Genomic DNA, 71,574 nt, shown 5'->3' with positions numbered 1-71,574 from the left:
TTTTTTAATTCGAACGTAGAGAAGCTGAGTAAAATTTCCCTTTAATATTTATTCTAATTTTGTTTTCATTTTAAATAAAAAAATAAAAAATTTAGTTCATGTGTATTTCCTATTTTTTACTTTATTTTTTAAAAAAGCAACAATTTATCTTGTACTTTTAGTTAAATAAAATAATCAAGAACTTAGACATTTTTTTTTATCTTAGATTGTTTATTTACTCAATTGCAATTTTCATTTGAAGCAATACCTGGTAAATTCTGTTTGGGGCACAGAAAATAGTAAGTGGAAAAAATTAGGAAGGGGCTCAAAATCTTTTACTAGGCTTACATAAAATAACATTGAATTTTTTTTTAAACAAAATCTGTATATTTTTTTTAGATTTTTCAATAGAGAAAAAAAATAAAATAGAAATTTTGAGATATTTTTTTATTAAATTTAAATTTATTGGAGAAAACTTAATTATTATTATTATTATTAATTTTTAATTTTTGCTTTCCCTAATTTTCGTTTTGGTCCAGTTTCCTTCTTCTGATCCAAGACGTAAGATTGGAGTTGTGAATATTTCTTTATTTATAAATAAGATATTTTTCTTCTAATTTAGAAGTTTGAACTTCCAGAGTCTTCTGCACCTTCAAGGAAACTCCTCTTTATACATCACCTGAAAAGGAAAATAAAAACAAATCCATTAATATAATTTAATATTATTCAACCAAAATTAATTAATAGAATTCAACTAAATAAAAATTTTGAATGAAGTGAAAACGTGTTGGCCAAAGATGTGTTTGGAACCTGGTGCGTCTCCCACATGAATATTGCCAAGTGGCTCATAGTACGAATTTCAGGAATAAATATCGACGATTCATAGCATGTACTCCCCAAATTCTCGGCGAATCAATTCCAACTCTCAGTTCAATACATCAATCTGAATAAACAAATAATTCAAACCATTTACAGAATTACAAATATTTGTATCAAAACTTCTCTATATATTTTTCTTCATCATTTTCTCAAATTCTATTCATATACTGGTATCGACTTTTGGTTTTCTTTACTTATTCAGTAATATCTATGGCTTCCACCAACGTCACAGGGATTGCGATAGGAATTGTAACAGAGCTTCGCCGTATCCCAGCGGACATAGAGGGGATTCTCTATTGGCGGCGAGATACGGGTGGACCATCTATGCGCCGTCGTAGTCGGAGATACTGAACGAGGACCAGGATAACGGTGAGCCAGCATAGGCGGAGAGGCTGAACGATGAGCGCAGACTGCGGTAATCGATCTGAAATCAGAGGAATCGACGCTGGACGTAGTTGATGAAACCGGAGAAATAGTTTTGAGAGATTTGGGCGGCGAAAGAACGGCTCTGATCTTAGAACACGACGAAGAAGCCCGATGGTATTCATCAATTACATTAGCGAGTTCTTCATCGCTGGTGACCGTAACCAACACGTCCAGATCCTCCTTAGGCAACTGACACCTCAAAGTCACCGACGATCCACACAACTCCCCTAACTTCACCATCAGCTCTGCACAATTCAAAATCAAATCTCACTCCCAATCCTCCAAAAAAAAAATCCATAAATCAAATCCAAAAATACCACAACGATTCACGAACCTGCATACGAAATAGATCGATCCACAGCAAGAACCCTAGTATGTCCACCTACGTACCGCAGCTTGCCATCGATGCGACGAGGAAGAATCTTGCCGCCATAGCTGTAGAGAAACTTTATGATTCTGTTACTGGCGGAATCAAGATCCCCTCCCATGTTAATCGGAAACTTTTAAAGAGACAGAGAAGAGAGGGAGCGATAGAAGTCGCGGTTCAAGTTTTCTCGAACCGCTAGAAAGGAAGATTGCGGGGGCAGTATATATAGGAAAAAGGAGGAAAGGGAAAAGATGGGGAGTTTCCTAGAATGACAGTGTCCTTGGTACAGATGCCACTGCGGCTATACCTGGAATATTCCTTCCTTCAGTCCAAGAATTAGCGGGCCAGTGGGTGGCCGTGGTCCGTGCCACATCACCTTCCAGCGCCCTATCCGCGGTTTCGCCACCCCCAATTTGATTTCCTCTTTCTTTTTCTTTTTTTAATAAAATTAAATATTTTGTTTTATAACTTAATAACATGATTTAAAATAAAAAATAACTTAGATAATAAATAAAAATTGTTAATTTATTCTTAAATCCATATCTTTATTTTTACTTTTTTATCTTAATTTTTTAACTTAAAATAGTTAATTTTATTAATTTTAATAATTAAATAATAAATTTTAAATCAAAATATAATTTAATTCAAAATTAACTTAAATCATTAAGTAATAAATATTAAGTTTTATCAAACATCCTCTTAAACCGTCAAACTTCTTCTACAAATTGTTCCCACATGTTATTTTAACAAATAATGATTAAATTATGTTTTTGAATTGGCTTTATAAAAGCTAAAATTTCATTTTCTTTTGCCATGATTTTCTTGATGAATTTGAATAATTTTACGGAAATTCCATTTTATAAAAAATTATGTCTTCGAACTTATATAATAAGCTGGTTCTATATTTATTTATTTATTTCCATTTCAATTTTAGTTTCTAATTAAATTTAGAAATAAAAATCATCCCAATCAAGGCCTTCTAGTAACAACTGCTCCCACCACGTTTTCAAATGTCTCACTTTTTTGCCAAATTATTCAATGCTTTCAAATTTATGGGTGATAAAAATGCACAAATATAATACTTAAGTAAATGATTGCGTTATTTTTGTTTTTACTTTTTGTTTGTTTTATGGAATTTTTATCTTACCATATTAATTTTAAAATGAGGGGATTAAATTAGTGGATCGTCACTCAATGTGTTTTCCCTCTATATTGATCTGTTATTGCATTACTTTTTAATTCCATTTATATTCATCTTTAAGAAATCTCCTTCTCACCATTTTTTTTCATTAAACCATTAAAACTTGCTCAAAATGAAAAAAAAAAAAAAAGTTATACTTCATGTTCCACCATCGGACATAAATCATGTAACTTCATTGAAATTTTGAAAAAAAAATTAAGATTTTGAAAATGTAAAATCTTGTTGTTGGGGTACAACTTTGGCAAAATTGACTAGTTTTAATTTAAATCTAATCCAATTTAAGTAGGTTTGGAAAATCATTTTATAACACTTAAGAGCACAGTTAAAAATTTTTATCTTTCAAATATTAAAAAAGATAAAAACACTTCCTAAAATCGTTACCAAACACACACTTAGATTGGGTTGAAGTTAAGGTTTTTTTTTTTTTTTTTTTCAATTTTAACTCAATTTGGGTTAGAACCAAACTAAAAAGTTCAGGCAACCCGAATAATCTGATTTAATATTTTTGTTATATTTAAAATGCATGTCATTTTATATAATAATATTCATTTTTATTTTTTTAAAAAGATAAATATTAAATTATAATGATATGACATGCATTTTCATTTTCTAAAAAGATATATAAATTTATTTTTGTTGTTGGTATCTTGAAATGTTATCCTATTTATTATTGAAATTTTTATATAAATATACAAAAACAATTGTTTTTAAAAAACATTGTGAATGATTTTGAATCATAGAATCTGACTAACTCATGCCTAATCTAAACTCCTAACTTGAACTTAACCTTAACTTCAAAAAATGAGGTTGAGTTGAATTTGGGTCAAATAACTCGGATTAGAAATTGAATAGAATACCCTATATTAGTAGGTTAGGTTGATTATTTCTTAATTTAGGCTTTGCTCGTGTTAAGCAACATAATTTAAGTTGACAATTTTATTACATTCATTCTAGCATAGAACTTTTATAGATTATGTGTTTTACTCTCCATTGAAGACTTAAAAGTCATATGATTAACTAAATGCTTGGCAGGTGACTCCATTAGTATTTAATGTTTGACAAGTGACCGTTAGACCTCGACTGGTTACTGTTCATACATTGACCGGTTGAACAATCGTTCTAGAAGAGAGAGAAGGTTTTTTTGTACCCCTCAATTGGTTGAGTTAGGGAGTCGACCGGTTACTGATTAGATTCAACTGGTTGAGCTATTTTTGGCTCAACAACCAACTTTTTCAACTTAAAACCTTTTAAACAAATTTGGAAAACATTTGACACAAGGTTTTAGTTGAAAACATGAAATCATCCAATTTTAAAAATTTAAAACAAAATAATTTTTGGATGATTTTGGTGCATAAGTAAAGAATGTAATGCATGAAAATCCTAATATACCAACAACCTTACAAAGAGATCTTATGAAGTTTGGGTCTTGAAAAACACTTCTCTTTGAAGCCTTTTTCTTCTTCATGATTTCTCTTTACCTTGATTTGTCTTTGTGATTGCCACTTTGGAAATCATATTGCCTAATCACACTTGAAATATAATCATTAATTCTAAACCTTGTTTTGTTATCATCAAAATAGAGATTAACCAAACCTTGGTTTCACAGTAATAAAAAAATAAAACATTAAATATTAAAAATAAAAATTTTAAATGTAGGAACCACGAATTTTGCAACTGTAGCAACTTACTATGGGAGAGGACTATCGACGACATCAACATCTTTGTCGGTTGGAGGCGTCAGCTCCAGCGTGATACAGGTAGAGAACCATAAGGGGCAACAACTGCTAGAGGTTGGAGGTGTGGGGTTACTGAAGGTTGGGGAGGCAAAAGGCTAGGGTTGTTGAGGGGAAACAGTAAGCCAAAACGACATCGTTTTGATGCCAAAATTATTAAAACAGTATCATTTTGATTAAAAAAAAACTATTGAACTGTTCAGTTCAGGCCTTGAACCGATCGGTTCAATTGGTTCATCAGTCTGATCGCTGATTCTGGAAGTTTGGTGCTGGTCCAAAGCCTGGACGGTTCAAAGCACTAAACCAAATTGAAACTATGACCAACCGTCGATCGGACCAATTGGTCAAGTCTAATTTCTAAAACCATGTGTTCTAAACAATTCTAGGAGTATACAAATCACGTGGAAAGTAGGAAGGAAAAAAAAAACCCTTCAATTTCTATCTTGAGATGAGATTATTCTACAAGTTTTAGCTTTCATCTTTTGGGGAATTTTTTTGGCGAGAAAATAAAGAAACAGAGAGAAAGATGAGGGTTTGAGCTATGAGGAACATTATGTTTTTTCTAGGGTTAGGGAATGAGAGTTGGTTTTTGTTGTGATTTGTTAGAAAGCAAGGAAGGAGAAATCAGAGCAAACAAAAGAAAATGAACAACGGATCAGAGAAAGAAGAAGAGATTCTAAGGTAAAGAATTTCGTGTTTTCCAAGTTTCTTTTTCCTTATTATCATTGTTTATTTTCATCTCTGTGTTAGTTTGTTGGATTGTGAAGAATTCTACTAAATATGAGTTTGTTCTCATAGTTGCTATATTTTGGTTAGATTTTGTTTTCTTCAATTTCTCTTGTAAAACAGCTAAAGTACGAATTGCCTTCGAGTTTAATACTTGATTAATTATGTCACTAATCTTTGCTTGTCTCAACTGTTTAAATCCATTGACAATAGCATGAGATGTGGTCTTGTTTAATGGTTTGTTTCTTTTGAGCATACTTTGTTTTTGTTTAAGTTCTCTCCTATATTTTTATTCCTATGTTTGGTGTCTATCATAGTACATACATTTGATTGCATATCCTTGGCTTCAAGCATGGATGAGAAAACAAAATGTTGAATATGTTGAGTGTTGAGAAGAAACAGAAAACAAAAATCAAATAAAAAATGGATTCTAAAACCCATAGGCTATGTTTGGTTCCCGAAAAATGCAAGAGAAAGAAAATTGGAAGGAAAGAAAAAGCTAAATAAAGGAATATAATTTTTTTCTCTTGTTGGTTATCCATGGAAAATTCAAGGGAAAAAAAAAAGAATTTTTTCACTGAAACTGTCGTCGGAGCCGGGGAAAGGCAAGCACTTGGCAACGACACCGGTGGCGAGGATGATGGCATCAGCCAAGATGGTCTTAGAATCGGTGAAGACTTTGAAGTGAGTGGAGGAAAAATCGACCTTGGTGACAGTTTCAATGAAGATCTCAGTGTCGAAGTGGAGCAGCGTTCAAAAAATCGGCCGAGTCCGGTACGACTCGGCCGAGTCGTATCCGCCTCGAAGTGGACCGCGACGAGTCCGATACCAGATACCTAGACTCGGTTTGAATCGGTTGGACTCGGATGAGTCGACCGATATTCCGAGTTAACTCGATCAACTCGGTCAACTCGGGGAAAAAATTCAATAGATTCTCTGCAAAAAGCCCCACAACAAATCTTGATTTTTCAGAGAAGTCAGAGATTCCTCTGCAAAAGAAAACCTATGAAACCTATGAAAATTAAAAAAAAAAAAACCCGTGAAGATTTGACAAACTTGTGAGTCCGTGACCCTTTCAAAAGCCTTTAAAAAGAGGCTCAGTTGAAGAAATCCACCATTGCCGGAGCCTATAATCTTCATCTTTGGTGCGGTGCTTGGTGGAAGGTAGCAGATCGTGCCACGAGAGGCTGCGTCTTCGTGGTTTGGGGAAGAAGACAGAGGGCTGCATCAGTGCATCAGAGCATCTTCGTGGTGTTGCTGTGTTGGGGAAGAAGAAGAAGAGGGCAAAACGTCTTCGTGGTGTTGCTGTGTAGGGGCGTTGCTGTTTTGGGGAAGAAGAAGAAGATAGAGGCAAAACGCGGTGTTACAGGGGAAGAAGAAGAAACAGAGGGCAGGGGGTTAGGGCAGCCTGGGCAGGAGGTTTGAGTCGTTTGACCGATAGGTAACAAATTCATATAGACTTATATTGAATAATTTAATTCAGAATAGGTTGGAATTTTATTACTTGATTTAATAGGATTTAGTCCTGCAAATCTTAATGGAAGTCAAGTGTTCCTAATTTATATGATATATTATTCCTTTTCAATTTAATATATGTAATCTCTATATATAATTGAATATTGTTGCTATATATAATTTGTTATTCATTTTCAAATATTGTTGTCATGTATCTTATAAACTAAATAAGATATAATTAATAATTTTAAATTATTTCATGAATTTTTTAATTTTTAAAAATAATTTTGAAATTTAAAAACCAATCTAATTAATTACATATAAAATAAAATTTTTTATAATATTATGTTGATAATTCAATTCTAAATGAGTACATGGAATGAAAATTTTGACTCATTTTTAAAAAGTTAAACTTTATTAATTATTCAATTTAAATAAAATATTATGAAAAATTATTAGTTTAAATATTTATTATTAATTTTTAACCCAAAAAATGATAAAGATGTTAATATTTTTATGTTTCTAACATATGCTAAAATAGTATTTTTTTTATAAAAATAAAATAAAATTAACCTATAATTTTATTTAATATCATATATATAATATGTTATTCCTTTTCAAATTAATATATATAATCTTTATATATGGTTTAATATGTTGCTATATATAATCTATTATTTCTTTTCAAATACTAAATAAGACATAATTAATAATTTTAAATTATTTCATGAATTTTTAAATTTTTAAAAATAATTTTGAAATTAAAAAACCAATCTAATTAATTACATATAAAATAAAAAAAAATTTATAATATTATGTTGATAATTCAATTCTAAATGAGTACATAGAATGAAAATTTTGACTCATTTTTAAAAGTTAAACTTTATTAATTATTCAATTTAAATAAAATATTATGAAAAATTATTAGTTTAAATGTTTATTATTAATTTTTAACCCAAAAAATGATAAAGATGTTAATATTTTTATGTTTCTAACATATGCTAAAATAGTATTTTTTTTATAAAAATAAAATAAAATTAACCTATAATTTTATTTAATATCATATATATAATATGTTATTCATTTTCAAATTAATATATATAATCTTTATATGTGGTTTAATATATTGCTATATATAATCTATTATTTCTTTTCAAATATTAAATAAGATATAATTAATAATTTTAAATTATTTCATGAATTTTTAAATTTTTAAAAATAATTTTGAAATTAAAAAACCAATCTAATTAATTACATATAAAATAAATTTATTTATAGTATTATGTTGATAATTCAATTCTAAATGAGTACATGGAATGAAAATTTTGACTCATTTTTAAAAAATTAAACTTTATTAATTATTCAATTTAAATAAAATATTATGAAAATTATTAGTTTAAATATTTATTATTAATTTTTAACCCAAAAAATGATAAAGATGTTAATATTTTTATGTTTCTAACATATGCTAAAATAGTATTTTTTTTTTTATAAAAATAAAATAAAATAAACCTATGATTTTATTATAATATCATATATATAATATGTTATTCCTTTTCAAATTAATATATATACTCTCTATATATGGTTTAATATTGTTGCTATATATAATATATTATTTCTTTTCAAATATTGTTCCTATATGTCTTATAAACTAAATAAGACATAATTAATAATTTTAAATTGTTTCATGAATTTTAAAATTTTTAAAAATATAATGTACAAGATATTGTCTTGAATACTTTAAAAATATCACTCAATTTTCTATTAGTATAAATAAATTTAGATTATATTAGTGACAAAAAATTTCCCTATTACTCAATTACATTAATACTATATTGCAAAATTAAATTACTATACAAAATTAATCATTATTGAAATTTTTTTCTTCAAATAATCATAAATGATTTAATAATATGGAATGAAGGGTATGCATTTACATGGTCAATTACATTGATTTTAATTTTAAAAACATATAAATAAGTGGAAAACAAAATATGATGAACTTAGGTGAGATCGTGTTTATTGCTTTTTTAGTACAATTTATTTTTATATGGCAACAATATGAAACATATAAGTGAGTGGAAAATTGAATATTATAATTCTTATATAAATGTGTTTATATATATTCAATTTGAAAAGTAAATTGTTTTCCTTTTATACATGGTTAGGTTTTCAAAATGGCTTCAAAACATGATATTGGTTGGGAGCATGCAGAACCTGTTGGTAGTAGTAGAAGAACCACAAAGTGTTAATATTGTGGGAAAGTTATACATGGCGATATAACAAGATTAAAGCAACAAATCGCACATATATCTGGACAAGTGGAAGGATGTCCATGTGTACCGGTAGAAGTGTCACATAGTGTTAGACAACATATGTCTAATACTTCAAAAGAAAAAGCACAGTTAAAGAAAAAAAAAAGAACGACTTTTGAATTCCTTAAATAGAGATAATTTCTATGAAATTGATGAGGGTGATTCTGATGATGAAATTGAGGAAGTTGCTATGGCTGATTTTGAAAGAAGACAAATGAAACAAGCAATGAAAGAAAGTCGTCGAATTTTTTAAGAAGGTGGACAAGAGCATCAGCAGGGTGGTAGTTCCTCACAACCTTCTAATGCTAGGATTAAGCGCGGACTGACACGTAGCTTCAGTGTAAGAGAAGGAGCTAGCATACCTCCAAAAGGAATTGATCCCTACATGTTCCCATCAAAGCAGAAATCAATAAAAAGCTTGTTTTCTACTGAAGGCGTGAAGAAAGTGGGTAAAGCTATGTCTAAATTCTTTCTCTTTAATGCAATACCCTTTAATGCAGCTGACAGTGGGCCTTACTATCAATCAATGATTGATACCATAGCAGAAGCAGGTCCAGGCATCAAGGGTCCCACGGGATACCAAATTGGAAATACATATTTGGAAGGGGAGGTGCAAGAACTTGAGATATACATAACAACATTGAAGGCTAAATGGCCTATATATGGGTGCACAATCATGTGTGATGGTTGGAGTTCTAGGACTAGAAAGCCTATCATCAATTTCATGATTTATTGTGATAGAAGTATGATATACCATTCTTCAGTTGACACTACCAACATACCTAAGACAACAGACTACATCTTTTCCCTTATGGATAAAGTTGTAAAGGAGGTTGGGGAGGAAAATGTTGTTCAAGTAGTCACTGATAATGAGGCAAGTTTTGAAGCAGCCGGTATGTTGTTGATGGAGAAGCGAAAGCATTTGTTTTGGTCTCCTTGTGCAGCCCACTGTATTGATTTAATGCTTGAAGATATTGGAAGCATGAAGCAGATTAAGGAGACATTAGATCAAGCTAAGATGATCACAGGATTTATTTATAATAGCTTGAAAGTGGTGAATTTGATAAAAGTGTTCACCAAGGATAGAGATCTGTTAAGGCCAGGAATAACCCGTTTTGCCACTGAATTCATTTCACTTGAGAGTCTTATACGTTATGAGGCTGATTTGAAGAGAATGTGCACAACAAATGAGTGGCGTGAATTCAATAAAGATAGGAGCAGAAAAAATGTAAGAGATAAGGTATTTAATCTTATCTTAACTGATCGATTTTGGAAGAAGGCCGGAGAAGTTCAAACCATCATGGAACCTCTCGTCAAAGTATTGAAATTGGTTGATCAAGATAAAAAGCCCACACTATCAATCATTTATGAAGCAATGGATAGAGCTAAATTGGCTATCAAGGCATTGGTCAAGCAATGGGAAAAGTATTGGAAAGTCATTGATAGAAGGTGGGAAGGTCAATTGCACAGACATTTGCATGCTATAGGTAATAAAAAAATTCTTTATATATTTTTTATTAATTTTTTTAATTACAAATTATTATAAATTGATCATTATTTAACTTATGGCAGCATATATTTTAAATCCAATGTTCCAATATTCAAAGCATTTCTCCAACCATCCGGAAATTAAAGGAGGTTATCAAGAGATTAGAGCCAGATTTGGATAGACAAGCAAAAGCTATTAACGAGGTATAATAATAGTTTGTGACCTTTATATAATGCATTTTGTATATGTAATGTGCATTAACAAAAAAAAAAATTGTTAATGATGTAGGTGAAATTATTTGTTGACGGCCAAGGAGAATTTGGAAGTGCACTCACAAAGAAAGCAATAAATCAATTTCTTTCAGGTACTCAATACATTTATGTCTATTACAAATAAGAGGTTATCATCATTTTTTGTTAAATATATCATAGTGATTAATAAGTATGCATTTTCTTTATTATAACTGAATGGTGGAACAACTATGGCGACGAAGGTCCACATCTACAAAAGATTGATGTTAAAATTTTAAGCCAAACTTGTTCTTCATAAGGTTGTGAAAGAAATTGGAGCACATGGTCATTGATTCATACAAAGTTGCGCAACCGTTTGGCAATGAAAAAGTTGCATAAGTTAGTTTATGTGCACTACAATATGCGACTTCGAGTTAAGAATTTGATGCAAGAGTGAAGCAATGAAGATTTATACAATCCAATTGATCTGAATCATATCTTTAATGATGATGATATAGTAGATGAGTGGATACGAGAAGGAGAGGAGCCTATTTTATCATCTGATAATTTGGATTGGTTGGATAAAGGTCTTCCCACTAATGAAGAAGTAGAGAAAGAGATGTTGATTCCCGTCATAAAGGTAAGGCTTCTAGAACAATTTCTTCAAGTTCTAGTAGTGATGATGGTGACAATAGGGGCAGTAGGCGAGGTAGTGGCACTAGTGGGGGCAATGGAGGAGTTGGTGGCACTAGTGAGGGTATTGGGGGAGATGATAGCACTGGGGGCGGTTATGTTAGTCAAGTAGATCCTGGCATGTCATGGGCACAAGGAGGTGAAAATTATTATGCCACACAAGATACAGATCATGGATATCGACCAGGGATATGGGAACAACGAAAGCATTTGGAAAGACTAACTACATTTCCCAGCGATGATGATTATTCTAGTGGGCATGATTATCATAGATCAAATCATCACCGTATTGATGAGCACTTACAAAATTTGGGTATAGGATCAAGGCCATATTTCAGAGGGGTAGATGATAGATCATATCACAACTTTAGAGACCGTGATAGCTCTTCCAATACTTTTAGTAGAAATGATTTTAATCAATTTCCAATGATGCATCCAGAGGGATATTCAAATACTGGAACACGAGCTAGTGACTCATATGGATATGATCAATCTTCTAGTAGCAGTAGCATTGCTTATCGAGGTTTTGGATACTATCAAGCTAGTGTTGATCCCGAACAGCCTTCGAAACCATATTTTCCTGATTATGGATCATCAAGCCAATCATCTCACCCACCATATTTGAGTTATGAACCACTCTTTCAATCATATCCTCACTACGGGAATTTCCACCCCAATTTGTATGCTCGTCGTAGGACTGATGATGATGATGATTTTGAACCCCCTCGTCATTCAACATGGAATTGATTGTTGTATTGTATGTGTTGTTAGTAAAAATGTTATTATATTTGAAATAAAATAACTTTCTTTTTATTAGCATTATCATAAATAACTTTGAGCAGATACTTTTATAACTATTTAAATAATGTTAAATGTGAGACAATTTTATTTTTTTAATTTTTTTAGCTTATTTAATTGTATATATTTTTCTGATGATTTGCATAATATTTTTATATTTTTTTGAATTTTCTAATTAGCTTATTTTACATATCACCTGATACCAGGCCGATACACCGAGACCGATACGCCTCGAGACCCTCCGAGTCAGTGACCGATACCGCGACTTTGAACCATGAAGTGGAGGGATTGGGCACGACAGCGATCCATGATTTCATTACCATTAATACCATCAGTGAAACCGGGGAAGTTTTCAACGTCTATTCTAAGGATGGATGCTTATGGAGTACAATTTGTGTACAATGAAAAATAAGCTAGTAGGGATTGCGCCCTCATGTGCTCATTGAAAGACATAATGCAATTGGTGGAGAACTAGAAAGGACTGCTCTATGTAGAGTGTTTTCTGAGGAAGAGTTCCAATGGCTAAATACTAGATATTAAAAAAAAAAAAAAAACTAATTCAGTAGTGTTATGATGTCATGAAGAAGGATCAGATAAAGTCCTGAAGGATAACACTTCAGTTTTGGCTATGAACAAAAGAAAGGCTCTTAGAAAAAAGAAAGGCTCTTAGAAGAGGTTGATTTACTTTCTAAGTAGGCAAAATAGAATGAAAGTTTGAGAACAAATACTAGAGAAGGAATGTTTTGGGCTTTGTTCTCATGGATCTAGAAGTGAAAGGGTTCAAGGAAGAGAATACCTCGGTCATGGTTTAAGGAAAATTGTTTTGGATGAGAATGGCATTGAACAATTTGGGAATAAACATGTTTTTGGTTGCAAAAAGAGTTCTAGCAAGTAAAAAAGTTATCAATAGAACCATGGAATTGGGATTGGTGATCATAATTGCTTATCTGCTTCAACTTTATGTTATATTGCCTATGGAAAACAACAAATTAAAACAATAGTTAGCCAAACTAAAGAAGCAAAAGTTGATCATAGATGTGCAGCTTCAGAATATTTAGGCCCAAGTTATATGCTTGCCTACACTCAGCCTTACTTCTCTAGTTGCATCAGCTATCATATTTCCTCTTCTTGTGTGCATTTTTCATTTCCTTGTGAATTTGTATGTTTTGAACTAGGTATTAAAATCTGCTTTCCATTCGAATAATCCTAGCTTTCAAAAATTCATCCTTAGAATTTTATTTTTTAGGTCTTTAAAATCCCCAACATACATGATATACTCATTTGTTGATTGAATTTGGTTACCATGTTTATTGAATAAATGGTTGATTTACCCTTGCTCTATGATACACATAAGATATTTCATGCTTATCATCGTGCATTAACCCTATTTCCTCTTAAAGCATATTATTGTTCGCTGTTAAGGTACGCCTATATCTCCACTTGATTTATTTATTATTCCTTATTATTATCATGATCACTTTAGTATCCATGTATTAATCAATCAATTGTCATAATTACCTGGACTTACTTAGTAGAAACCTTTATTTCGGGCTTAGAGGGGTAATACGACTTATCACCATATCTTCTTGATAGGTAACTTGGCCGAACCTAACTCAATTTTTTTTTTTTCATGTTTTGAAATGTAAAAGTACTTTAATAACTAGATAGAAATAGTAATCCAACCTATTCTTTATCCTCAACACCTCTTAATTTTCCCTTAATTTTAGTGATTACTCTTTTCAGCCATCTTCCATATCCAAAATATTTATAAAAAAAAAATAGAAATTTATAATAAATTTTTGTCTTCTTGATTCCTAAATTTAGCACTTCTTCCTTAAGTAGGCTATTTATATTAGTGGAGTAAGATTAAGATTGAACTTGCATACAAAATAAAAAAATAAAAAAAATTTAAAAATATTTAAGCCCTTCAAAAGTAACAGAAAATGTTAATGAAAAAAAAAAATCAAGAAATAGAAGGCAAAAAAACCCTTTTTTTTAAAATATATATATATATATATATATTTCTAAATTTAATATTTTCTCACATAATTTTTTTTTTCAAATTTATTTCACTTTTTTAGAGCATAAGACATGTAAATCTCTAAATGATTTTTTTTTCTTTTTTGAAAAGTATGATTTCATACACATTGTACTATTTATGTAGTCAAATATGGTACTTTTATCATACAAGCGTGCAAAATTTCAATTATTTTGAGATAAATGTATTAAATTTATATTTTCCAAACTCGGTATTTATTTATTTAAAAACACTTTTCCTAATTTTTATATATTTTATTGGGTTATTTGATTAAAAATGTCATGAAAAACCCAATTTGAAAATCTAACCCTCCAATCCTTTTTGGTCACATTTTGATAAAAATGCTCTTATTATTTTATTTTATTTATAAAAATAACTATTTCTTTTAAAATTTACAAGCAAATACTTGAAATAGTTAAGGACATTTATGTCAAAAATAAATTATTTTATGAGAATTAATTTATCAATTTTAAGCAATTAATTATATTTTATATGGATTTTCTTACAAGCCACTAATTTTGGTTTAAATTTGGTAGAATCCGAAATCTTTTGACCCTTTTTCCTTTTCCTGGTAGATTGGGCACTGCACCTTCAGTTTTGAATGGCAACAGAGTTCATCATTCTCCTCCAAAATCCAAACAAATACAATGAACTTTATTATAGAATCATATCATATGATCAAATACAAAATGAATTGAAACACAAGCCATTTACATTCCCAAGTGAATGGTTCATTTTCACACCAAGAGGCAAAGAAATGTGGGGGTGTTGGTGAGGTTGAGGTCTTGAGGACACTGGCACTGGGGATGCCCCTCAAATACCACATCTTGTGTTCATGGCCACACATATTGAATCTGTGTCAATTTTCTTTTGAGAGGCTTATCTTGGGAATGTCTCCTGTTGGAGAGTGAAGTGTGGGGGCAGATTAGATTCCTTAAGGGGACTGGAAATGGAGGGTGGTCCATGAAAACAAAATTCTATCCAAAATCCATGGACCCACATTGGATGAGAGTGTATGTTGGTGTCCACTCTTTGTATTTTGATACAAAGCTTCAAGCCCCTGTCAATGGAATGGATGCAAAAAAATCTATGTTATCAATCAGTATGTTCATGCACCAATCACATTTCCGAAGTGGTCATTGGAAAAAAATCCTTTGTTGCACTCAGTTTGCCAGAAAATGATTGCATTGGACATACAATAATTCACAAGAAAACAAAATTTTATGTTTTTAAAATCAATGAATGTTTTGTATAACACAAATTTAATTTGGGAACACGTAATGTTCGTCAATCCAATGTTTGGTACATGGGAATAAAGAATAAAAAAAATATTTTTTTTTTTTTTTTTTTCGGTAAATGAAAATGAATTTAGTGATTCCATTTCTGGCATTTGGATTAGTTTAGGAATTCAAGGTTGAAATGATTATTTGTTTTCATTCTAATATTTGATAATAATAAGGGATGAAAATGAAAAATAAATAAATTGATAATAATAATTTTACATATAATGTAAAATAAATTTTTTATTTAAAATAAATAAATTTTGAGAACTTTTTTTGTTACTAAAGAATAAGATTTAAAAAAAAAATTGTGTTTTAGACCTAGTGGGGCCTTGAAATTCACCTTAAGTACATGTAAGTGACAAAATTGACAAGAAGGATATGAAATTATAAAAGACAAAAATACTCATGAAGATAAAACTTGAGATATTTTAAAAATCTAGCTAGTTGACTTGAAAAAGACCCTAATTTTTTATTTGATTAAATAGAAAAAAATGTTATTTACAAAATATCTTTCAATCTTTTTTTTTTTTTTTTGGTTGACAAAAATTAATTTCTATTTGAATTAGAAAATATTTATAAAAAAATAATTTATGTTTAAAAAAAAAAACTCTCAAATTTATTTAGAAAAGCATTACAATTTATTTTTTTAAAAAGTTATCCCCGTTTTATACTAAAAAAATATTTTAAATTAAATATAAAAAATTAAGATAAAAAAAAGTTCAAATTTATTATAAAAAAAAGTGATTTCAAATTCCTAAAAAAAAAGATTTATTAAAAGAAAAAGGGAAATTTGATTTTATTTTATTTTATTTTTTTGCTTTTCAATTTTATTATAAAATTGGTTTTTTTCTACTTTTATTTAAAAAAAATCGTCTTTCAATTTTTATTTTGAAGAGTTTTATTTTTATTTTCTTTTTTTTGAAAAAAAAAATTTGATATGATTTTTAACTTAGATTTTGAGTTTTGGTTTTTTCACAATCAACAAATGGCATTTTGGGAAATATTGAAGTTCAATATCATTCTTTTCGATTTTCATACTTCCCCGGGTCTTAGGCTTTAAATGGACAGGTTTTATGGACTTAATTGGTCCAAAGCACAATTTTCCTTTTAAAAAAAAAAGTTTATTATGAGATGAAAGGGAATTAGGGCTCAATGAATGAAATTTAAGGGTAAAATAGTAATTTTAAAATATTTTATATTTTTTTATAGGATGAATAAATTAGAATATCACCTACTTACGAAGAATTAAAATCTCACTTATAAGTGAGATTTGATTTTTATTGGAATTATTTTTTATTTAATTCTTACTTTTATAAATTTATCCTAACATAAGAATAAGAGAGAGAAGGAATGAAATGTTTATTCTCACTCCTCATTCTCACATACCAAACACCCTATAAGTGTAATGCTATAAATACTTTATCATAAGTTATATATTTAGGTTACGTTTAGTTAATAGGATATGATAAAATATGTATATCCTAAAATATTATATCATATGAGTTACGATACTATTGATACATTGTATATATATATTTAACAATGATTAAAATATTTAAACTTTATAAATAGTTTTTTATATTTTTTTTAATCATAAATTTAATTTATAACAAAAAAAATTATTTTATAAAATAAATATATTAAAAAAGTAAAATAAAATTGATAAAAAGTATATTTTTGATACATGAGATATATATCCCATAAGGTTAATATATCATAAAAAATAAATAATATAGCTCGTTATTTATCTTTATCTCATATTTGATTGAACATAAGATATGCATAATAAGTGATAAGATAATTTATCTAATATAATTATTAATCATAATATAAGATATGATATAATATTTAACTTTTATCCTATTTCATATTATATTCCATCAATCAAATATTATTTTAAATAAATATTTTTTTTAAAGGTTAATCAAGTTAATAACTAATCTAAGTGTAATTCAAAAAAAAAAAAAAAACAACCAATTTCTTTTAAAAATCTAAAAAGAATAATAATACATATTAAATTATTAAATGAGATTTATATTAAATTACAGTTGTCCGGGTATTTGAGATCAGGCTAAAAGAACTCAAGTTTAAAAATGATGGCGTGCGTACACGCGTCAAATTGAGTTACACTAACCTCTCTTATTTCAACCCTATCTCCAACCCATCTCATGAGTCATGACATTTGACAAGACATTTATAATATGAATCACAAGACATTTATAATATGAATCACTCAATCATGTTCAGGTGGCACGGTTGACTTTCTTGCCTCTCTTCTTACTCCATGAAAATAAAATATCTCCCAATATGGTCTCCCATGCTTTATCATGAGACCAGCCAATGGGTATTTTTTGGCTGGTCTCATGATAAACTATGGGAGACCATATTCGGATATATATATATATATATATATATATATATATATATATATATATATATATATATATATATATATATATATATATATTAGATATATATCGATGAATATTTTATCATAAAATATCGATTAACTTAAAATGTCATCACGACTTATTTCCAGCTTTTGAGGGTCTATAAATATTTCAATTTTATGGATATATCGATGAATATTTTGATACAAAATATCAATTAATCTAAAATTAATCAAAACTTATAAAAATATAAAACAAAACTCTTATAAATAAAATTAGAAGTATAATAAATATTTTAAAGTTATTTTATTGAAGAAATTAATATATATATATATATATATATATATATATATATATATATTAATTATTAAATTACATAAAATATTATTGAGTGATATTTAATTATAATATATTTAATATTAAAATTATGATATATTTAATTTAATTGTATTAAATGATAATAAATGTATAAATTTTTAATATTTAATTAATATATTAATGATATTAAAAACTTTTTACTATTTAATTAAATGAAAACAAATTATTTACTTATAAAATAATTATAATTAATTCGTTGTTTAATTTTGTATGTATGAAAACTTTTAATATATATATACACACACGTGATGTATGATAATTAATAAAGGGCAAGTAACAACAAAATAACTCATTTTGATCAGCACAACAACTCATTTTATTGAGCTTTGACTCGATCAACATGGAGCTTTGACCCGTGTTGGCCGTCGATATTTCGATTGAAAATATTGTATCCATATGTACCGATACACCGATATTTCGGCAATATATCATCAAAATATTATCATATTTTAATAAGTGATACCAAGATATCTCATACCCTATCATAATAAATGGTTAACTAGCATGGCACCTAGATATGTCATGCTCGTTTGAGCCAGCACCAAGTTTTGTGAACCCCAATTAGACTTACGTCTTGGTTGCGGGCTTCTCAAGTACATATGAGAACTTATTTCACAACTAGAGTTAGAAAGCTTGCTAAGGAGAGATTGGTCCATTTATATCACATTCAGAGAAAGGAAGACCATACACACACGTAATTTCACACCATATAATATTTCTCCAATCAATCTTTTAAGCGTATGCTTTCAGCTTGTCGGTCCAACTGCATACCGTATCATTTCGTTACTCTATTTAATTGGTTTTCTATCCAAACACATCCTACTTCAATGGTCGCCATTTAAAACGAGGAAAAATCTTACTCGTGAGATCAAATATTAAGAAAATAAAATAAATTATTTTCTTATATTTGATTTTATATTACAAAAATACGATAAAAAATCAAATATTGTTATACTTTTTAAAATTATTTAATTTTTATATAAAATATTTAAAATAAGTCAAAACGACTTTAAATTTATTTATTTTTCCTTAAATTTTTTGGGATCCAAACATAACCTAATAATTTTATTATTTAAAAATCATTATCTTGAAAAAATCTGGGTCAATAATCAGAAAATGGGGTGTTTTGTACATGATGGATACGGAAAGAACAGAGCAGCCCAGCCCAAACCAGTCGGTCAAGCTCAGACCAAGTCCAATCTATTGCATTAATTACGGTCCCTATAACATTAATTGTAGTCCAAGCCCAATAAGGGGTGGAGCTCAGGCCATGACCAAGTCCAATAGAGGACACATTAGAATTTAAATGAAAATATTTATACAATTTTCGCTGAAATGGTCAAATGGATGAGGACAATCTACCCACTAAAGACTTGGGCTCTAATGTGTAGGCCCGCCCCAGGGCCATTTGGGAACTTGGACTTGATCCAATCCCAAGGAAAGTCTCATTTAGTAAGGAGTTTTTAAAGAAGCCAATCCATCCAAATCACCATTGTCTGAAATGGACAACGCTGTTGCCCCATCTGAAATTTCCAAGTTTGATTTTTATGATTTGAAATATGAAAATCAAATCCATGCTTTGCTGTAGTCAACGTTACTAGATTTGTAATTTCCTGATGACGATTGTCTTGTTTTTGGAATTGAATGAAAGTAGAAACTAGTCAAAGGTTTTTTATTTGGGCCTGCAAGCTTTCTAGTCCAGCCCAATGGATTTTCGCAACTGCCAAACACAGAGGCATTAATGGATGAGAAAAGCTGTCATTAATCATTAGGTTACCATATATGCCCAAATCACACCTGCAACCCAATCACCAGATCTAACAGCCGGCGAGAGGACTTCTCCGCCACCGGAATCTGCACGCATGTTGCCCCTTCTCCTGGTTCCTCTCTTCACCTTCCTCTTTGTTTCACCTTCTTTGTCTGTTAATTTCCTCTACAACTCCTTCAATGCCTCCGATGCTTCCTACCTCGAGCTCATCAACGATGCCAGAGTTGAAGGTTCTGTTATCCGATTGACTAATGATTCGAATCAATTCTCCTTCGGGAGAGTCTTCTACCCAACTCGACTCACCATGAAACCCACCTCGAATTCCACCGCCGTCGCTTCATTTTCGACTTCCTTCGTCTTCTCTATCCTCCCTGATATCAGTGACAGTCCCGGCTTCGGCCTCGCTTTCGTCCTCTCCAACTCCACCTCACCTCCTGGAGCTCTCGCCAGCCAATACTTCGGCCTTTTTTCCAATGCCACCGTTCCTTCCGTTGCCCCTTTGCTTGCTGTTGAATTCGATACCGGTCAGAACCCGGAATTCAACGACATAGATGGTAATCATGTCGGGATCGACCTTAATAACATTGAATCTGAATCAGATGGTACTCAGACGGCCGGATACTATAATTCCTCCGGCGATTTTGTGGCGGTGGAGATGCGGAACGGCCAGAATATACGAGCTTGGATTGAATTCGATGGACCCCAATTCGAAATCAATGTCACAATTGCTCCTGTTGCAGTGTCCAAACCATCTAGGCCTTTGATCAGTTACAGAAATCCAAAGATTGCCAACTATGTATCAACAGAAATGTATGTGGGGTTTTCTGCATCGAAGACCAACTGGGTTGAGGCGCAGAGGATTTTAGCATGGAGTTTGAGCGATACTGGAGTTGCTGCAGATATCAATACCACGAATCTCCCAGTTTTCTCGCCTGAAACGGCTTCATCTTCATTGTCAGCTGGGGCAATTGCAGGAATCGCAATAGCTTCTGTTGTGTTTCTCCTCATCTGTTTATCTGGGGGTTACTGGTTTTGGAGGAAGACCAAGATAGAAGAGGAAGATGAGATTGAAGACTGGGAGCTCGAGTACTGGCCGCACAGATTCTCCTACGAGGAGCTGAAGCAAGCCACCGATGGATTCTCCAAGAATGAGCTTCTGGGGCTGGGTGGGTTCGGCAGGGTTTACAGAGGAACTCTCCCCAACAACACCCAAGTAGCTGTGAAGTGCGTAAACCACGATTCGAAGCAAGGGTTAAGAGAATTCATGGCTGAGATCGCCAGCATGGGCAGACTTCAACACATAAACCTCGTCCAAATGCGAGGTTGGTGCAGAAAAGGCAATGAATTGATGCTTGTCTACGACTTCATGCCCAATGGCAGCCTCAATCGGTGGATCTTCGATAACCCCAAGACGCTACTGGGCTGGGAAGGGCGGCGAAGAGTCCTCGCCGACGTTGCAGAGGGGTTAAACTACCTCCACCAGGGTTGGGACAAGGTGGTGATTCACAGAGACATCAAATCAAGCAACATCCTGTTGGATTCAGAGATGCGAGGCAGACTCGGAGACTTTGGCCTCGCAAAGCTTTACGAGCACGGCGCGGCTCCCAACACTACGAGAGTGGTGGGCACACTCGGGTACTTGGCACCGGAGCTGGCGACGGTGACCGCGCCGACGGCGGCGAGTGACGTCTACAGCTTTGGAGTGGTGGTACTGGAGGTCGCATGCGGGCGACGGCCGATAGAGACGTGGGCGGCGGAGGAGGAGCAGGTGTTGATCGATTGGGTGAGGGAGAAGTATCTGGATGGGAGGGTTTGTGAAGCGGCGGACAAGAGGATCGCCGGCCAGTACGTGGTGGAGGAGATGGAAAGAGTTTTGAAGCTGGGATTGGCTTGTTGCCACCCTGATCCACAGCACCGCCCGACCATGAAGGAGGTGGTGACGGTGTTGGTCGGCGAGGAGGCCGCGGCCGCTCCGGCGGCCGTGCTGTCGGAGTTGGCGCAGGCAGGTGAAAGTGTTGGTTGCAGTGGCGGTGATACGAACGCAGAGGAGCCGCCGCTCCAGTCCACTGTGTGATGTGAATAACAAAATTTTAATAAATTTTGATTTCTTTATTTTATAAAACAATTTTTTTTTTTCGTTTTAGATTTTGTATTGACATAATGTGTATATATATTTTGAATTTTTTCATTTCTGTAAAAGAAATTATATAAGATACTTTTTGGGTGTTCAATGTTTTTGCCACATTCATTATGAAAAGTAAGGCTCTGGTGAAAATAATTTTAAAAAACAATTTTGAAGAATACTTTTAAAAACTCTTCTTTTATATTTTATAAAATAAAATTTTGTTTGAAAATTTAAAATATTTTTAATATTTTTAATTATATTTTAAATTAAACTAAAGATGGTAGAAATCAAACAGGGTGTAAAGCACATAGGCATGTCTGCATATATATATATATATAATTCCACAACAGCTTTCTTGGAAAGTCCATTTTGGTGGGCAAGGACCAAACCCCTTCTACAGAACATTCATTAACAAACATCAATGCATCTTAGACTTTGTGGAGGAGCAGCCATTTACAGCAGCCTCGTCTTCCTTTCTCACCTATGAAATGTATACTCCTTAAGGTACGTGTAGTATTTCTATTATGCAGAGTCAAAGTTTAAGGTACGGACCAAAAAAGGCCAAAAAAAAAGAAGGGAAAATCATGCTTTCAAGCCAATCCATAATAGATGTGACACCAAGCTTTTTGTTTGGTTACTTGTCTTTCCATTATGATTCATCATAGGTTGGTAGCAAGTTGGGTTTTTTTTTTTTTTTTTTTTTTTTTTTTTTTTTTTTTTTTTTTTTTTTTTTCCTGTAGGGCTCTTTGCTTGTTTTGTTAGCACCCCCTTATTCCAAAATGGCGGCCTGGATACTTGGGCAAATTGTTGAATGGGGTGTCTTACCCAATGTACTATTGTAGGAGCAGAGGGCATCATGAGGTTCTCAGGCACTTTCCTTGCTTGGAAAAAGAAGGGATAGGGTGGGGTTCACTTGGAGAATATGCTAAAAAGTTTTCAACCACTGGACCTATCCTAATTGATTGGCAGTGGGTATGCATCCTTATCAGATGAAACACATATATGATCTATCAGAAGTTGCAAATTTCAATGTACTACACATTTTTGTTGCAGAACAGTGTTACAATGACATGCTAACATGGCTGAAATAGAAGGCAAGAAACCATTATGTGAAAGCCTAAGGAGCAACTACCCATTGCCCAACTTTTATTCATGTGATATAAAGATAGGAGTATAGGAATATATGCCTATGTTTCAACTAGAGTGTGAAGTTGAGGGAGTGGAAACTGAAGTGTGACTTCCTTTTCTGATCATTTCCCATGTTGCAGCATTGGGAGGTTTGACTGCATATTGATGCCACTGATTCTTTCATTGTTTCCGGGCCACAAACCAGGACTCCTATATTCGATCCACGAGTTTCTTTTGGAAACTTGGAAAATATATCTGTTCAATTAACATGTTAGAACACCATCTCTGTCGAGCAAATGAAAAAAGAAAAATTGGGAGGACTATGAAATGGTGGTACCTTGGAAATTAGGCCTTCCTCCAAAATGGATTTCATGCTCCTCAAGAGCAGTGCCCCTTGTGTCCATCAAACCCTCCTTGGCTTTGCCTTCCTTTTGAGAGACTGGTGGAATCTCTCTTCTCAGCTTTCTCCATCTCAAGACAATTGCCACTATGGTGCTGCATAGAATAGCTATGATGAAGGAACATATGAGAAGTATGTCAGCAACCCAAGAAGGGCTTTTCTCTTTGGAGGACTTATCTTGGGAAGGAAGAAAGGCATGGTTGAGAGAAGAAAGAAAAACAAGGAACATGACTGAGGAAAACCCAGCCATGGCAGCCATCCAAAGCAAATTTTCAAGTCCATTTGCTGCATAACTCGAACATTTTGAGGCAAAGTTTACTACTTGGACTTGACAAAACTCATTCAGAAGATCTCTTATGGTTGCACCACATTCTTCTTCTTGGGTTACAAACACTTTTAGCTTTAGATGCCATTGTTCAGCTAACTGGTTCTGGAGTAGATGCAATATCGGGTTTAACAGACATATATCTTGGGATTTCTTCATAATATATAAAAGTTCAATTCTTCTGGGGAATCTATATCTGATGCTGCTCTGTGTGGAAGTAATTTCCTGCAAAATGCTCAGAAATGGGGTTATCCCAACTCCTCCGGCTACCAGAAGTAGACTTTCATAGCTGCAAAAGATCACCAAAAGAATGTTGGATTATCTAGCCAATTGTTATCCTATGAATTCCAAAACTGACGTAGCTGAAACCGAAAATCGCAGTGTCATATGACCACCCCCTTTACACACCTTAAGAAGTCCAGTGAGGCAGGTCCATAAGGGCCTTCAATTGCAATTGGGATGCACTTCATCTGATTGGAACCTGAGTCTAGCTCAGCATGTATTATGTCACTCAGGGAGTTTGTCCACCATCCTCCACATTTGATTATGACAGACATAGTATTATCATCAATGTTTGAGCTGGAAGTTATACTGAAGGAATGCCACTGAAATCTGGAAATGCTTGGTATCTTCATGAATATGATGCTTGTTGGGGCATACTTCAATCCTGTGATATATTTGTAGAAAAAAAAAATTGGACTTAGGGAGAACTGTTTGATCAATTTTATGTGATGTTTTTGCAATTGAAAATGATTCAAAAGTTTACCTGGATCTTTTGCTACAACAAGCTCTATAGCTTTGCAGGGGAATACTCTTGCTGACAGGATGCAAGTCTGTGGTCTTGATTGTATGATTCGAAGTAGCTTGTCAAGGCCAAACAGAAAAACCCCACCAAAAACCATATAAAAGTGACGATCTCCGCCATGGAACAAGAAGAATAGTAGGAAGACTATGTACAGGTGGTGAGTGTAGTAGAAGATTTCAAACCGTTTCCGCCTTATTGGAGGAAGTGACGTAATCCAGATAACTAGGCCTGTAACGAGAGCAATCTCCCCAGCTAGATAAATCCGGCCTGTTTTCTGCCATTTTCCCATCTGTTGTTTAAGAAGAAAGGAGTTAAAACACTTGTTACTAAAGTACTGCAGACAAGTATTTGAAGGCAGAGATAGAGTTGGAATCACCTCATCCTGAATCCGGTCTTTGATCCCCCAAACAATAAGGGTGCTTACACCATGAAAAGTGGCAAAAAATATCATTGCAGTCCCAAGCCAGACATGGTATCTTACTGATGCTTCAAACTGTACGCCAACAAACCGAAACAAGGCCATCCCCCTTAAGACAGGCAGTAGTAGCAGAGCCAGGCAGGCTTCTGCCAGCAAACCAAATCGCGTTGCCACCCTAAGGAATTTGAACTGCCGCCTGAAACACAAAAGAAACATTGATGATGGCGATTCATGCATGTATTGTTTAGGGTCAGACTGAGAGTGGTACTCACGTATTCAGCTTCAATGATTCAGCTGGGGTCATCTTCTTGCCAGCATTGGAGATGGTGGAGTAGGACTTCAATGATTTGGCTGGTACCATTTTCTCGAAATCATTGGAGATGTGAACATAGAAAGTCCATGCCAGATAGAGGAAGAAGAGGGACACTGCTAAAATCTCAAGGGCTGATAGAACACCCAGGTAATTGTTAACAACGAGGGGATTGGAAAGAACTGAGGCTGATCTTCTTGCTTGTCTGTCACCAAAATTCAAAAGAAATAAGATTTCTATTGACAGTGAATTAACAGAAATAAAACAACTGTTTCTTACCTTCTTCTTGACTCTCTAGACTGCAAATCCAAGTAAACAAATCCAATTGCAGCCAGAGCAATAACAGGAAAGGTGTATACAACAAAATTAAGACCTGCAAATGATTCAGCACAAAATCAGTACTGTTACAAAGCAGCGTTTGTTTTTGTAATCAATGAATATTTTCATGGCCCTTTTTTATTTTTCCCATAGTCTGATAATAAAAATGACAAAAAAAAAGGATAATTCAGTAGCAAGTGGAATCTCTGAAGATGAGATTTCAGGGGAAAATTTCATACCATAGTACCCAAACACTGTGGTTCTCGCACTATCTTCAGCAGTATGCCATTTTTTCGTCCACAGTTGGGTGGGCTTCAGGATCCAGAGAGTAATCCAACCAGCACATATTAGGATCATCAACAATTTGAGAATCAGAAGAGTAGCTTTTGCCATGTCTAGTGTCTAAAATTGCTGTAGAGAGCATTTTTTGAGTTCATTTAGCATGAAAAGGATTTGTTTATATAGAGGTTTGAAGACTTTGACGGTGGCTAAGAGGACGAAACATTTCATTCAGACCCCACCACGTTTCAGAGTGCCTATCACTTCCAGAGTCACTTCCTTGTAGTGGGAAAACCATAGCGCAATTTTGCAAAGAAACGGTCAACTTAAGACTTCTCTAGTATGCTCTGCCATATCTAAACAGGATGCATGTCGGGTATTTAGTTCTGCATTTTGAACATTTCAGGTTTTATTCCCTTGAATAAATGAGAGGTAGCAAAATGGCTTTGATGAGATTAATGTTAATGAGAAATGACGTTAGAAACTGTCATGCCCCGAAACCCACTTCAAGGGCATGATGGTCATTTCACACCTCAAGCTTAAAGGCTCAAAGTGAAAACGACACAAATATTCGTATTGTAATTTCCAAATTCTTATTCAAAGTAGTAGGACAAAATTCTAAAATTTCCAAATATCAATTTTAAAACAAACTAATACATCAATCAAAGTATTATTGTCCAAATAACTTCAAACTCAAATAATTCAAACTAGAATTAAGTTTTAACATTTAAACAATATCCAACATAAAGAGAGTTTAAACAAATGTCCTAATAAATCCAAATTTCCTTCCTAACGGTCACTTCTCGCCCAAATTAAGGTTACTTGAAAGATTATCAACGAAGGGGGATGAACTCAAAGTCCAATAAAGAACATTAATACAATTCCACCGCATACCCCATTACATAAATATATATATATACTTAAATTAAATTAAACTTATACAGGAAACTATTATTATTATTATTATTATTTCATAATCCAACTTTCACTTAATCACAATTCCACCTCACACCCCATTACATAAATATATATATATATATATTATTATTATTATTACTTTCAAACACCCTACAACATTATTACTCTAAGCCACCAACTACACCCATTATTATTATTATAATAATAACAATCATTTTTTTTCTTTTTCTTTTTTCTTATTTTGTTTCTACCTTCTTGGACGTCCACACACATCCTTTATTTTATTTTTATTTTTTTTCTTTTAAACCCTTTGCTACCCGACATACATCTACATTATTATTATTTTTTTCTCTTCACCTTTCCAAAAAATCACTCTACTCTTATTTTATTTATTTATTTTTCTAGATCTATTCATTTGAGTAATCAAAATCTGTCGATTTCCATTAATAAATCAAACTATGTTCATAAAATTTTTAATCTTTTTGACCTATAAATAAATTAAACGAACTCTAATCAAAATTAAGATATTCCAAAGAATATTTGAAGTGTTCAAAACTAATTAACAAATTTAAAATATAAATCTAAAAATTAAAAATCTTACTTGAAAAATTGATCTTCAAACCCTAAACCTCCAAATATTTAACCTTATGCTATGTGTAAAATGGTTTTCTAAATAGAGAAAATAGAAAAAAATCTAATTTTTATTTAGAGGTTTTAAATACCAAAAGACCTTTTTACCCTTATTAAATTATTTCAATTAAATTATGATTTTACTCCTATGTTGAGTTTGGGGCATTACATAAAAATCTTGCATTTTCATACATGACGGCTCAGACTGTTGAAAGGTGTCATATTATTTGAGCTGGTAGGTGCCTTTAGCTTTCCGTTATCTTCATCTTTTTCACTGATAATGGGGTCCCCATTCATTTGGTGGACTTTCTGGTCCACCCCCACACAATTCTTTCTTTTTCATTGTTTGTCTTACACTTTGGTTGTGGAGATTAGACCTGTACCTGTACCTCAAAACTGCAACCCTCTTGCAAATTGTTGGTTAAAGTTGAAGAAGCAATTGAATCCAAATCCATGATAGAATCGTCTAAAGGTCATTGGATCCGGACTCACTATGAACCTAATTTCTAAGATTCTATGTTTTCTCCACCACAAGTGGTTGGTGGAGTCATCTGTAGATGACTTAATAGAATATAGTAAGTGATAAGAGTGTTCTTACTTGTGGACTGGATTGCATTAGCGCAGGCTGCTTCTTCAGCAAAACAATGATGATCTATGCTTGGTTCAATTCCCACATGCTAAATCTGAAGCAGCCTGCAGTCCCAACTTTAGAGGGCTGAAAATAATTTGAAAATCGGTTTTAGTACTTCAGCTAGAAGAGAAAAAATTCAAGGAATTTACCACTTCGAGGAAAAAGCGACCAACTGACCAAGTAGTTAGTTGAATATGTCATTTTACTCAAATGGGAACTATGATGAAAAAAAAGTAGATTCTTAATCTTTTCAAACCTCACTCTTAAACAACTCTTCATGTCATCTACCATTTTAAGGAAAATATTAAAGAGGAGGGACTGCTAGCCACTCGTTTAGGCAACCACGAATTCATGGAAACGTGGGATGACACAAAGGCACCATGACTCTCTGAAAAACTTGAATAATCATTGGCCTTAAATTTTCTTCCTTCCAATGATAAGTATATGTCGCTAATACCAGTAGAGCAATCCGAATAGATGCTAGCTACTGTTCCATAGATCAAAATCTGTAAAGTTTCTTGTTCTCTTTACTAGATAAATTCCTGTTCTCTTTAATAGAAGTTTGATAGATTCACTACTTACCATGACTAAGAGAGAAGGCATACAAAGATAAAGGAGGCAGGGCAGTCCATTAACATTAAGTGGGCATCTCCTAAAATGTGGGATGCACTGCAAATTCTCCACGTTGATCTTTATTCTTCACTGAAGCTTTTCTCAAGGTCTGCCTTTCTATGATTATAGACTTGTAATCTAAATGGGAAGTCCAAGTATATAGACACAGAGTGTAAGTATCATACTTCTGTTTGAATTGTGTTCTGGAACATTAGTGCGCGTCTTCTTGTATGCATATGCACAAGTGCGGTCCTTTGTAATTTTAGACCAGTCGAGCTCACAGAAATGGCACACATAGAACAATGGTGCTTGTCAAAAACTAAATAATTGAGAACTAAACATGCCATTGATGGTCCACAATCAAGTGGATTGCTATGCAGTTTTATCCCATCCAATCAGGTCATGTCACTTCTATTCCATCTTACACTTGGTAGAGGAGAACCCCGGTTGCTATCACCCAGAAGACCTGCATAGGATTTCCAGCGTCTTGGGATGAGATTGGGAACAAGTAGTCATACTTACAAGACTCAACATAAGATCACAACAGTTTAGCACACTAGGAGGGCTAAAAGAGAGGATGAAGAAGGAAGAAAATCAAAGATGTACGAATGGAACACAGTTCACACATGGGATGGTTTTCTGCTGAGTGTCTGAGAGACGAACATGGATTAAAACTAAAGTGACAGATTCTTCATTACCTACTGGTCATCAACCAAGTCTATTAGGCAGGGGAATTTACTTCTTCAATGAGTCATAGGAATTGAACAGTCTGTTGTCAAGCTTATGACCGTCAGATGTGCATTAGACAGTTAAGATATTCAGCTGAGAATATAGGTGACAAACCACCCAAAGTTGAGCTAAAGAAACTTTGCCTGCAGTAAAATCTTTCTGTTGTTGTTACCACTCTAGCCTCCTCCATATCTGATTTCTTCGGCAGTGTTACTTCCTGTTTCTAGAGTTCAGGATCTCACTCATGTTTCACAGAAGGATTGACAGAACAGAGTGTCAATATTGTTGATCTTAGATTAAACACTTATGCAGAATATATATTTTGGGCTACTAACTGAAATGACATTAGAAAAGCAGAAAATCAAGCTACTAGATGATGAGCAACTACTTCCTATAAAATAGAAACCAAATCTTGACCAAATAAAAACAAGAAAATATTTGGATGTTACAGATTTTGTGCAAGACTCCAGCTGCAATATTTAACTTCAAAATTCAAATTCCAGCAGATACTAAGGCAAAATTCAAAATTCAACCAATATACTTATAGAGGAGAGGGCCCAAATATGAACACTATAAGAGACTATATACAGTAAAAATCCACTTTGTGAAAGTAGATAGGATTCCAAAATGACAATAAGCAGGACTAAAGAACAAAATTAGCTATTTCCTCTCCTGGTAAAATCACCAACACAAGCTGATTTTAGCAAGAAACCAACTGCATACTCCTGGGCTACCTTAGTCCTTTGCCCTCATCTTTTATTTCTTTCCACCCCTTCTTAGGATTCCTGAGGGAACCCTTCAAATGGTAGATTTCATGTTGCTTCTCTCCTCAGCTCCTCTCCATCAACCATGTCCTAATATCATATTGATTCCCTTTCACTGCTTTATGACAACAAGAAATCACCTTCTCCTAAAGAGGATCCTTGTTCCTAGAGAGGGACTACTTCTCAATCCTCAACTTCCCAGGCCTTCCCTTTGTCTGTCGATATGAAGAGGACCCATATTTATCACCTCCAATCCCAAGCTTGCTTTCTTGCTGAAGATGAGTACAGATAGTGGCCAAGGTTCACAGAAAACACGTGGGGTTGTGGAACTGTACGAGTTACTAGTAATGGTACAGTGCAGCTTCTGTCATTCAGTATACATAGGCCTTTACTGCTGGCACTCTTCAACATGTCATGAAGATTCTTGTAGAACTGTACGATTTACTGGCAATGGCTGCAGCAGTGCTGAAGTTCTCAGAGATTTGCTTATTGGCACCTATGGCAGTAGAACCTGGAGGGGAATTCTAGTATCCATCATCTTGAGAAATTGTTGGAAACTTTTGAGCATGCTTTGAAATTTGGAAAAAAGAAGTATATAAAAATTGTATGATTAAAGCTGAACTTGGTTATACAAGCTGATTTTTTGTATAACCAGTCCCCAACCGAGTTCCATTCAACTTACATGGGAGTAAACTGGCCAATTAAGAGATGGGAGGGGACCTCAACCCATGTGGATTAAAGGTAAGTACTAAATTCTTCTATACATGTATTTATTCCTAAAGTATTTTGATTTCGATAGGGGTTCACGGTCCCGCAGCACTAAACCCTTTCCATAGTCTCAATCACAGGGCCCCTTCCCATTTCTCGTTGACAGAGCATTAAAAAAGACTGAATAAAAGGAACCGTGTGGTCCTAGAACATGGAACTGATGCAATTTTCTTTCTAAAAGACAGATACAAGACAACAAAAAAAATCAATGTATTGTTGAATTTGATGTCCCAAACATTTTCTCCGTCTTTCTTTCGTTTAGTAGTAAATTTGACCGCACTTTAGCATATAGTGAAGAATAAGGAAAATAAGCGCTGACTAGCTAGTCCTCATCTCTTTGTTAAAATTATTCGATCAGACAATCAACTAATTTAGAGAGGTTAAGTATGAACATACATGCAGGTCAATTATCATATTCTGACATCTAGGAGATGATTTTTTATTTTGCATTGGTCAATTAGATGAGTCCATATCATGTTCAAGGCCAAGGATTGTAAGCTGATAAAAAAAAATTGTAACGTAGGCGATCCTCTGATACAGTTGTGTCGGCCTCTTGATAATGAATTTATTTTTTAATAATAGTTGTTTCCAAAACCATGTGTGCTGATCAACTCAAAGCTGTGAAAGGACTTAGATAATTTGTCAGTTAGCATCACAATTATGCAACTTGATGTTGTTAGAAATAATTCAAATCCAGCACTGGGCCTTAGTTCAGGTGCTGAAGGGGTAGGAGGGCATTGGGGTAGGTTTGGATTCAATTCTGCTGACGTTCTTCTATATGTGTAAAAAATTTAAATATGACTTGTTTACATCCTATGGTTTATTCAAATACACCGGCATGCCCATAGTTCATTAGAGAAAGAGACACCCCCATAGAAAATTCGAAAAAAACCAGTAGCATGATGGTTGAACAAGTTTGTTTTTTTTCCTCGTCTTCTGTTGTTAATTCTTTGTCTAGTATCTCAGAAGTAACAAGGGTATGAATCACATTTGGTAGTGGACTTACCACTTAGCAGGAAATCCTCTTACCCTTTTTCTGGGGATTTGGGATAAATTCTAACAACCCTGCTCCAATTTAATAATTGACCTTGCCACCAGCCTAGTTTCTATACTTGATTTTGCCCTCTCAACATCGAATCAAAAGCCAAAAATCCTGACTCACATCACAAATAATACAATGAATCCAATCCCCCTTTGGATCTACTGTACTTGGTCCAACAATGCATTGTGTTTTGCATGATAGACGGTTCCTTTTTCCCATACTCGCCACTAGAGGGATGATGAAGAAGTTTCGATCTTTTTGACTTTGTAACTTGCTAGAGTCATCTGTGTGCTACACACCCCATCTCCAAGGTATTCATTTTCTGTCTTAGAACACATTCACATATAGCTAAAGGGGAAGAGTTCAGTTAATTAATCAGTATGGATAGTGAAAAGTTCCTAATCCCCACTAGGTGTATGGAAAGGAGATCCATAGGCATTGTTTTTTAACTAGGAATTTTACAGGTGCATGTGCCTAAGTATAGGGTCTTTAAGTGGCTCTTCTTTCAGATATGTGGATGATACAGAAGATGCTCCTTTCTCAAAATAAAAGTCAAGCCAAAGGACTAAAAACTAGACAGCATGGAGCAGAGAAAAGCAACAGCATTCTTTTAATAATAAAAGGCAGATAAAAGAGTAAGGAAGAGAAGGCCATATTGTATTGTGACATAGCAAAAGCCAACAAACCCCTTGACAAAAGAATCTCCCTTTTCCCTTTTCTTTGTGGCCTAGAGAGCAACGACTCTTTCCTTCAAAAACTGCCAATATGTTAAGCACCCCCACTCTTGAAATCCTCGCTCTTGACCCCCTTTCTCTCTAATATATTCCTTTCCTTTTTTGTTGAGAGAAAGGGAGAAGGAAGGAGAGAGATGGAGGAAGAGAATTACAAGAAGCAGGCTGAAGAGTGGCAATATCAAAGCATGCCGATGAAGTCTCCAGAAATAGTGGAGATTGGAGAGGATAGCAAGAGTTTTACAAGCAGCAGAGAGGGAGGCTTTAAGGATGTGTATGTGGCAGTTGGCAGGGATGACTTGGATGTTCTGAAATGGGCTTTAGATCACTCTGTTTCTCCCCAAGCTCGGATTTTCCTTGTTCATGTCTTCCCTCCCCAAACATACATCTCTACACCTGGTAACATCAATAACTTTTTTTTTCTTTTTCTTTTTCTTTTTTATTTTTTCCTCTGTATTTTCTGAATTCTAGATGTTAATTTTAGCATAACAAGGCTGTTCCTGCTGACCAATTTGCAATGAAATTTTAGTTGAAATGATGCAGCATGAAACTTTTGAAATTAATGAAACAGTAATGATGATTTGACCTTTGAAACAAAAGAGAAAAAATTGACGGGAGTTAAAGTCTAGTGTGGTGGTCTGGATACTGGTTCCAGATCAGACACACCTGGAAATCCATTGACATGGTCATGTTAGGTGAACTACATGTAATTCAAAGAAAAATCTGTTGTTTTATGATAAGTATGAGATTTATGGCTGGCCAAGCCACCTCCCCTCAGCATCTTCATACCGATTAGTCAATTGACTAATAGGATTAATCTGGTGTGAAACCTGTGGATTGCCTAAATGGCCAAACATTTCTGAGAACTGTCCCAGAATTCCTAGTGCACTGAGTTGGCACGTTAACGAAATTTAAGAATTTTCAATGAGAAGGATATGCACGGAACTTCTTGTTTACAAATTTGGACTTTTTATGGTACTCCTGTAACTACATGCTGTCTGCCCAAATTTGAAGCCACAGCTTGAAGCCACAGCTTGATGCCACTGCTTTAGTACAGTTTTTCATCTGAATTGAGGGCATTTCCTTGAGCCAATTCCAGCAATACTTTCATGGTTTTAGATCTCCACCAATTAATAAAAGGGCTTTGTTTAGCTTTCCTGGAATCACCTTCTGCACTACTGTTCTTTTAACTAGATTTTTGGGTTGAAATGTTCAATGTAGTTGGAAGACTGTCTAGAAGCCAATTGAGCAAAGAACAGCTGAAAGTTTATATCAATGAGGAGAATAACAGGAGGCGAAACCTCTTGCAGAAATACATTCGATTGTGTACTGATGCCAAGGTGTGTGTTTGTGTGTGTGAGAAGGCTTTTCTTTTCTTTTTCTCGGTTCTCTCACAAACTTTGCTGGATGGATTGATGATTGATTGATATTTTCATGTTACAGGTGACTGTGGACACAATGCTTCTAGAGAGCAACACGACAACCAAAGCAATTCTTGATCTTATTCCAGTCCTAAACATTACCAACCTTGTTATAGGAACCAAAAGGCCGCCTTGCCCAAGGTATGATTTCCTGTTTTCTTCCCGAGTCAGTTCCTGGAAAAATACATCATGGTCACTGAACGCAAATGATCACAAGAAAAGCTTATCAAGCAATAGGTTATAAATGTATATAACCTGAGCAAGCAGATAAAAGGCCAATACTGAGTTTGAAATTTGATCTTGGTTTGGTGTGTTAAGCCCTGGGCTTGAACAATTAACTAGTATAGCTCTCTTTTCTCACTGCATTTTGGATCATACCTCCAGAATCAGTAGAACTAGCCGTCTAAGGGTTTAATTCTTTTTTCCTTTTAGGCGATCCTGGAAAAAACTGGGAACGGGAGAGTTCATCCAGAAGAATGCACCTGAATTTTGTGAGGTCACCATTGTTTTTGATGGCAAGAAGGTTCTGGACGGTGAGCAGGTAGGAGAGCTGGTTCATTCATCTCCAGCATCCAGTCACCGTAAACCAGAAACTACTCGAAACTCTGAAAGGAATTTCTTTGAGTGTGCTTGCTTTTCAGGCAAGTTCAACTGAAAATTGTTACTTGAAAATGCATATCTTGATGTTGTAAAAAACACAGTTCAAAAGAATAATACAGTTTACAGAAGCAACAACATATCACACAGGATTCCTCACCATTTACCAGATGTAAAAATGGGAAGGCAAAGCCATCTCAAGAGGCTCAAAGACACAAGGGCCTCTGCTAATGACCTGTATGCAAACCATAAGTAGACATAACTTTAAACCATCACACTGAGCTGGTGAGAATGAAAGCTCATCATGATGTAAACAGAACGGAAGCCAGAACTGTTTCTGTTAGTAATTTGCAACACCCCAATATATGTGGATCAGAGGAACATGAAAACCCAACTGCAGTATGCAATGAAGGACGATTTCAGTCCTGATGGCTGGTGGTTGATCAGAACTTGGAAGTGATTGATAACTGGTGCAAGAGTCCCATTAATCTCAAGAGAAAATAAATCTTCTCTGAACAATTCTTAGTTGATATTGTGATACAAACATCAGTGTTTTCTGTGATGGTTCTACCTTTCCCAGAAACTCTTCCCAGAAAAAATCATTCAAAGGGGGGGACTTCAGGATTTGTGAAACCAAAATAATTCCTTAATTTTTGGCATGGTTTTTTAAATGAGCCTAACATCTTGTCTGCATGGAACATTTTTCATGATTCATCTGTCCCTTGTAGTTCTTAAATGATTCTGTTTATGCACTCCTTCTCATCGAGTATAGGACTGAAGTTGAAGATTTCAAAGATTCTAAGACAACCACCAAAGATGAAATCTTACAGTAGTCACATAAAAACCATCTAGCATTGAGAAGGCCACTATTCAGAAATTTTGGAAGGGATGGATTGAAGGATGCAACCTCCTTTCACTGACATTGTTGTTATACAAGGAGCAACAGTCAAAAGCCCAAACCAGCATGGAAGTTATAGCAACGAACTCCACACTGCAGATCAAAGTTTTCGAGTTCAAGATGAAAGAGAGAGGAGAATGCATGATTCAAAGCACTAATTGGGAGAGATGATATGAAGACCAGCCTGTCTAGATGTCTTGATAACAAAGTAAGATCCATTAGTCCTCAGGAATCAATAAAAAAAAGTCAATGTCTCACTGTCTGCCTATTCCCTTGTATAAGAACTGAGAGATCAGAAACTTAATCCATCTACTTGCTGTTGAGCACACAAGCAACTGGCATGAGAGGACTATCAAGAATGGGGAAAAGCTTCCCAGTAATCTAATTCCATTATGTGGGCTGAATTCTAATATATTAGTGTTAAGAACATAAAAATAAAATCGACTCAATAAACCTATATAAGGTTTTAACTTGGTTTGACCAATATTACTTACATCTACGGATAAAATAAAATTGTTATACCATATTATAAAGAATATTGTAGAAGATAAAAATAATAGATATAACTATTGTGTCTTGAAATATCTCATGTTTCTCCACTCTTTATATCTATACCCTAAATCAGTTCTCTTTTCATTGGGATGTTTGTAGGAAAATCTAAATTACTCCATTCTTGTTCTTATACTAGTTAGGGTGCATGCAATTCTTCATAGGCTCTTTAGATTCTGGCAATGGAAGCAAATGTACACATAAAAACTTTGGATTTAGTAGAGGAGTGTTTTACCTTAGATCTGAATGTTCCTAGATGAAATCATGTTGATGAAGAAAAGTGTCCAAGGTGGGGTAGTCATTGTAGATCTTGCAAACCCACTGATCTTCTACCATGATGACTTTATCCTTGAATCTCAGCATTAGAGGGGTGGAATCTTCTTTAGGGTTGGTGGTGGCTAGAGTTTTTTTTTTTTTTTTTAAAGTGGATAGGAAGCAAGATTGTCAAAAGACTGAAGCTCTAACCTTAAATAAAGGTATCTATAGGCTTCCAATGGGCTTGAGTGACTTTATTTCATCTTGGCCTTGGGCCACTTCAACTAGCCTAATTGGATTAATCAATTAATCCAATCTAGAAATACCATTCATAAGCTCATGTGCAATCTTACATATTTACCAAAATATCCTTATGCACATAAGTGAATAAAAAACTCAAATAACCCTCATAAATCATGTCTTCAAGGAATACAAGTTCGAGTAACGATCACTAAGAGCCATAGGCAAATAATGTCTTCTTTAGAATCCAATTGTGAAATTGACTCAACATCTTACTATAGAGAGTCAATTATAGAAAGTTAACTACACTTCATATATATATATATATATATATATATATATATATATATATATATATATATATATATATATATATATATATATATTATAATGAGACACAAGTGCTCAGGTTCATGACTTACTATCCATATTATATAGGCTTGCTATGAACTGGTGTTCATAATCTAATAAGGTGAATGCTATCAACTTTTCAAAATTAACTCTACAATCCTTATGTCTTAGATCCTTCTATTGTGTGATCAACATACTCCAACTCACAAAAAGCATATGTCAAGTTGTAATTAAGTAACTACAACAATCATAGATTTCCTAAATGGGCTTCTTTAAAATCACCTAAGGGGACACTACATATTTAACCCCTTTTACTTCATTGGTTGAGAATGACTTTTGCATTAAATATTATTTCCATGTCTTAAACCTGAAATTAGACTTAAAATAGAAGTTAGATCTATAACTAAGGTCTTAACATCAATTTGAGTTTTTTATATTGTATAAATCATATCTTATATGTGTCATTTGAGCGCATATTATTGCTCCAATCAAACATACTATCTCAATCTCCATGAGATATTATAGTGCCTCTATTAAGAATACATATTGCCACTAGCCTCCATCAACAGTGATCTAATTCATATGAATATATGGTCATTTTATAGTCTTACTCATAAATCAAAGTCACTACAAACTTTGGCACAAGCTTTGTATTCTCTCAAAGTTGAGAGATAATACAATATAGTAGTTTGGTAAGGTTATGACTATCCGATAACTAAACATTATGACTCATCGTAAGTTTTGTTCGATGTATAACCCTACGCACTAGTGCATTCACCATAGGAAACCCATCTCGATGACTACTTATCCCTCCGATTTGAAGATAGTCACTATAACCTCAAATAGATTACCTAAGTCCATGATAAAATTGTGAATTAATTATCTACTTGCAAGGAACCCATGGCTTAGATTTTTTTTGTGTAATTCCTAAAATACTCAAGTCATATACAATGCAAAATATGTTAGGTCAAAATGCTCTTTAAGTGTAATGCATGGAGTAGATAAATTAAAAGGGGAATTGAAATCTTTATTAAATAAATAATAAATCTAATAAATGTTACATTATGTCATGCTTTTAAAGGTTTTATCCTAATAATCTTCTACTAGCCCTCAAAGCATACTACCATTAAAACAAATCAGGAACACATTTGACCCATATATCCTTATAACCACAAAAGACTTTGCTACAAAGTCTTGGTGAAAGGATTTGTTAGGTTCTCCACATAAGGTGTCTTCTCCACCATTAAATCAACCTTGTGCACTATTTTACGAATCAAATGGTACTTTCGCTCAATGTGTTTGCCTTTCTAGTGGTTTATTGGTTCTTTAGGTTGTGTCATTGACCCATTATTGTCATAAAACAATGTCATGGGGTGATACAACCAGGAATACTAATCCAAGTGCCATGAGGAAGTTCCTAAGCCAAACAATTACCTTGGTTGTTTTAGAAGCTATAACATATTCAACTTCCATATAAAAGAGTATTCTAATGGACTTAAGCATGGCTACCAATAAGAAGGTCTTCTCATGTGCTTTTACAAGACTAGCCTTACATGTCTCAATCTTTCCATCTATCTTTTCTTACTATTATAGAACGAATTGCACCCCATGGGTTTTATTACTTCCGGTGTTTCTACAAGTTCCTAAACTTTGTTAAAATACACAGATTATAAATGTACTTCCATAACTCATTGCCAAAAAATATGCATCCACGGTGCTCATTGCTTCATCATAATCCATGAGATTGATCTCATGTTCCTCTGGAATTGTCTTAAAAGACTCTCTCAAATACATCAATTGGTCTAGTTGTATAACAACCTTCCTATTACGATAAGGCATTAGTGTACTAGAAATATTAGGAATAGTTGGTACTAGATCCATAGTATGTTATGCTATTATAGTAGTCTCATCTAGCATTTTCTAATCAACATCACTTCTAGATTTATTACTTATCATATAGTTATCTTTTAGAAATTTAGTATTTGTAATCACAAACACCTTTTGGTCAACCTAATTATAAAAATAATAACCTCTCATTCCTTTTGGATAACCTATAAATTGGCAAACTTCTAACCTTGATTCCAACTTATCTACCTTTGGTTTCAACATGTGTGTTAGAGACCCCATATGCAAACATGGTGTAAAACAGGTTTACGACTTGTCCACATCTTCATAGAAGTCAAATGTACCAATTTAGATGGAACTAGGTTAACAAGATATCTTATAGTTTCCAAGATATATCCCTAAAATGATGCACAAAGTATTGAGGACCTTATCATAGATCTCACCATGCCAATTAGAGTTAAATATCTTATTTCTGCCACTCCATTTTGTTATGGAGTTTAATTACAGAATAAATTAATAATCAAAGAAATAGGTTGTTATAAAGTATTTTCACTTAGTGCAAAGTATTTATCAATCCTCAGATGTACTTATCAACCCTTTAGAACAAGTCATTCGTCATCATCGGTGGCTTCTTGGCAATTGATTCAAAAAAGGGTGTGCCCATATTAATACTTCTCTTGAAGATTTATAGGATCATGTCCATGTTATAAGATTCCATTTGTAAGACTATTTACCTAAATCTCTTCATGAAATCATATAGGAATTTGTTTTCCATCATCTTTATACTCTACAACTTGCTCACATTTTGTTTTTGTTGAGTAGAGCATGGATAATGTGTCACAAAAGCTTTAGAAATATCTCTAAATGAGTAGATGGAGTATAAGGCAGCCAATGAAACAAAGACAACATTGGGCCATGCAAACTGATTAGAAAGATTTCGCACAATAACATGTCATTCCTGACATTGAGAGTCATCACCTGCTTATGGTGCATTAAGTGGTCAAAATGGTCACTTGTCTCGTCATACATGGTGAACTTTAGGACTACGAATCCCCTTGGTGACTCATAGTTTATTATGTAGGTGCCAAACGGAGTGGACAACATGTCGTCGAGATGCCTACAAATTGTCCCTAGGTGCGCTTCATGTGTTATCTCTTTGAGCAATTGTTCCGATCAAACATTTTATGCAGGATTTTGAAGACTGTCACTACATGGGATATTAGACCACACCCTTGGTACAGTGGTTGTGTTGGGGCCTTGTGTAGTCTCGAGAGGGCTTTTCCCTGGTGGTACTAGTAGTTTCATCTAAATGTTTTTTGTTGATTGGTTGTTTCATTTAAGATCTTTGTACTTTTGATGACAAAGGGAAGTCAGTGGTAAATAAGTCATCATTTACTTGAGGCGAATGTTATCTACCTAGTGGTGGAAGTTTAGTTGCTTTGCTTTAGGATGGTTCAAGGATGGTCCAACTGATTGAGCAATGACTTCTCCTATTTAAGTGTCGTTTTCCAATCACTTGTATTCTCAATTGTTCTTTTTCCTACCTCAATTAATCAACATGTTAAATGAGGGATTGTATGCGATGCTCATACTCTTCCTACCTTTTCTCCATCTTTGCTTGAAAGGCGATGAACCTTTCATCTAGTCCCAAAGGTTGCACAATAGATTGAGGTTTGGTACCAGTTTTGAAGGTTGTGTTTGTTATTTTCAGTCTTTGTGGTGATGGCTTTGTTCGAAGTTCCCATAGATGGCGCCAATTGTTGGTTCTCGATCTACAATTCCTTTTTCAAGCAACTTCCTCACTCTTGTAGTTCTTAATGAACTTGCAAAAAAGGTGTGTTCGAATGTGATCTAGGCAAACCCCTCCAATGTTGCTTCCTCAAGGATCAAATTACATACCTTTGATTCTAGTTATGATGTCATTTTTATCGAAGGAAAACTATAACGTTCCTTTTGCTTTCGTGGCTCTCTTTTATTTTGTATTTAATGTGTAACACTCAATTGTTCACTCCTTTACGATGTGTAACGACTACTGGATTGACCCAATGATGGTAAATACAATTAATTAGAGTGTAACAAATTCATTTATAACAGCCAATTGTCCAAACACTATGATCAAACAAGACCATTTAGACCGACACCGCTTGAGATATACTACTTACCCGATCACTTTGTTGCCCGAGAATGTCCACTGGGTTAACTTGCTACCCAAGTGCCCACATCTATCCTAGTCATTTTTAGTTAATAGTGGGCATTTATAGGAATGCTAAAAGCAATCCTCATTTGAAATTATTATGATGCATCAAGGCAAGAATGTTTGAGAGAAACAAGAGAGAAAAGAATGCTTAGACCGTCATTTCCAATGGTAGTTTCCCTTACTTTTATGTAAAGTCTTTTGACTTGTCAAGTCACATGACATTCAATGAATAGTGCAAATTTAACGAGTTTTAGGTCAAAATGGCCCATTTTTGAAAAAAATTGTAACATCTAACCACTTTTTTAAACTTATGTTCAAATTGGCCTCTTTGATGCCACGTAGGTGCCACATCATTAAAAAATATTTTTTTTCGTCATTATAGTGAAAGCCGCAGTTGGGAAACGCGACTTCATTTTTATACTAAAGCCGCAATTGGGAAACGCGGCTTCATTTTTGTACTAAAGCCGCAGTTGGCAAATGCGGCTTCATATTTGTACTAAAACCATAATTGGCAAATGCGGCTTCATTTTTGTACTAAAGCCGTAGTTGCCAAACGCGGCTTCATTTTTTAACTAAAGCCGCGATTGGCAATTGCAACTTTAGTTAATTTTTATTTAAATTTAAAATTTAATTAAAAATTATTAAATTATAATTTATGAATGAAATTTAAAAATATACTTAAATAATAAATTATTTATATTTAAATTTAAAATTCTAGTATTACTTCGACAAACATAAATTGATAAATAGAAGATATTATAAATGAATGTTTTATTTATTAAAAAATTAATAATCTTAAAATAATAAATTTATATAACATATAAATAATATATAAAATTGTATAATTTATTAATTTAAGATATTTAATTTGTTAATTTTTAAGATATTAATTTATTTGTATTATGATAAATTTATTTTTATCGAAATAATAGTATAGTAGTTGATAACTGAGATTTCAATTATAATATTTTTTTTTTACTTTCAAATTTAATTAAAAACTATTAAATTACAATTTATGATTGAAATTTAAAAAATATACTTAAATAATAAATTATTTATATTTAAACTTAAAAATCTAGTATTACTTCAACAAACATAAATTAATAAATAGAATATATTATAAATGAATGTTTTATTTATTAAAAAATTAATAATCTTAAAATAATAAATTTATATAACATATAAATAATATATAAAATTGTATAATTTATTAATTTAAAATATTTAATTTGTTATTTTTTAAGATATTAATTTATTTGTATTATGACAAATTTATCTTTAACGAAATAATAACATACTCTTAAGCCGTAGTTGTCATATATAGATTTTTTTACAAAATTAGTTAATGAAATTAATTACAAAAAGTCTACTACAAAATGTAATTTTTAATAGTTTAATTAAAGTCACAAAAAATATCCACTAAACATTAATATAGTGAAAATAAAAAACATATATAATCTCACATGCCTCCACAATGAGAGAACCTATGTGTAACTGGTACTCTCTTCCTTTTTGGACGCTCATCTTTAACTGTAGCAGGTATTGCATGTGACATATGAAGAACATCTGTTTGTTATGGGGCTAGAGTTGGAAATAGAGGTGGTGGTGGAGGTAGCAATCTAGGTCGACGTCGATCATCCACCATTCGTGTTTATTTGACTTTAAGTATATTTTTTAAATTTCAATCATAAATTATAATTTAATAGTTTTTAATTAAATTTGAAAGTAAAAAAAAATATATTATAATTAAAATCTCAGTTATCAACTGCTATACTATTATTTCGATAAAGATAAATTTATCATAATACAACAAATTAATATCTTAAAAATTAACAAATTAAATATCTTAAATTAATAAATTATACAATTTTATATATTATTTATATGTTATATAAGTTTATTATTTTAAGATTATTAATTTATTAATAAATAAAATATTCATTTATAATATCTTCTATTTATCAATATATGTTTGTTGAAGTAATACTAGAATTTTAAATTTAAATATAAATAATTTATTATTTAAGTATATTTTTAAATTTCATTCATAAATTGTAATTTAATAATTTTTAATTAAATTTTAAATTTAAATAAAAATTAACTAAAGTCGTAGTTGCTAACCGCGGTGTAGACCCTCATTGGGGGCTCGTTTTCTGCAGCTAATTTTTGACAGGTGCCACAATCCCAAGGAACCACGTGTCACCTCGTAATTGGCCTTCAGTGAATCAGGTAGTGGAGTTGAAGGAGCCAATGAGAGGTCGACACATGGCAAGAAGATTCCAAAGAAAAGCTGCAGGCCGTTGCAAGGGAGCGAGAGAGCTACAGGAGAGGTGGTGCTTTTCAGGGGGCTCTTCAAGAGGTGTTTTGGGGGTTGTGAGGGGGGAGATTTTTGGGGGTGAGCAAGAGGAGAGGAATAGAGGTTTTGAGAAGCTTGGGGAGTAACCTGCCAGAGAGAGGATATTGCAGTCTGCACTTCCCTGGAGGTAAGTTCTTCATTGTAACACTCCTCTTTTATGGGTTTCTTTCATTTGCTACTTCTGTGATTCGTTATATGCTTGGGTCTGGCTATCAAAGATCCACATGCTCGTGGTGGATTTTGGGTATGAATATCAGAGGGTTCTATATTCCTTGGGGCTGATTTATTAGATTGTTATTTGTTTCATCTCTCATTTCTCCGTTTCTCTTTGTGCATATTCTGATTTTGCCTCTAATCCATTGTGTTGCATTGGTGGGCTTTATGGTATTCTCTGTTTCTCTTTTAAAATCAATTTGGATTCACTCACCTATGTTTGAGCCCATTGATCTTAACATGAAACGTGGCTTAACATAGTACTTGGTTCATCTTATTTTCTCCGTTTGTGTTTGATTCACCTGGAGAAATCTGGGTTGGAATTTCTGGTCCAAATCAACCTCCTAGCTATCAGGGCATGCTCTACTTCAACACTTGGCTATAATGACTTGTGAGTAAGATGTATTGAGGCTTGTTCTCCGAGTCGTTCTGCTATTTTCCATCATAGAGCAGGCCTGTGCAAGTCAGGTGGATTAGGAACAAAGCAGGTTTCACTTGCTAGTGCTTCTGCTGATAATATAGGGGCCTCTTTTGGAAGTTCTGGTTCCTTGATTGAGGAAAGCAAGGGTGGATCAGGTTCTTCCTTGGGCAGTTAGGGCTTATCCTGCAAGATAAAGGCTCTTGAAGGTACTTCTTGATAGTCTTATCCTGGTGGAAATTCAAGTTGTTCTCCACAAGCTGAACCCAGTGCTTGGCTTGTTGTTCTCGCACATTCTAATGCTTCTAACAGCTCATGCATATCCACACCCTCAGGGAATTCTCTCAGTGTGAATCATCCAGGAATGCCAAACCAACATTCTGGGATTGGCATGAGAGGAGTAGCTCCTTCTGATGTTTTTCCTTCTTTAAGTGCTACACAGAATGCCTTTCAGATGGCAACATTCATTTGGTCTTAGTGGGGATTTAAACAGCAATCGTGCTTCATGAAGAACCATGTAACGATAATCATCCGATTGTCTTCTAGGGTTCTTGTTCAGTTCTGGTGTAGCTACTGCACTGTGCCTCTGAACATAATTATCACGCAGATGAGACCTCGATGCAAGAAAGCCTTAGTTGCTAAAAGTGTAAGAGAATCACTACACATCTGGTGTAAAAGAGGCAAAAAGCGGTCTAGGCGTGACTCTATGAACTTCAGAGCTACACGGTCAGTCTGCTCAACTTGAATCAACCATTGATGAGAGAGATGAGATCATCACAGTTGGATCAAACACTCTAAGACCTGATTCGCTATCTCGTTGTTCACCCTTAGGCTCACCAAATGAGGAAACCATAGTACCAACCTAACGGCTAGAGGGTGATTTTAAGAAGCTCAGACGCTCTTCTAGCCATCCCACTCATTGTTCATGCCTATCACACCCGTCTTCTACCTCGCCACCACATCCCCACCTTTTGATACCCATTTCTTGTAACATACATAGCCATTGATAAGCCAAGAACAGAGGAGAACAGAGGAGTTGGTTCTGATGTCACGAGATGAAGCCCACTTGTTGTTAGATTTATTGTTATTGAGTTGTTATTTTTTACCAGCTGTCATTACAGCCTGTCTCCATCTATTTTGAACACTATATATATATATTAAATTTCTCTCTCTTGTAACTTTAACAAAAGAGAGCAGAGTTTTCAGCTTCAGCTTTTCTATCTTGGTATCAGAGCTCTCATTCAAGGTTTGAATTTTTTCTTCTCTTTCTCACTTTCTCTCTGTTTCTCTCGATCCAAACATGGCCTCTACTCCAACACAGTCTTCTTCTTCCTCTGGTTCGATTGGATCTGGACAAAGCTCAACAATGGCGTCCATTCCTTCCTATCAGATGCTTAATCACACTCTGCCTGTGAAACTTGATTGGACGAATTACATCCTATGGAGATCTCAGATTGATAATGTCATTTTTGCTAATGGCTTTGAGGATTTCATTGATGGAACCTCTATCTGTCTGGAGAAAGATCTGAGTCAAGGAGTGATGAATCCAGCTTTTGTTGCTTGGAGGAGACAAGATCGAACAATCCTCAGTTGGATCTACTCGTCGCTCACACCAGGTATCATGGCACAGATCATAAGCCATAATACTTCTCACTCTGCTTGGAATGCCTTGGAAAGTATTTTTTCATCTTCTTCAAGAGCTAGGATAATGCAACTCAGACTCGAATTACAATCCACAAAGAAAGGATCAATGTCGATGATAGACTACATAATGAAGATCAAAGGAGCTGCTGATAATCTAGCTGCTATTGGAGAACCTGTCTCAGAACAAGATCAGGTTATGAATCTTCTTGGAGGTCTTGGATCCGATTATAATGCTGTTGTTATTGCTATCAACATTAGAGATGATAAGATCTCTCTTGAAGCTATACATAGTATGCTATTAGCCTTTGAGCATCGTCTTGAGCAACAAAGCTCGATTGAACAAATGTCTGCCAATTATGCCTCTTCCTCTAATAACAGAGGTGGTGGAAGGAAGTTTAATGGAGGTCGTGGACAAGGCTACTCTCCAAATAACAATAATTACACCTATAGAGGTCGTGGACGTGGAGGTAGAAATGGACAAGGTGGAAGGCAAAATTCCAGTCCAAGTGAGAAACCTTAGTGTCAGTTATGTGGTAAGTTTGGCCACACTGCTCAGATCTGTTATCACAGGTTTGATATCTCTTTTCAAGGAGGTCAGACTACTATTTCTCATTCTTTGAATAATGGGAATCAAAACAATATACCTGCTATGGTTGCTTCTGCTTCTAATAATCCTGCAGATGAGAGTTGGTATTTGGATTCTGGAGCAAGTCACCATCTGACTCAAAATTTGGGGAATCTCACCAGTACTTCACCATACACGGGAACAGATAGAGTCACTATTGGTAATGGTAAGCATCTCTCCATCTCCAATATTGGCTCTAAACAACTTCATTCTCATACACATTCTTTTCGACTCAAGAAGGTGTTTCATGTTCCCTTTATCTCAGCTAATTTGATTAGTGTGGCTAAGTTATGCTCAAAAAATAATGCCTTGATTGAGTTTCATTCTAATGCTTTCTTTGTGAAGGATCTACACACGAAGATGGTTCTTGCTCAAGGCAAGCTTGAAAATGGACTTTACAAGTTTCCTGTGTTCAGCAATCTGAAACCTTATAGTAGTATTAATAATGCTTCTGCTTTCCATTCCCAATTTTCTAGTATTGTTGAAAATAAAGCAGAGTTATGGCATAATAGACTAGGCCATGCTAGTTTTGACATTGTTTCAAAAGTCATGAATACTTGTAATGTTGCTTCTAGGAAATATAAATCCTTTGTTTGTTCTGATTGTCAGTTAGCTAAAAGTCATAGACTACCCACTCAGCTCTCAAATTTTCATGCATCTAAACCTTTAGAATTTGTTTATACTGATATTTGGGGACCTGCCTCAATTAAATCTACATCTGGAGCGAGATATTTCATTCTTTTTGTAGATGATTATTCTAGGTATACTTGGTTTTATTCATTACAAACAAAGGATCAGGCCCTTCCTGTCTTTAAGCGATTCAAGCTTCAAATGGAGAATCAGTTTGACACCAAAATTAAGTGCTTACAGTCTGATAATGGTGGAGAATTTTGATCTTTTACGTCTTTTCTTCAAGCAGTTGGTATTGCCCATCGATTTTCCTGTCCATACAACTCAGCTCAAAATGGTAGAGTTGAGCGGAAGCACCGACACGTAGTTGAAACTGGGTTGGCTTTGTTATCTCATGCTTCCTTGCCAATGAAGTACTGGCACTACGCTTTTCAGACAGCAACTTTTCTTATCAATCGAATGCCAAGCAAAGTTCTCGAGTATGACTCTCCTTACTTTACTCTTTTTAGAAGGCATCCTGATTATAAATCTTTTCGTGTATTTGGCTGCCTTTGTTATCCTTTCATTCGGCCATACAACACTCATAAATTGCAGTACAGATCTGTCCAATGTCTTTTTCTTGGCTATAGTTTGAATCACAAGGGGTTTTTATGTCTTGATTATGCAACTGGAAGAGTCTATATTACTCCCCACGTGGTCTTTGATGAATCAACTTTCCCACTTGCTCAGTCCAAGTCTTCCAGTTCGTCTAATGACACTTCAGCAGAAGGCTCTACCCCTGCCCTTATAACTCCTCCTTCTTTTCCATGTCTTCTCCCAGATTCAAAAATCAGTCATGCTTCCATAGATTCTCATTCTCTATCCACAAGTGAAAGTCCTATTCCTACAACCTCTTCTTCACCTCTGGACACATCTAGTTCTTCTCCTGCTATAGATTTATCACCTAAATCTGTTCCAGAACCTCATATCACTGCTCTTGCTCCACGAATGACAACAAGGTCCATGCGTGGTATAACCAAGAAAAAGACCATTCTTGATCTCTCTGCCATAAAGGTTTCAGAACCATCTACTCTCAAACAAGCCTTCAAAGATCCAAATTGGACTAATGCTATGGAAATGGAGATTGCTGCTCTTCATAGAAACCATACTTGGGATCTTGTTGAACAACCACCCAATGTCAATGTGATTGGCTGTAAGTGGGTGTATAAACTGAAACATAAGCCAAATGGGAGTATAGAGAGGTATAAAGCTAGGCTTGTGGCAAAAGGATATAATCAGACTCATGGTCTGGACTATTTTGAGACGTTTAGTCCAGTAGTTAAGGCTGCCACTATTCGCATCATACTTATTGTTGCTCTCAGTTTTAAGTGGGAAATTCGACAGCTTGATGTTCACAATGCCTTCCTCAATGGTGAGCTAGAAGAACAAGTTTATATGTCTCAACCTCCTGGATACTTTGACACTCAATTCCCGAATAGAGTGTGTAGATTGAAGAAGGCTTTATATGGCTTAAAACAAGCCCCACGTGCTTGGTTTCAAAGACTCAGCTCTGCTCTTCTTCAGTGGGGATTCAGCATGTCTCGGACTGATAGTTCTATGTTTCTGCACTTTGGAAAGGCCACTACTTTGATAGTTCTTGTCTATGTTGATGATATACTCGTAACGGGCAGCTCATCCACACAGATTTCGTCTCTCATAGCTAAACTTGATTCAGTTTTTGCCTTACGAGATTTGGGTCAACTCTCATTCTTTCTCGGTATAGAGGTTTCTTACAATGAAGGCTCTATGACTTTGAGCCAAACCAAATACATTTCAGATCTTCTTCATAGAACTGAAATGTTTGATACCAAACCGGCAAAAACACCTGGTGCTGTTGGGAAGAACTTGTCTAAATTTGATGGAGATCCTATGGCAGATGTTACCCATTATCGAAGTGTAGTAGGGGCACTTCAGTATGTTTCCTTGACAAGACCTGATATAGCCTTTGCTGTCAATAAGGCATGCCAATTTATGCAACAACCAACCACAGCTCATTGGCTCTCAATCAAACGAATACTTCGGTATCTAAGAGGAACAATGCAAGATGGGCTTCTGTTCAGTCCTTCAAGTAACTTGACAATAGAGGGATTCACAGATGCAGATTGGGGTGCTCACCTTGATGATAGGCGCAGCTCAAGTGGATATCTAGTTTATCTAGGAGGTAACTTAGTCTCTTGGTCCTCTACCAAACAAAAAGTGGTGTCTCGCAGTAGTGCCAAGTTTGAGTATCGTGGTCTTGTTTTCGCTACTGCTGAGATTGTTTGGATGCAAGCCTTACTGCAAGAGCTATGTGTGCCAATACCTGCTATACCTCTACTTTGGTATGATAATATCAGTGCTTACCATATGGCAAAGAACCCTGTGTTTCATGCTAGAACTAAACACATAGAAATAGACCTTCATTTCATACGAGATCAAGTCATGAGAGGAAAGATACAACTGCACTTTGTTCCCACTGAAGAGCAGCCAGTAGATTTATTGACTAAGCATCTCACAAGTTCAAGGTTCTTGTCCCTCAAATCTCAGCTTTGTATAGCTCCAAGACCCTTTCACTTGAGGGGGGATGATAAGCCAAGAACAGAGGAAAACAGAGGAGTTGGTTCTGATGTCATGAGATGAAGCCCACTTGTTGTTAGATTTATTGTTATTGAGTTGTTATTTTTTACCAACTGTCATTACAACCTGTCTCCATCTATTTTGAACACTATATATATATTAAATCTCTCTCTCTTGTAACTTTAACAAAAGAGAGCAGAGTTTTCAGCTTCAGCTTTTCTATCTGCCATTGTTCATACCCCTTCCTCCCACTAATCTGTACCACTCATATCTCCAATTCATTTTGCCCATCACTATACTCATCACGCCCATATTTTACCATCACGTACCTTTCATAAGGGATACATAGAAGCTTTGGCTGTTGGTGTTGATGTGAGCATGATGAGACAATATAGGAGCCTCAAGCAGATGGGGCCTTTGCAACCTCTGAGGATGCATGGAATGAATCACTTGGATGAGGAACCGAGATCAGATTGCGTCTCAGTGAGGAAACGAATGAGAAAAATATACCCTGTACTGATTGAAAAGTACGATGTGATGGCGGATCTGTTTTGGCTCTTGAATGTATTTGATTTTCAGGATGAGGCGCACTCAAATTTGCAGCGTTATTACCAGAGTACATTTTGTTCTCCTCATGCATGGGGATTGGCATTTGTAACAGCAAGCTACAAAGAACTTGGGAAACTAACCCAAATAGTGCTGATGTATCATGGGGCAATTCCTTCAGAAATCATTGTGGGCTAAGCCGCTACGTCACCAGGCATACCTGGGCAAATAATTCAAAAGAGTTTGTGTTTGTCATTACTTGTGGAGGGCTTGCTAGGTAAATGGCCATATGAAAGCCAAGTGGGACCCTTGAAAACTGTATGGGCAGAAGAGGACGAACACTAGGTTACAAGAGCACAGTTCGCATGACTACACCTGGACGTGCTCTCCATTGTTGGCAGCATGGGAGTGGCTTTAGAGGATAATGATGACTATGGAACTCCACCCTTCAATGCAGAACAGCTTGTGAGTCTTCATGGGAAGACTACGTTGACTGCTGCTATTACAAGGGTGCTGGCAGAGGAAGGAAAAGCAAAGGTAGTTGCCCTCGATGAAATTGACAAGGCTCCTAAAGAGAAGAAGAGAGGAATTACAATTGCAATGGCCCATGTCGAGTATGAGACTGCTAAGCGGCACTATGCCCATGTGGACTGTCCAGGACATGCGGATTATGAGAAGAATATGATTACTGGAGCTGCCCAAATGGATGTTAGTATTCAGGTCGTTTTTGCTCCTAATGGACCCATGCCACGGACAAAGGAACACATTCTACTTGCGCGCCAGAAATGGAATTCCGTGAGCTTCTTAGCTTCTACGAGTTCCCTGGGGATGAAATTCCCATCATTCGGGGCTCAGATTTATGCGCGTTACAAGGACACTCAATGATTCTGGTGATTTCCTCTAGGGTGACTTCCCTTAGTTTGATCGCTCACCACTCCTTCACTTGGCCTTTCAAGCTTTGAATAAGTTTACAATGGAGATGGGACAATTCCTTGTCGCCGGATCTGAGGAGGATGCTCAGAAGCTCATATATTTTGCCTATAACATCAATGATAGCTCAATAGTTGGGAAGCTGCAATTTTCTTTCACAGGTTGGTGCTAAAAATAGTAAATAGGAAGGTGATTTGGAATACAGGTTTCCTACACTTGAAGCATCCGGCAATGCTGGTTGGCATGGTTGATGTGATATTTTCTGATGTTGCATAGCCTGATCAAGCCATGATTTTGGGCTCCAAATGCATCATACTTCCTGAAAGCTGGAGGTCATTCTTGTTATATCAACCGAGGCATGCTATATAGATTTGATCGTCCCGGCAGAAGCAATATTTTCCCAGGGAGTGAAGAAACTGCGAGCAAAATACAGTTCATGCTTTTGATACCATATCTGTTGAGATGGGGCAAGCGCCCTCCATAGCACAAGTAGGCTCAATTGGGTCATTGGCTTTTGTGGCGCCTGATTCTGATGAAGTTATGGCTAAGTTGGACGCTTTGAATGAAGAGTATTTGATGAATCCCAAATAATTCAAGGTTTGACAGGGTCTCATTTAGATGTCAGAGATGCTTCCGTGAAAGGTTTTATTCGATTTAATTTGCAGTTGGAGTGTGACTATGCATCATGGGTGCTTACATATAGGTGCGTTCAATGTACCGATGTAATTGATGTCGTCACTGGGTACTTGGAAATCGACTCCTACCGAGAATGGTTTGCGGAGCGTCACTACACTGGTGAGAATAGGTTTGGATGGATGTTTCGATCTGCCATGTATTGATTGATATGTGGGTAGACAAATCTGGTACGGCAAGCGTTCAACAGCATGAAAAGAAAGAGTTAAACCATATGAAACTCGCTGATATCAGCCTTCGTAAATCATAAGAACGCAGGAGATGCATTCAAGATGTCCACCCTTATGTTGAATACTGGGATTAGGCTTGATAGAGTAACGTTTCAGGCCCTCTTGACTACATGCATATGTCAGAGAGGAGAGGAAAATAACCTTACCAAATGGGCACGGGTTGTGCTTTCATACTCTGATCGTTGGGTTCATTACGACTTCTAAGGAGACTGGTTTCATTGTCAGTCACCTATTGATGGGAGTGAGGGATCCGACTAAGAGAATAACATGTTCTATGCCTTTGGAATCCAACTGCAAGCAACTTTGAACCAGTTAGAAGCACTCCTCTCAGTTTCGCAGCCATGTCTGTAGCACTAGAAGAAGTCATTAATGACCATGCATGGCCACTATCCTTCTATTCGGGATCATTACATGTTTGCTGATCTAGATTTGGGTGAAAAGAAAGGTGGGGAGATGCAGATGTGAAGTTTAAGGATTTTGAGAAAATGAGGATGACGAATAGGCCGAAGTTGTCATTTCAAAGCTAACAGGAGAGAGGGATTCAATTTGCTGTGAGCCTCTAGGAATTCATCTTCAATCAAGGAGCCACGCTATTGGTGGAGCAAGCAAAAATGAACAAAGGAAGCCCATTTATTACCTATCTTCTGTAAGGCCTCATTAGCAATGGAAAGACTACACTGGCAGCTATCATTGGGATCTAGTCCGGTCAGTTGGAAAAGAGATCAACTCGGTTTTTACTGAAGGAGGGTAAAGGGTAGCAGCAAGCAAGGGCCTTAAGCATACTGCAAAGGTTATGTTTTCCTTCAGACCAAAAGGTTATGATTTCTTCAGACCAATATCAGTAATATGTACCGATGGCAACCTCACTTGTGCACTGGACCCACAAGCACGACCTGTTTTGCATGGCCACCTTATGCATGTAACCCTGGGGCCACATGTCATCTTCCCTTTCTCCAATCCTCTTTGATTTTGAAAATAATTCTCCCAAACTTCATTTTGTAAATAATTTTCTAATTCCGGTTTTTAAATAACTTAAAGTCTCGAGAGTTTTCATCCTTAGAGTTTTTAGGATTCATAAGTCCCATTTTCAATAAAATTGGCTGCCATTTTCTCTTGAGCAAACCATTTTCCAATCTTCCCTGATTTTTTAAAATGTTTTAAAATAAGCGTGGATTTATTTCCATAATCTCAAGTGATGGAATTTATGGAATTAATCCATGCAAGGAAATAAAATGGGCTTTGGTGAGGGCCCTACATCAAATAAATTTTCTTCAAAATAAGAATGAATTTGAATGAAATATCATGTGTGCTATTGGTGCTTCTTTATCCATTTTGGTGGCATGAGTGACATACTTTATATTCATTACTATGCACTAATCCCATTTTTTGATAGCACGTTGCCATTTGCTGATCAGGTACGCATCCACTTGCACTTCGGTTATTCTCTATTACATATCCTGATACTCATATGTGCATGACCGATTCGAGTATTCATTGATTTTCTCATTGATTGCCATGTTAGCTTCATCTCATTAGTAGAGACCCGACTTTAGGGACTTAGAGGGGTGCTACGGTTTTTACCGTACCTTCCCGATAAGAAACCTGACCCCCGAATCCGATCCGATTTTTCGCAAACCACCTTTTCCAAAATAAAGAGTCACACTTAGGCTTTTCTTTCTTATTTTGTTTACCCTTTAAAAATAAAATAAAAATAAGTGGCGACTCCAAGTCATGTTCTTAATCAATAAAATCAATTTTTCAAATAAAAATCGAGCTCACCATCAAGTGGAAAACACATTGAGTCGAAATACGAGGTCCACACGTGGCTTTAGTTAAAAAATGAAGCCGCGTTTGGCAACTGCGGCTTTAATACAAAAATGAAGCCGCGTTTGCCAACTGCGGCTTTAGTACAAATATGAAGCCGTATTTGCCAACTGCGATTTTAGTACAAAAATAAAGTCACATTTCCCAACTGCGGCTTTCACTATAATGACGAAAAAAAATATTTTTTAATGACGTGGCGCCTACGTGGCATCAAAGAGGCTAATTTGAACATAAGTTTAAAAAAATGGTTAGATGTTACAATTTTTTTCAAAAATGGACCATTTTGACCCAAAACTCAAATTTAACAAATAAATCCATTGATTTAGAAAGCAACACACATTATAAATATGTAATTTATATATTATTAAAATTAAAAATATTTATAAAAAAAATTAAATATGTAAAGAAATTAAAAATTAATAATATTTAATTTTTTATATTTAAATTATCATATTAATATATAGATGTATTAATATTTTAACATTTTATTAAATAAAAAATATATAATATTTAAATATGAAGTTATCTATTGAAAGTTATATATATATTAAAAGTTATATATTTTATTATTCTATAATATTAAAAAAATTATTGGGTAGAATCTTCTGGTTTTAAGCTGATATGTAAATGTTTACGTAAGGTATCCACATTGAAATGATATGGGGAATAAAATATCTTTATATTGTTGACTTGTCCAGGCTGTGTTCGCGTGTGAGGGGCGACCACCACATTAGACTGACATGGGGAATAAAATATCTTTATATTGTTAGCTTGCCCAGACTGTGTTCGCGCGTGAGCGAGTGACCCACTTGCCTGGCTATGGCCCTTTTTGGAACCAAATGAATTCAGGCTGGAACTAGTGACCCGGTTCACCGAGTCAACGGCTCCACCGTCAGGTCATCCGATTTGATGGCGGTTCAATGGCCCTGCCGACTCAATTGTTAGCCCTTTCGGTCGGTTCGGTCCTACCATGGATCTTATTTGTATCCATCGTCTATCAACTAAAAAAAATGTTCCTTGCATCAATCTAATTGCATAACTCAAAATTTCCAAAATTAGGATTATATTTGGTTTGAGAAATAAAATAGTTTTCTAATATTTTTTTTACTATAAAAAATATAAAAAAAAAAATCAAATATAATTAAAAATAGTTAGAAATCTATGTATTTCTAAATTATTTAATCTTTATGCAAGGAGAAAAATAAGTGAAATGCATTTCAACAAACATGTAAATTTAATTTATTAATTTTAAATCTATTTTTATTTTTCCTTCGTTTTTTGTTGTCTTATATTTTTCTTTTTTAATTTCCTTTCCTTACATTTTTCCTCAAATTTTCTCTAGCATAAATTTACAATTCTTATACAAAGTTGAACTAAAGTAATCTCAAAAAACAAATATTTGATCAAAATCTAATACTTTCTAAAAAAATAAATTTATGAAAAAAATTTAAAGACAAAAATCAAATCAATACCTATAAATTTAAAAAAAAAATTCTAAACTCAAATCCAAATGATAAACTTCGATCCAAACCCACAAAAATTCTATATCTATTTGGCTTATTCTATTTAAATAATTTATGATTAAAAATAATAATTTTTATAAAAATTATGTTCTAACTTATAGAAAATATATGTTTAATAAAAATTTTATAATATCAATATTATTTTTAAAAAAATTGTACTTGCACCTTCATTTTAATTTTGGGGGAATTATGTAAAATGTCCAATCCATAAAATATAGATAAATTCAGAACCCAAAAGAGCCACTTTGTACATTTTAGGAAAAATAATTCTCATTCCATACACTAGATTAGTAACTTTATACCTATTTTTAATAGTGTCCTCCGAGTTTCTAACCAATTGAAGGTGGGTTGCCATCTATATAAGACAAGCAAATATACTTAATTGGACCTACATACGTAGCTGTCATATGACCCACTATCACTTCAATCTCTACATCAAACATATTATTAGAGATAGTAACATAGTTTTTACCCAAAGTTATCAATGTTAATAATTAAAAGTACCACTACAGATATAAAGATATATTAACCTATTTATCATCCATTACCACTTCTATTTCTATATCAAATATGCTACCACATATAGTAATCTTATTTTTACCCAAAAGTAACAACTTTTTTTAACTAAAAATATCATTGTAAATAGCAAGATGTAATAGTTATTAAGTCTTTTATTGTCATTCTATAACTTTGACAATAATTATTAAATAATATGTAAAAAAATTATACATAATTTACTTTTTACCAACATTATTGATTAAAATAAAAAAATTTAATGATTTAAAATTTTAATTAAACAAAATGTATTTTTTTTTACATATTTAATAAAAAATATTTTTTTTAATATCAATTTATTATGATGGGAATTGTGAATTTATATTTAAAATTTTAATGCAAACACTTTAAAATTTTAATTTTACATACCTTCAAATATTCTTTTAAAATTAAATATTCTTAAAGAATGATCATTACTAATTTTTTGTTAAATAAAATTAAACGCAAGTTAGTATTTTTTTAAATATTTTTTTGTTTTTATTTTGAAGAAAATAGAAAATTTAGTTTCAACACATGTAGATGGTGTTTTTTATTTTTTTATTTTTTAAATTTAGGTTTAATATTTTATAAAAAAATTTAAAATAAAAATATAAAAAATGAGATCCATAATATAAAAATTATAAATATAAAAATAAAAATATTATGAATGTAAAACAAAATAAAATATTATCTATATATATATTTAAAATATTTGTATTTATTTATTTATTTATTAGATTATTAATTATTATAGGTGAGTATATTTTTATATTAAAAAAAATTATTTTAATGCATTATTTTATATTAAAATAAAATTTTAATAAAGAAAATAAAAAAATAATGAATAAATGAATTGTACTTTTAAAAAATAAAGTTAATTTTTTTAATTAAGTAGACTTTCAAAAATAAGGAAAAATATGAGAATTATTGTACAAAATTAATTAAAATTAAAGTATAAAAAAAATTAGTTTATTTAATTATAATATAAAAATTAATTTAATTTGGTGAGAATGTAAGAATGGACTTATTGGAAGTGAGGAAGGAAAAAGAAAACGAAAAAAAAAAAAAAAAAAACCTAGGAGGCGAGAGAGGGAAATGAATAAGGGATGGTAGTTTAGAAATGTACAATGCTGCATTAATAAAAATGGTGTTGTAAATAGTAATTGAGTTATTATTTTAGTGTATAAAATGAGGATTAATTTTTCCAAAATGGACTTCCAAATGGCTCTTTCGGGTTTTAAATTTGTCAATATTTTATTTTATGGATCGGACATATTTACGTAATTCCCCTTTAATTTTTAAGTAAAAACCAAGCGAGGACTTTTAAGTCATTTTACAAATATATTAACGGTCTTGAGTGGGAGAATCTGGAGGTCGGTATAATTACAAAATAAGTGGATTTTTTTATGTAATTTTCAAATAATTAGGTGTAAATTACCATTAATTTTGTATTAATCTTCTAGCTTCATGTGGGGACCACGTGGAAGCCACGTGGAGGAGAAGAGTGCAACCACGTGCATGGAAGGCGCTTGGATAAGCCGCAGTGACCATTGGATATTTTCCCCGAAACTTTTTTCAGGAGAATCCAAATACGCGTCTTGTGTGAGAATCTTCTCACCTCTCTGAAAGAAGAGACCTTTGCGCCTTCTGGTTCGGTTTGAAACCCTAATCCTATTCCAAACCCTAGGGGCAGCATTAAAGACCTTACACTTCTTCGTTGCGGCGACGATGAACCATTACGACCTCAGATTCTCCGATCCTCACTCCTATCGCGAACGTAGAAGGTACAGTTCAGTCCAATTCAGATCTAGTTTTTTTCTCTTTTGGAATGTTTTTTCAATTTCATGGGCGGTTTATCGTTGTATTGTAGCGACCTAATGGTGGCACCGCCTCCCGTAGCACCTCCGCCGATGATGGGCGGTGTAGTCGGTGGGCCCAGCCCGACCTACGGACGGGGTGGGCCGGCTTCCTACGGAGGACCTTCGGTTTCTTTCCCTAACGGCGGAAGAGGAGGTGGGGATGTTTCCGGATCTGTGCCTGGCGGAGGGGGTTTCAACGCTTACCCGCCTTTTCAGCCTGGTTCCGGAAGGTTTGAGATTGGCCGGGGTGGCGGTGGCGGTGGCGGAGTAGGAAGGGGGTTTAGTGGAGGGAAAGGTAGTGGTGGAGAGTTCGGTGGAAGAATGGCTAATGGTGATCTTGGAAATAGAAGAGGCGATGGAGATCGAGGTCGTGGTGGTGGTGGTGCTAGGGGCCGAGAAGGTGGGCGAGGTACAGGTGATGGAGGGAGGCGTGCTTATGACTCCGGTCGTGGCGGAGGTAGGACAGGCGGCAGCAGGAGTTCAGATGGTGGCAGAGGTGGTGGCGGTAGTAGGACTTTTGATGGAGGCCATGGTCGCGGCGGTATTAGAAGTTCTGACGCTGGCCGTGGTGGTAGGAGTTTTACCGGAGGCAGGGGTGGTGGAAGGAGTGGTTTTGACGGAGGCCGTGGTGGAGGAAGGGGAGGTAGGCATGGGGGAGCATCGAGAGGGGACTTAGACAACATTGCTCTTCCCAAGCAAGATTTTGGAAGCTTGGTTCCCTTTGAGAAGAATTTTTATATTGAGAGCCCTTCTGTGCAAGCAATGTCGGAGCAAGAAGCAATGCTCTATCGTGCAAGGCGTGAAATCACAGTGGAAGGCTATGATGTCCCGAAGCCTATCCGACACTTTCAAGAGGCAAATTTCCCTGGTATTTCATCGTTAAATGGTGTCGCGCTGTGAATCTCAATTTTGTACGTGTAACTTTTAGCTGATTGAGCTTGTTCACTTGACAGGGTATTGCCTTGAGGTGATTGCTAAATTGGGTTTTGTTGAGCCAACGCCTATTCAGGCTCAAGGATGGCCAATGGCCTTAAAGGGTAGAGATTTAATTGGCATTGCCGAGACTGGCTCAGGGAAGACCTTGGCTTATTTGCTTCCAGCTTTGGTTCATGTTAGTGCACAGCCTCCATTAGGTTAGTATTGGTTAGCCTTTTTCCTTATAGGTTGCCCCCTTAGTTGTCTGATCTTTTTTTCTTTATTCTTTTTTCGTTCTTTTATAATTATTCAGTTCGAGGTGAAGGTCCTATTGTGCTAGTGTTAGCACCTACAAGAGAATTGGCTGTTCAGATTCAAGAAGAAGCTCTAAAATTTGGATCATTTACAAAGATTAGGAGCACTTGCATTTATGGTGGTGCTCCAAAGGGACCACAGATTCGTGATCTTCAAAGAGGTACTTATGTTTCTTCTATGGCTATTTGCTAAATCCCTATAAATTTAGGTTGGTGCACGAAAATCTTATCTATTGCCCTTATGCTAGGTGTTGAGATTGTCATTGCTACACCTGGACGATTAATAGATATGCTGGAGGCTCAACATACAAACCTGCGAAGAGTGACTTACCTTGTATTAGATGAGGCTGACCGAATGTTAGACATGGGATTTGAACCTCAGATCAGGAAAATTATTTCCCAAGTATGGTTTCCTTGCTTTGCTTCCTTTCTCATTTACGAGTCAGCTTAATTTGCATCAGGAATAACTTTTTGGAAATTATAAGCACTGTTCACTTCTATAGTCCAAGAGAATTCTAATATAGTTGCCATTAGGATGTACAGTTGATATATGTGTGCCCCTTTGTGTGCTTCCGGTGTATATGGGGTGCACCCCCTTTTTGGCTTGGCACTTGTTAATATATCTGCATTTGCCTATCAATTGTTTTCTGTGTTTTCCTTTGCTCTTTTGGTCTTTGGTGTCTTGTACACATCTTATATGCTTTCATTCACCCTTTGGGTAGGCACGTTTAATGCAAGTGATATTACCTAAATATATATATATATATATATATATATATATATATATATATATATATATATATATATATATATATAATGAAGAGTATGTATTATATTGTTGCAGTGGTTATTGTCTTTGTTATTTTTTTTCCCTGCTGGGCAAATAAAAATCTGATTCATAGAGTGCCTAATAAAAGGGGTTGCAACCCAATGTAGAATGCACGCCTCTAGAGAACCAGAAATGGCCAGACTAACACGAGGCCAAACTATCTACAATTTCCATCAGGGGATTTGCCCAAACTATCTACAATTTTCATCAGAGGATTTGCATTAGCTTCCTATGAATCTCAAGCCTATAAAAACAGCAAAGTAAACAAGGAGCCAGCCCTTCACCATTAACTCTAAATGCTCTGCCCCTTCAAAATTTCTTTATTGTCCGACACAAACAAATGGGTACAGATCCCACACTTGCTTGCTATTGCCCAGGAAACCACATGCCATCCAAGCATAAAAAATCTTTGATCAACCAATGAAGCACCCAATACTCTCCAAAGGAAAAAGCAAATTAGGCTCCTGAAGCTAGGAAATCTATCCCAGTAGATCAAAAACTTATTATTATTGCGACGTGCCATTCAATCATCAAATCTTTGATTGAGCATGAAAGCACCCAAGACTCTCCAAATTGAAAGAAAATTAAGCTTCAAAAGCTAGAAGCCCTATGGTAGCGAATCAAACTCTATTATTACTATTGTTGTGGTTGTTGTTATTAATAGTAACAGTAGTAGAGCATCGTATCATCATTTCTATTTGAATTATTTTTGGATGGTTTATCCAATTTATTCAAAATATGATGGTTATAATGCATAATGGTTTGCAATCTTGAAATAAATTTTGGTCATTTCAAATCAACTTGGATCTCCCAACTATGGGCTCTAAGGGGGTTCAAGTAACAATTTTTGAATCAAAAAATGCCTACACTTCTATTACTGTATGAGAATCCATGTTTAAAAAAATGTTACTTTCAATCTTGTCATATTCTAAGGAGTTCATATATGCTACCTTGAGGGAGGAATCTGTGAAAATGGTGAAAACTTCCATGTGAATTGGGAATTTGAAAGGCGATCCTCAATGAAACCTTCATACCTTTAGTGCCTAAGGAAGGTGGGAATGTGGATATCTAACACTTTTGTCCTATTAGCTTGAAGTCAATAACATAGTATCTTAATTCCATCCAGAAGAGGGAAAAAAAATTGTATGCAAACCTCTTTGTTAGGCACATTTGACAATGCTTTTGTTTGCCTAAGCTCATGCATGCATACATACATATGCATATATGTATACTTTGTCCCTTTAGTGCCTAAGGAAGGTGGGAAGATGGAAATCTAACACTTTTGCCCTATTAGCTTGAAGTCAATAACATCGTATCTTAATTCCATCTAGAAGGGAAAAAAATGTATGCAAAACTTTTCAGCAGGTGCAGTTGATAATGTTTTTGTTTGCCTATGCCCATTGGCAAAACACCTTAAAGGATTGGATTCATTGGAGATCACTTTTGCAGAATCTTTTTGTTTCACATGTTCATTGCATTAAGATTTACCAACATGTGATTCTTCTTTCTGTATCTTCTCAAGAACTGGGTGTACTGATGTTTTTAACATAAAAATCCTTAAAAAAATGATGAGCTTTGGAGCTTAATACAGATGAGTTCTGTTAATTACAGATCCGACCAGATAGACAGACATTATACTGGAGTGCCACATGGCCAAGGGAGGTGGAAACTCTAGCGAGGCAGTTCTTACGTAATCCATACAAGGTTCGTGTTGTAGTTCCCTATTCCATATGTTATCCAGATGCAAGCAAAACCGTGTATGCATTAGATGTGCTGTAAAGCTTTAGAAAATGTGATGCTTATTCAGTGCTTTGTAAAATATTAGGTAATCATTGGATCCCAAGACCTGAAAGCAAATCAATCTATTCAACAAGTTGTTGAGGTTGTGACAGAGACGGAGAAATATAACAGGTATTCATCTAGAAAAAGGTTGATGTCCTGATTTGATGGCTTTGATGTCTTACTGTATTTTGTTCATGCAGGTTGATCAGATTGCTCAAAGAAGTGATGGATGGAAGCCGAATCCTGATATTCATGGAGACAAAGAAGGGATGTGACCAAGTTACTAGGCAGATGAGAATGGATGGATGGCCATCTCTATCTATCCATGGTGATAAAAACCAGGCTGAAAGGGACTGGGTCCTTGCAGAGTTTAAAAGTGGCAGAAGTCCTATAATGACTGCCACTGATGTAGCTGCCCGTGGTCTTGGTAGGATTACTGTGTGTTAGGAGTTATTAAGTTTCTTCATTTAGGTCTTGAAATTCTGAAGATAGGCGAGTCGGCCGGCTGCTGTCCAGTTTCCTAAGTATATAATTTGTGGTTTGGGTGTGAAAGGAGGGGCATCATGTCTAAAGACTAACTGCTCGCTAATATTCACCATGAGCATGATCCTTACATTTGATCAAGGGATTACAAGTTGGATTGAGGGGCAATTTTGGTTTCTCGTATTCACTAGAATGTCCCATAATGGACTCCACATGGCAACTACCTTAATCTTACAGCTCATGTTACATGGACACGGGGAGCACAGTTTCACAGATATGGATGGAACTTTAGTCTCTAAATTTATGGGGAGGTATGCCATTATCTAATGCAGGTCACAGTATACACTATAGGTTAGGAATGGTATTTTTATTTATTTATTGTTATACATGGGGGGAAAGGTTATATAGAAAGCTGGCTTTCTATAAGATTGCATTATGCTCTAGTGGTTCCTGAAATGGAGTGGCTCCTGTCAAGTGTCTAAGTAACATGGTTGAAGTAATCGTCGCCCATCCACGGTTATGGAGCTGGTTGTTGTGGCAGCCCGGTTGACTCACACAAGCATATTCATTAATTTCAGTGATGGATTTGAAAGTGATGGTGATGGCGGTGCTCCTTATCCCTGGAAGGTTAGGGTGGGCATATTAATGTGATGAATCTCTTATTTTATATTTTGATCTTTCAGATCTTAGCTGTGCAGGGATAAGGGGGTGTTGCAATTTTCTCCATGCTTCAAACTGCTTTTTTGTTCGTTTTGCCTAATTTTTGCTTTCTGTTGATTGTAGATGTCAAGGACATAAAATGTGTGATCAATTATGATTTCCCATCAAGCCTCGAAGATTATGTCCACAGGATTGGCCGAACAGGTCGTGCAGGGGCCAAGGGAACTGCCATTACCTTTTTTACACATTCAAATGCAAAGTTTGCTAGAGATCTCATCAAGATTCTGCAAGAAGCAGGGCAGGTTGTGAGTCCTGCATTGTCTGCCATGGCCCGCTCAAGTGGTTCTGCATTTGGAGGTATGTTTGCTTTCTTTTCCAGATCATAAGTGCAGAGTGTGTGATGGGATGGCTGGATCCCTAACATTTTTGGTTTTCATTGTTTTTCAGGTTCCGGAGGCAACTTCCGATCAAGGGGACGGGGTGGCAGCTTTGGCAACCGAGGTTTGATTTCAGGATCTAATACCATTCCTCTTGGTGCAAGGAGGCCTTGGTAGTTGCTGCTGCTGTTTTGGACCTTCTTGGATTTGAAAGAACAAGTTTAGACTGCCATCTATGCAATATAATGGCAGTCATGTTATCGATCACAGCAGCAATGACTTGAGAAGGTAGAAATTGGAAGCTCTGTTAGTTTTGCGACCAAGCCTGTTGCAGATGCTTCTTAAGTAACGTCCATTTTTTGGATATAACTCTCTGATCTAGAAAATGCTTGCAAAAGCCCTGGCTTTTCATTGTCAGGACGAATATTCTCATTTTTTGGTGGGTTCAGGGAATGGGATAGGTTGATAGTGTTGAGGTATAAAAGATAAAATGTTCCCATGGATCATGTATTAATAGAAAAAACAATAGCACATTGTTTCTCCAGTTTGATTTATAACCGAAGGTGTAGTAGGTTGGCTTTGTAAAACTATATTTTGGACTCAGGATACAGCAGACTCGATTCAATTTGATGTTTGTTATGGCAGTAATCAAAATTAGCAATTGAATTCGTCCAGTAGCTGTTTACAAAGTTGGATTTGTTTGGTTTCCAGATACTTACGTGATGAATCAACCCCATGGAACTGGGTTTTTCTTTAAACCCCTGAAATCACGATGATGGGTAATATCCGCTTATTCACATCGTGGAGTGTGGATTAATATAAAGGTTTATATCAATTAGAGACTTTAATATTTGAAGATTTATATATATTTTTTTTAATATTTTCTCTTTGCCCTTTCAGGGTGTAACAATTTGATGGGAAGGTCACGGGGAAAGAAATTTGTTCAGAAAAATTAGGGTTTTGGGTCAAAATGGCCCTCTTGAGCAAAACAAATGTCGCATCTAGCCTTATTTTAAAACTTACTTTCGAAGCAGCCTACGAACTAGGTAAGGTCTTTTTTTATAAAAAAGAAAAAAAAAAAAGGGTTAAATTCTAGCTTTGGGAGTGGGAATGGAGACTTTGAGACTACAGGCTACAGAGAATGAAAAGAAAAAGGCCGGTTGGGTTAAATAAAAGAGATCCCATGATAAATTTTGAGCCCTAATGGATGAATTAGAATGAATCGTAACAAAAGGGGCAAAATGGTCAAATCGGAATCCTCACCCTCCCAATAAATCCCCCCAAACCCTAGCTCCATCCTTCGCCGCATCTCCCATATACGCAGTAGCAGCACAGGAGGGAGAGAGAGGAGAGAATGACGACTCGGTTCAAGAAGAACAGGAAGAAGCGCGGCCACGTCAGCGCCGGCCATGGCCGTATCGGAAAACATAGAAAGCATCCCGGTGGTCGCGGTAACGCCGGAGGTATGCACCATCACCGAATCCTCTTCGACAAGTACCATCCTGGTTACTTCGGCAAGGTCGGTATGCGATACTTCCACAAGCTTCGTAATAAGTTCTACTGCCCGATCGTCAACATCGACAAGCTCTGGTCCCTTATCCCCCAAGATGTCAAGGATAAGGCCTCTCCCGAGAACGCCCCCTTGATCGACGTCACTCAGTTTGGCTATTTCAAGGTTTTGGGTAAAGGAGCTTTGCCGGAGTCGAAGCCGATTGTTGTGAAGGCCAAGCTGGTGTCGAAGATCGCCGAGAAGAAGATTAAGGAGGCCGGCGGTGCCGTTGTTCTCACTGCCTAGGTTTGCTTGCTCCTTTTTTTTTAAAATAACTTTTTGAGGATTATTACGACTTCGTTATTGATTAGGTTTTTGGTGGATTTTGATTGTTTTCTTGTTGACTCTGAGATGTTGAACCTTTTGAGGTGTTATCTTATCCCTTTGTTATCAATCAATATGGAGTTATTTAGTATCTTAGTTTTAAAAATATGTGGATTTATGCTGCCCTATTGGAGCTTTTGAAGTATAGATTCTTGTTTCATCAAGCAATTTGATAGTGTGTGGCATTCTCGTTTATTAAAAAGAACGTTGTTGGATGCGTCTTCTGCCACTGCTTTGATCTGAATCATGCTTATGAACTAGCATTGGAGAGTGTTCTGAAACATTAGATGTTAGGTAGGAGACCATTGAACTAAGGAGCTTTCAGCATAAGAGATGCTCAGAGCTCCATGCCCTTTACATTGCCATTGTCTCCAAGTAAATGTATTTCCCACTAAACCGCAAATCCCTTAAAGCTCTCAGAAGCCTTGCTTCTCATCAATGAGAAACTCATTAGTACTCTACTCGGTCAGCTGCTTAATCAACTCTGATGTCTTCCTCATTTTTCTTAGGAGCGGTAGTTAATTGGGCATCTGTTTATTGCCAACATGGAGCTCCTAATCTCCCTTGATTGACTGCTGCCTTAATATGTGTTTTGGTGCGCCTTTTGAAGAAATGTTTTGAGCACCTGTTAATTGCCACTATTTAGTTTTTGAACATTGTTTGTTAACCTATTTAGCTTTTACTCAACTAAGATTCAATTACATTTTGTGATTACTTGGACCCAAATTGGAACCTAAAACATACTTACCTAAGCCTTCAACTATAGAGTCTTCAACTCATTCTTGAGCCATATAAGTCTTGTTGAAAATTAATCTGTTTTATATTAGTGATTTTTGAAGCAAAATGATCAACTTAAGGGGTTCAAAGGGCCTTGGTAGCATTGGGGTACATTATTGTTAGATTTTGTTGCCTTGTGGATCGTGGCCAGCGGCTTTATTGGGCTCATGAATGGTGTTTTTAATTGGAGAAAGCAGACCATCAGGATAAATGATCTTAGATTTGCCTTGTTCTTTGATACCCATTTCTAGTTTGTCTAAATAATAAACCCTGGCTTTTATATGCAATTGAGCCTGTTTAAGTGTACAAAATAACTGAAATCTTAGGCTTCTTTAAAATAAAATCTATTTTTAAGTTTCATATCTTCTAACTTTTTGTTGTTGATCTAAAAGTGAAGCAAGTCATCAAGAAAAAAAAATGATAGGTTCAAACTTCTTTTATTTTTCCGCTCTTTTATTTGCTTTTTTGCTTTCCTTATCCTGCTCTGCACTTCAAGGGGTTCAAATGGAGCCTCGGACAATTTTTCCAGAGTAATTGTCCTTGAAAACAACTTTGGACTGTAGAAAAAGAAGAATTGAAGGAAAGAAATTGATAAGAAAATGCAGATCTTTCAAATCTTTCTTTCATTTTGTTATCTTCCAAAAGGAAAGCAGGAAAAACTGTATTCTTTTTCCCAATTGATCCACCTCCATGCATGCATAAAGATGCCATGTGACAGTGATGTTCAGGATGCCAGCAATGGTTACCAGAAAGTTGTCTTGCTGATCAAATATTGTGCCAACCGGAACTTATTATGAGAACTGATCATGATTGATCTCTGGTAGACCATATGTGGATGTATTGGAGAGGGGAGAGATCTATGTAAAAATTTAGCCTGGTTAGCTCCCTTAGCTTTTCCAATGGAATGATAGATTTAAAATTTTGTGTTTTCCCTCCTTGCATTCTGGGCATTTTCCTCAATTTTTTTCCCCTACCTACCAAATAATGGAACTGAAGATATGGGCTCGTTACAGACTTTACAATTCATGAATGGAACACTTGGATCAACCGTGTTCTCTGTGCACGTCTTTCTTAAATGGAAGCCCGAACTATCATTTGAAATGGCTCCGTAAAGTCTAGTTTTCCTTGCCAAATTCCTCCACCTGACTTGCCACAAAGTCTTACTCCATCTGCCTTAAGCTGAAGTCCTATTTGCAGGATTTTCTTCTTGGGCCAGGCTATCAAGTTCAACTAGATTGGGGCCCATCTAGGCCCATAAATCTCCACATCTCTCCTGATTCAAGACAATGCTTTGGCCCATGAAGCCTGCTTAGGTTTCTTGTCTGAAGTTTCCTTCCTCAAGCAGTCTTGCCAACCATCTTTAAGCACTTGTACTGCTACTGCTTAACACCTTTTACTAACAGATTATGACTTGAGCCACTCACAATAATTGTGTTGTGTTTTCCTTTCTTTCTTTTTTTTGTTGTTTTGTCTTGTGTGTGTTGGGACTCTAAATCATTGTCCATTGGATGATTTATCATCACATGGATGTTGATAAAGCCTTGCCTCATGATCCCATAATAATTGCTAAAAATGATGGCAATATCTATGGATTCTTTGTTGGAGGCTCTTATAACAGTTGCTGCAATTAGCTTTTATTTATGGTAATTTAGGTGGTGTTTGTTTTTTGGCTGAATAGAAAAAACCAAATATTTTTACTTTTTCTATTCAGCTAAAAGTAACATGTTTACATCATCCAACATAACTAAAATGAACTTGTTATCAATAAGGTCAATTTAATTATATTGGATAATGTCAACAGGTTGCTTTTAGCTGAATAGAAAAAGCCAAAATAAGCCAAAAAAACAAACACCACTTTAGTGTCTGCATGAAACTTGAGAGTAGCTTTTAGGTTTGGGCCACTTACATAACAAATATAAAGACTTAGAAATAGGTTTAGAAAGGAATTTAAGACCCATTTTGGATAATATCTACTTTGACTTAAATTACTAAACTTAAAAACATTTTCACAATTACCTTCCTTAAAAAGTACTAAATTGTACTCCTCCATAGGTAAGACTATTAGACCTTCCATCTTCGATAAAATGAAAGATAAATAATTTCCAAGCAACGGAAGTGTGCTTTACAATAGGAGAAAATTTTCCCTTGTATTCAATTCCCTCTTTTTGCAAAAATCCTTTTGCTATCAATGGAGAGCTTTCCCTTTTCCTATGGACCCATTTAGTTTCAATTGGCTTCACAGGTCCCATTTAGTTCCTATGGACCCATTTCATCCTCTTTTGGCATAACACCATACCATTAGTCCCTGTCATCTCTTTCAATTGCGTAGAGATCTCTACTTTTAGTAATAATGCAAAAGAAATCATATTTTCAAAATCATACTTTAGTAGGGCGACTTTCTCTTTGGCTTGCACTTGCTAACTTTCGTTTTTAGTCTTATCTATCATTTCTCTCTCAAATTTCATTTCAACAATTTGTTTTTGTGGTTAATTGATTCATTAATCATTTGGTCTCAATCTTTCTTTTAGCATAAGCTTTTCATTAAATGCCACATCAATACCCACCACTTTTTACCTTATTTATTTGATTCCAACTCATCTATAGCCAAGGATAAAGTTGTGAATATTTTGACTTTGCACATAAACATGGGTAGAATGAACAAATATTTTGCAAATTGAAAAATCAATTGATTTATTCAACCATTCTTTCTTTTATAATCTTGAAATTAATTCCAGAACATGGAGATCGATTAGTCAACTTCATTTTGCAAAAATTCTTAAATAACCCAACATTCCACTTCATACATCTTGTTCCAATAGTGTTCTATTCACCTTTTCAATCACTCCATTTCACGGCGAAGTTTCTTTACATCTAAAGTGACATTATAATTCCTATCGTATTTTGTAAACTTCTTTTGTTATAGGCAAAGATTAATTATACTAATGAGGATTAACATAAGGACTCTCAAAAGTATAGACTATGGATACAAGGGCATCAAAATTCAAAAAATTTTTTTTAAAAAATAAATAAATAAATAAAATAAAAAAATAAAAAACCAAACACACACACTAGTATGCCATATTTTAACTACTCAACAAAATCCATCATAAACCCAATCTAAAAAATTATATATCAAAGATTGTTTAATTGTTTGGTGTACCTTTCCAGTGCTATCAAACATTGTCCTATTTTCCTTTCAACTAGCTAGAATAAGTGTAAAGGAACAACTCTCCAAGCTTTTTGTTTTTCTTTCTGATAAAAGATTAATGCCAACTCAGAAGGGTATATTTCATAATGGAGTGCACCACTCACACTATTTTAAAAGGAGTGTAAATTAGCTACCACAAAGCAAGTAATTTGAATTTGTGAAGGAGGATGTGGTCAATTGTTTCTTCTTCTTTGCACAAATAACATTTGTTTGATATCCGTCACCCTCCCCTTTTGGGTTGATCCAATGTCCATAATCCATCAACTTAACTTCCAATGTGAAAAGACTGACTATTGATGGTATTTAAGAATTCCAAATGATATTTTTGCATGATAAAGAGGAATAAAGAGACTTAATTGAGAAAATGCAACTCTCTTTGTTGAGTACCATATTATCCTCTACCTCCCCATCAACAGTCTATGCCTGCAACCTATTAAAAAAGGTTTCCACTACCTCAAACTCCTAACCATGAGTTTGTATTGTAAACCAAGGGTTCCAACAACTCTCCTTCCCCTCTTATTCCCATACTTTAGCTACCATCTTTGATAGGGGCTATTGTAAATAACTATAAAAAGCTTACCTCATGGAAACATCATCACACTACCTATCCTTCTAAAATTTCAGCATCTTCTTACAGCTCACCCTAATGTCACAAGATGCTTCAAATGACCCTTCCCATGGGCTTATATAGGAGGAGGAAAGCTTCTAGAGACTCCTAGAGACATCTACACTAAGTCATTGGTGGGAAGAGTGTGGAAGGTTCTAGAAATGCCTAGAGATGTCCACACATCTTTACACTATGGTAGAAGGCATGAGAGGAGTCCAAGGCTTTCTAGAGACTTCTAAGAATCTCTTGTATATTCTTGTACATAGGGTTGTACATAGAATAGGGTAGGATGTTCTAGAATATTCTTGATTTGTAAGGAACCCTCCAAGGTTCCAGATAGTTCCATTGGTGCCTATAAATAGGTGAGGTCCTCATTTGGCCAAGGCACCACCCAAATCACTTCCTAACCAGGCAAGTGAGCATCCAAGCACTTGTAAAGGTTTCCTTGAGTTAGTGAAAGCTTCCATTCTTTCAAGAGTTGCCTACCAAGCTTCTTAAGCTTTTGAGTCGCAAGTGTCTTAGCCGAGCAAGCTAAGCATTGGGGAGCAAGGCTGACTTAGCAAGATCAAGCGTCTTGGCTTGTCTAAGTGTCGCACGAGCTTAGTGAACGATTAAGTCCATGACAAGTGGTATCAGAGCGCGATTACGAGGTGGGCATAGCAAAGGAAGCATGTCGGGCTCTAACGTGGAGGAGACTAGCGAGCAAACCCGTGGGAGGGAGACTGAGCCTACTGCACGGGGCAGGGGCAAGAAGGATAAATCTCGTGATGTCGTTGCTAACATGGAGGCAAGGTTAGCAAATGTGGAGCTAGTCATGGCGGACACTCGGGAGGGGTTGGACTTGATCGAGCAAGGCATGGAGAAGGGTTTAGAGGATCTAAGGGAGCAGATCCAAGACCTTCGTGAGAGGGTGCTAGTCTCACAGGTTCAACCAGTGTCGCACGAGGAGTTTGTGTCCTCCCAAGGAAAGGTCTTGAGCATGCTTGCTAGCATGGAGTCAAGGATAGAGGCCTTGGCCACTCGAATGGAGTCCCGAGACTAGGAGGTTAGGTAGGAGTTAGCCATCTACAAGGCTATTGTGTCAGCACGGGTCATGGCCACACAGGAGGCATCTAGGATGGAGGTGCCAAAGCCACATAGGTTTAGTGGCAATCGGGATGCCAAGGAGTTGGATAACTTCTTATGGCATATGGAGCGATACTTTGAGGCTATCGCATTGACGGATGAGGCGGTTAAGGTAAGAACTGCAACCCTCTACCTTACTGACACAACTACTCTATGGTGGCGTCGGAGGTTTACCGATATGGAGAAAGGCATTTGCACCATAGAGACGTGGGAGGACTTCAAGAGGGAGATCAAGAGGCAGTTCTACCCCGAGGATGTGGCTTACCTGGCTAGGAAAAACATGAGGCGTCTCAAGCATGCAGGCTCGATACGCGACTATGTCAAGGAATTCTCTTCGCTTCTGCTTGAGATTCCTAACATGACTGAGGAGTTGTTATTCAACTTCATGGATAACCTGCAAGGGTGGGCCGAGCAAGAATTGAGGCGTCGAGGTGTTCAAGACTTAGCCACTGCCATGGCAGTAGCAGAGTCTTTAACGGATTATAAGAGGGGAGACTCCTCCAAGGTTGAGTCTTTGGAGGATAATCACACCATGGGTGGGGGAGACGAGGTTCCAAGGGACCACAA

General features: G+C 35.2%; 6 protein-coding genes and 2 long non-coding RNA genes across 8 annotated transcripts; 4 read left to right on the top strand and 4 right to left on the bottom strand.

The window, feature by feature from the left end:
* Positions 1-869: 869 nt before the first annotated feature.
* Positions 870-2,066, bottom strand: LOC100255423 (protein PAL OF QUIRKY). Its single transcript, XM_002280811.5, has 2 exons — positions 1,619-2,066; positions 870-1,529 (listed from the first exon to the last, which is right to left on the bottom strand). The coding sequence occupies exons 1-2, from the start codon at positions 1,770-1,772 to the stop codon at positions 1,057-1,059; spliced, it is 627 nt and encodes a 208-aa protein (XP_002280847.1). The 5' UTR covers positions 1,773-2,066; the 3' UTR covers positions 870-1,056.
* A 17,953-nt stretch (positions 2,067-20,019) lies between these two features.
* Positions 20,020-22,382, top strand: LOC100246642 (L-type lectin-domain containing receptor kinase S.1). The gene has a single exon (XM_010664799.3). It carries the CDS (start codon positions 20,246-20,248, stop codon positions 22,223-22,225), a length of 1,980 nt encoding a protein of 659 aa, XP_010663101.1. The 5' UTR covers positions 20,020-20,245; the 3' UTR covers positions 22,226-22,382.
* A 902-nt stretch (positions 22,383-23,284) lies between these two features.
* Positions 23,285-26,505, bottom strand: LOC100241516 (ferric reduction oxidase 8, mitochondrial). Its single transcript, XM_010664801.3, has 8 exons — positions 26,220-26,505; positions 25,942-26,035; positions 25,625-25,867; positions 25,311-25,548; positions 24,896-25,223; positions 24,538-24,796; positions 23,742-24,418; positions 23,285-23,659 (listed from the first exon to the last, which is right to left on the bottom strand). Exons 1-8 carry the CDS (start codon positions 26,371-26,373, stop codon positions 23,475-23,477), a joined length of 2,178 nt encoding a protein of 725 aa, XP_010663103.1. The 5' UTR covers positions 26,374-26,505; the 3' UTR covers positions 23,285-23,474.
* A 2,535-nt stretch (positions 26,506-29,040) lies between these two features.
* Positions 29,041-31,248, bottom strand: LOC109124363 (uncharacterized). Its single transcript, XR_002032339.2, has 2 exons — positions 29,749-31,248; positions 29,041-29,516 (listed from the first exon to the last, which is right to left on the bottom strand). It is a non-coding gene; the product is annotated as an uncharacterized LOC109124363 (long non-coding RNA).
* A 1,752-nt stretch (positions 31,249-33,000) lies between these two features.
* LOC100852504 (uncharacterized) lies at positions 33,001-35,242 on the top strand. The gene is made up of 4 exons (XM_003634195.4): positions 33,001-33,483; positions 34,306-34,424; positions 34,528-34,646; positions 34,938-35,242. Exons 1-4 carry the CDS (start codon positions 33,222-33,224, stop codon positions 35,158-35,160), a joined length of 723 nt encoding a protein of 240 aa, XP_003634243.1. The 5' UTR covers positions 33,001-33,221; the 3' UTR covers positions 35,161-35,242.
* LOC132252818 (uncharacterized) lies at positions 34,450-36,984 on the bottom strand. The gene is made up of 2 exons (XR_009464625.1): positions 36,785-36,984; positions 34,450-34,679 (listed from the first exon to the last, which is right to left on the bottom strand). It is a non-coding gene; the product is annotated as an uncharacterized LOC132252818 (long non-coding RNA).
* Positions 36,985-57,756: 20,772 nt separating this feature from the next.
* On the top strand, positions 57,757-64,091 carry LOC100260348 (DEAD-box ATP-dependent RNA helicase 20). The gene is made up of 10 exons (XM_010664802.3): positions 57,757-57,982; positions 58,069-58,925; positions 59,011-59,190; positions 59,286-59,447; positions 59,535-59,689; positions 61,727-61,819; positions 61,941-62,026; positions 62,098-62,324; positions 63,164-63,397; positions 63,488-64,091. The coding sequence occupies exons 1-10, from the start codon at positions 57,927-57,929 to the stop codon at positions 63,592-63,594; spliced, it is 2,157 nt and encodes a 718-aa protein (XP_010663104.1). The 5' UTR covers positions 57,757-57,926; the 3' UTR covers positions 63,595-64,091.
* Positions 64,092-64,461: 370 nt separating this feature from the next.
* Positions 64,462-65,381, top strand: LOC100250040 (60S ribosomal protein L27a-3-like). Its single transcript, XM_002280983.5, has one exon. It carries the CDS (start codon positions 64,772-64,774, stop codon positions 65,210-65,212), a length of 441 nt encoding a protein of 146 aa, XP_002281019.1. The 5' UTR covers positions 64,462-64,771; the 3' UTR covers positions 65,213-65,381.
* Positions 65,382-71,574: the final 6,193 nt, after the last annotated feature.

This window comes from Vitis vinifera, chromosome 17, assembly GCF_030704535.1.
Source record: "Vitis vinifera cultivar Pinot Noir 40024 chromosome 17, ASM3070453v1".
NCBI classification, from domain to species: Eukaryota; Viridiplantae; Streptophyta; class Magnoliopsida; order Vitales; family Vitaceae; genus Vitis; species Vitis vinifera.
This window is presented reverse-complemented; position numbering and strand designations above follow the sequence as displayed.

Bases quoted from the DNA above. Each gene is read 5' to 3' on its own strand.
- LOC100255423 (XM_002280811.5), bottom strand. From the start codon at position 1,772: ATGGGAGGGGATCTTGATTCCGCCAGTAACAGAATCATAAAGTTTCTC. The intron at 1,530-1,618 runs GTTCGTGAATCG...TGAATTGTGCAG, and splicing joins TCGATCTATTTCGTATGCAG to AGCTGATGGTGAAGTTAGGG.
- LOC100246642 (XM_010664799.3), top strand. From the start codon at position 20,246: ATGTTGCCCCTTCTCCTGGTTCCTCTCTTCACCTTCCTCTTTGTTTCA.
- LOC100241516 (XM_010664801.3), bottom strand. From the start codon at position 26,373: ATGGCAAAAGCTACTCTTCTGATTCTCAAATTGTTGATGATCCTAATA. The intron at 25,549-25,624 runs GTGAGTACCACT...TTTGTGTTTCAG, and splicing joins GAATCATTGAAGCTGAATAC to GCGGCAGTTCAAATTCCTTA. The intron at 23,660-23,741 runs GTACCACCATTT...TTAATTGAACAG, and splicing joins AGGAAGGCCTAATTTCCAAG to ATATATTTTCCAAGTTTCCA.
- LOC100852504 (XM_003634195.4), top strand. From the start codon at position 33,222: ATGGAGGAAGAGAATTACAAGAAGCAGGCTGAAGAGTGGCAATATCAA. The intron at 33,484-34,305 runs GTAACATCAATA...TGTTCAATGTAG, and splicing joins AACATACATCTCTACACCTG to TTGGAAGACTGTCTAGAAGC. The intron at 34,425-34,527 runs GTGTGTGTTTGT...TTCATGTTACAG, and splicing joins GATTGTGTACTGATGCCAAG to GTGACTGTGGACACAATGCT.
- LOC100260348 (XM_010664802.3), top strand. From the start codon at position 57,927: ATGAACCATTACGACCTCAGATTCTCCGATCCTCACTCCTATCGCGAA. The intron at 62,027-62,097 runs GTATTCATCTAG...TTGTTCATGCAG, and splicing joins GAGACGGAGAAATATAACAG to GTTGATCAGATTGCTCAAAG. The intron at 63,398-63,487 runs GTATGTTTGCTT...ATTGTTTTTCAG, and splicing joins AAGTGGTTCTGCATTTGGAG to GTTCCGGAGGCAACTTCCGA.
- LOC100250040 (XM_002280983.5), top strand. From the start codon at position 64,772: ATGACGACTCGGTTCAAGAAGAACAGGAAGAAGCGCGGCCACGTCAGC.